At 37.9% G+C, this 72,089-nt stretch overlaps 1 protein-coding gene across 1 annotated transcript; it reads left to right on the top strand.

The window, feature by feature from the left end:
- Positions 1-24,348: 24,348 nt before the first annotated feature.
- Positions 24,349-57,160, top strand: GNAI1 (G protein subunit alpha i1). Its single transcript, XM_085083679.1, has 8 exons — positions 24,349-24,832; positions 43,210-43,252; positions 43,331-43,472; positions 47,836-47,993; positions 49,521-49,649; positions 52,672-52,801; positions 54,021-54,174; positions 55,033-57,160. The coding sequence occupies exons 1-8, from the start codon at positions 24,715-24,717 to the stop codon at positions 55,221-55,223; spliced, it is 1,065 nt and encodes a 354-aa protein (XP_084939805.1). The 5' UTR covers positions 24,349-24,714; the 3' UTR covers positions 55,224-57,160.
- Positions 57,161-72,089: the final 14,929 nt, after the last annotated feature.

Raw genomic sequence — 72,089 nt, 5'->3', positions numbered from 1 at the left:
ACCTCATTGTAATCATGCAGCTATGAAACAGCTGAGATGGAGAGAAGAGTCAGATTCCATTTAAAGGCAAAGCCTCGGTAACATTTCAAAGATGCTGTGGAACAAAATAGAAAAAGTTTTGGTGCTACCAGACAGATAACACAGCTTTCCTCTGCCAGCTGGGATGAGATGTGGTGCTGTGAGCTGCTGACCTCACCTCCACGGGCTCTGAGCATCCATCAGAGCACGGAAACAGACCTGTAATGTGCAAACAGTGCAAACACTGCCCTGTAGGAAAGGGAAAAAACCTCTGCAGTTAATAGCTAATCCGAAACACAAATGAAAATAGGCATTGTGGGACATCCTTGAATACACATCCTTGTGTAAGGCCACAGGACTCATCATTGCCTCTTACTCTTTTCTCTTGGCTTTTAGTTGCCGTGGTGATGGAATAACTTTTTCTCTGCAGCCTGTTGTCCAGCCAACACTAGATCTGTTCCCACCTCATCCTTTACAGCTTGGCCTGTCCACTTCACATTTGTCTGCTCTCTTCTTCTCAGTCTGTATTGGTCTCAAACCATTCCTTTGTCTGCTTCACAAACTAAATTTGCCCTTATAAACCTGCCTTGGCTGCAGAGCACCAGCTTCCCACAGAAATACAGGATTTAACAGACCCACAGACTGCAGAGGAACTGCAGAGGGAAAACTGTACTACAACTGTGGCAAATCAAACAGAGGCAAAGCACAGCTTGCTCTGCCTCTGAACCCTTTTTTTCATCCCCCAAGAAGTTAATATTTAAAGTAAACAGCATGATTTGAGTGTGGTCCAGTATGGGACATTCCCTGGCTGTCAGTGAGCCAGCAATGTGCAGCAGAGCAGCTGGGACCAACCCAGCCCAGTCCCAAAGGCAACTTCAGTCTCAGACAGTAAAAGCTCTTCAGCATCTTGTCTAAATTATTTCCATCCTGCTGTACCCTGTCAAATCAACACAGCGTGCTCAAATGAGAAAATAAAATGAAGAATAGTCTTTAAATAAAGTGTGGTCCCAAAGGGCATCCCACAAAAACACCCTCAGCTGTGCATTGCAACCTTCATGGGGACTGCTGGTCAGCCCTGTGCACACTCACCCCAGATCACATCCCACATGTAGTTCATGAAGTCATGAATTTAGGTTATTAATGGATGGACAAATGTAAATGCTAAAGATCAGGAATATGAAATCAACATCTACTGGCAGGAAAATGGGAAAAAATTCGAGCTTCTAAATACTTTCCTATACCTACTGATTCAAATTTGCTATTGGATGATCATGATTTTTCAAATTCTCACTAAGGTATCATAATTATACGTTGGCTGACATTTGTGCCTTTGGTTTATACTATAAGTCTCTCGCAATGAACTATTTAATTAATATTTGATTCTATAATTATAGTTTTCAGAGGAAAATTCACTTTCTATTTACAATAGGAAATAGATTTTCTGCTGTTTGGGAGGGGGAATTGTCTATTGGGCTGAGGCTGTATGTTCTCTTACTGACTAGCAGGTATGATACACTGTGCCTATTTTAATTTGAGGTAAAGCCTCATTCAGAGACAATTTTCATTAAATCATAGAATGGTTTGGGTTAAAATGGACCTTAAATACCATCTAGTTCCAAAACCCCTGCCCTGGGCCAGGTTGCCTAGAGCCCCATCCAGCCTGGCCTTGAACACTTCCAGGGATGAAGCCTCCACAACTTCTCTGGACAAATCTTTCTGAACAAAACATTAATGGATCCAAAAGTAACACTCAACAAATTTTTTCTGTTTTGAGTTTGGTGTTTTTGTTTTTTCTTTTTTTTTTTCTTTTTTTTTTAATATTTCCAGATTTAACTCCGAAGCTTAAATATAAATTTGTACAGAAGAGAAACAAGAAACATGTTTTGTCTTGTGAAAAAAGTCAGAGGACAGGACCCAGATGAGTAACATTCAGCTTCTGGCTTGATAAATGCGCATTGTTTCTGCAGAAATACAATCAATATTACAGGGTTCACAGTTCAATATACATCCAAAATCCTTTCCAAGATGATGAAGAGAGTTTCCATGATTGTGTCGTGTGGGTAAATTATTTTCATCAGATCTGTCACACTTGCCAGTATGTTTAGGCAAGTATGTTTCTGAGAAAACAACCCAAACATTGACAAACTCAACAAGCCCCAGGCAGGTCAGTTCCTTCCCAGGAACAAAAGGACTGGTGTTATTTGCAGAGTACTCACATTACAGAAAATCAAGGGAATGAGAGTGCAGTAAAAACTGCACTGGCAGATGTAGAGCTGAATCAGTCAATATTATTGTACATAATTCAGCTAAAAGTCCCATTTGTAATCTACTAGAAAACCTTCTTAATTAGGACATGCTAAAGGCAAGTCTGTTCTCTCTTGAGTGGGCATACTGAATAAAAACCTGATTTCTAAAAATGCTGGAATATAAAAATTTGAATGAAATAAAATACTGACGTTCCTAAAAATAATATTCACCACCTTACAATTTAGCCCAATATTTTTTTGATTCCTGTAATCTCAATCAGACCATATCTTTACAAGGCTGAAAATGCAGGTTTCATTCACCTGACTTGACATCATCTGACCTCTTGGTGCCAGAAGAACATATGTGCATTATACTGAAATTATGTTAATAACAAAAAGCATTGTCTGTGGTGCATTCTGGGCACTTCACTGTCTCATGAAGTGCATCATGCTTATCACTAGGTGATTTTAGAAGCAGTTGTCTGAGTTTTAGCCCTCTGTCAGAGCAGGTCTACAGGACCCAGGTCTGATTTAGCTGCCAGTGGTCACCAGAGCCTCCGAAGTGAAAAGGTTCCAACTGTTGCTGTCAAAACTGGAGCTGCCAGGATGAGAGCAACCACAGGCAGGTTTTGTGAAAAAAACAGAGCTGGTAAAGAGTGAGAAAGAATCCTGAAATCACAAATCCAGTACGTGGTGGAACTGAGGCCAGGAAAAACTAGTTAACTGCAGCTTAAAAACTTCCCCCTTAGGCTGTGCTGAATTCTGTATGTGCCACAGTGCATCCCACCTCGGCACAGCAATGGACAACTTGGTTGCCCTTCAAAGAAGCACATCAGTTAGTGCAGACTTCCCATGTGTCTGAAAGTGACTCATAGTCTGAATTATCACAACAAATCATTTTAATAGATATACTCGTGTTAATAACTAAATGCATACAGCTAATGTAACACTGTATGTGAAGACAAAATATTGCTCCTTGGTGTTTTATGAAACAGTTGAATGCTTTCAAAAATTGGAATGTCAGACTGTGTGATATTGCACCATTTCATAGTTATTTTGAAGTGAGCACTCCAAGATGAGTTAGTACTTATTCATTTAAAATAAGTCAAATTTATACTTAGACATATCACAGGCTCAGCACTTCTTGCAAAGCTGATGGGAAACACAAGCTCTGGCAGCTGTTGCTTTGTGCAGAACACCAAGGTCACGTGCAGAACCTGTTGCTGATCCTGTCAGTTTACTGTAAACTCAACACACCTTCCAGGCCACACCTTGTTCATGTGGTTTCTGTGCAGGTGATTGATCTGCAGCCTGTTACAATGTGATGTTTGGATTCCTTGTTCCTGTAACTCAATGGGAACATTACCAGGAGAATGAATGTTACTCCAATACTTGGGATGAAAACTATCAGAAAAACTTGGTCTATTCACATGCTTCTGTACTAATTAGAATTGCTTTCAGGAATTTTTTTTAATAGAGCTTGACAAACATGATTTGTTTGACCAAATTATTTCACATTTCCCAGAATCACAGAATTAACCAGGTTGGAAAAGACCTTTGGGATCATCAAGTGCAACCTATGACCTAATGCCACCTTATCAACTAAACCATGGCACTGAGTGCCACATCCAGACTTTTTTTAAACACCTCTAGGGATGGTGACTCCACCACCTCCCTGGGCAGCAGATAAAGTCAGTGACCTGTAAGTATGCATGAGAAAGGAAAGTTCAGCAGCCCTTAATATTCCATTCTCCCATTGGTAGCATTTCAAAGTAGGTGCCTCTCACACATTTGGTACAAACACACAGATATGATAGAAACTTTAAAATATCCACAAATACAATCGGGTATCTTGAACATACTTTATTTGCATAGCTTGCTTTTGGAGCTGGTACTCCCTGAACTCACAGACCTGTGTGTTCACATGCATTCATACAACCCCCAGTGCCCAATCCCTGCTCCCCCTGCAGCTGCAGGCTGTAGATTGGCACTGCTCTCTGCAGACCTGGAGAGCTCACACAGCCTCCTCTGGGAGCTCTGGGGATTGGGTCATGCCTGCTGCTCTCAGCCCTGGCAGCTAATGCCATTCTTAGAGATGAAAACACAGGACTGAGTCAGCCACCCCAGCTGTATTAACAGTTTTCGTGCTATTTCAGATGAGCAGTGAGGTTCAATCAGCAATCCACTCATTTCTCTGAGATCTCCTTGTCCTCCCTGCAGGACCACAAGCTTGAACAATGCACCCACAATGAAATAAACGTTGTGTTCCTCATTTAAAAGATGTATCTGTATGAGCACCTAGTTCACAGAAGAAACACATTTTCTAGACTGTAAAGCTGAAACATTTCTTTGGGCATGCTGTCAAGATCATCTATTTGAGCTAGTGTCAGCCACTATTCGAAGCTACACAATATGCCATTTGTTTACTGTGTGCTATAAATAAGAATGCACAAAAGAAGAAAGGATGTGATTGTGTTTTATCTTGGACAGTTAAATGGAGCAATTATTTCTGTTTTCAAATTTGTCTTTACACTTTTTAAATAATGGAATTATTTTCTTCAAAGCTTTCCATCAAAATACATAGTTTCAAAATCACAGTTGGCATAAATTAGTATTGCTGTACTTAGAGGAGTTCTGTTTATTTGTATAGCTGATAATTTTCTCACAGAGTTGTTGTGCCTAGACATCATATCCACAGCTCAACTCCATTAAAATATTGTAGAACATTACCAGTGCATATAAAAAAATACAAAATACATTAACATATTCATTAATTAACAATATTGATAATTACAATAATTAAAATTCTTAATAAATAATAATTAACATTATTTAACTTTGAGGATTTTTTTTTCAGTGGAATCATAAAAATTTTAACACACCAGGTAATGTCCCCACTTTTGGGGTATACAGCATAGCATTTTGTAACAAAGCTTCATTGCACCACAAACACATTTATAATACTTTAGTACTTGATCTGTGGATCTATTGTTTTAGTACTTCTATTGTTTTTCTTGTTAGCTCCTATGCTGCCCTATATTTCAGCTTCCTTCCCTGAAATACTCTTTCAGCCAGTTTCCCTGTCATTCAAGTTAGGTGGGATTCCTGTCTCCAAGCTTTTATCACCTGAGAAGTGTTGCAATCTAGGTTAGTCATATAGGTTTCCTTTGTCATCACAGTAAAGGGTCTGATAAATCTTAGGGGTGACTCATCTAATCCCCAAATGATTGAATACAATAGCAGACAAACTGTCTTTCAGAAGTATCTCTTCCACATTGCTCATATCCAGGTAACACCAACTAGATAAATTGCTTAGATTAGATACTTCATTTCTAGACAGCTAAAATGAGACAAAAAATGTATTTATCCATTAGTAATGGGAGTACAGTTTGGAGAGACCTTTAACCACTGTGGCAGCACAGTTGCCAGAATGCCCTGTGAGCCCACCTGAGGCAAAGACAAGGTTAACTAAGCTCTAAGGGGCTCTCTCTGGGCTCCTACAGGTAGCAAGAACAGGTCAAGTAAGAGGCCATGTGCTGCTGCAATGTCTGTAGTGCCACCCAAGTGTCCAGGTGAGAGAGATGGTAAGTGCAGGCTGAGGTAGGTCAGAGGCAGGTCAGAGGACAGTGGGAGTACTACTGCACATCAGTGTTCACTGAATTGAGCACATCTAGCTTTTATTGTCCTGCAAGGATTTGGGGATTCTTTTTCTTTCTCTATACAGAAAATTCTTCAATGCGTGTTCACATCCACTACATACCAAGACACTGTAAAATAAATTTTGAGTAATATAGCTCTTCTTGATACCTTTTGCATTAAAATGAGGATGTGTTAGCAATATGAGTCCAGACTCCCTGCTATTTTCTCCTTCAACCTCACACACCCACTTCTTTTCTTCCATCAATTATGACAGCAATTAAAGTGAAGGCCTCACAAGTTTCCCTAGTTAGTAGCATTTATTGGATCTACTCATCTCAGCCTATTACTGCCCTGGGCAGTCACTCTATTTTCTCTGCAGTAGGTTATTGCATCTGCAATAGGAGGAGCAAAAGTCAATGTATATCAGCTTCTCAACTGCTACAGCTCACTGCCAGCCACGTTTGATTAGAGGGATACTGGGTGAAGACAGGGAGAAAAATGAGCTGAACACAATCTTCTAACTGTAGTTCTGCCAGATGTATTTGCAAATTAAAAGATTTGTATTATTTTACAGGGGAGTAATGAGGAACTCAAATGAACTCAGAGAACTCTGGCTCTGTGCTAATAAAAAGCACAAAGCTAATTTCTTGCAAATTACACCAAAAATTACAAGGTTGTCACACTGATCACACAGTTTGGGTGAATAACTGGGACAGAAGAGGTGTGGAGAATCAGAAGCTCTAAGAAAAAGCCCTCAACAACCCATCAACCTCTCCATCCTTCTCCTGCCTACCAAAACGACCTTTCTCCTTTCCTGAGATGTGAGATGTGGCTAGTGAAATAACCAGAACCAGGTTGTGAATCCGAGGAAAGGCAACATAAAACTGCACAAGGTAATGATTAAAAAACATCTGATTGAAAGAGAGAGAAATCACTGAAGGAAAATTATTTATGATCTGGCTGTGCAATGAAAGATGAGAAGCCAGACCAGGTACCTAGAAAGCCAGCTGGAGGGTGACAACAGCAGTCAGTTTTCCTTTCTCCCCATTAAAACATTTCTGTTGATCAACAGTAAATAATATACTGTGGGCAGGAGCTCTATACAGGGCAAAAATAAAGAAACAAAAACCGGATTAGGCTTTTGTTATATTTAATTCTAATTGACAGAAGAACAACGACAGGCATTTCTCCAGTATTTCATAACTAATTGAGAAGCAGAACTAATGAGGTTTTCTGGAATCAATAGCGGCAGTCAACAGCACCAGCCCCTTTTGGGCATGTTTTTCACACTAACCATGGTAACAGTGTTAAGTGTTTCCATTAATGTGACTCTATGTCACCTGCCATACTATGCATTATTTAATAACCTTTCTCAGACATATAATTGCTTTTTAAGATTAGCAGGTGATTTGTAAGATTGTTTGATTGTATCCCTTGGAGTCAGCTGTCATACCAGCCCAGCTTTATGCTGGTTTTAAGAGCACAGGAAGAAATGAACTGGCTAAATAGAGAGAGCAAATGTTCACACAATGCCCTGACTGAAAACCTAGAGGGATTTCATAGTAATCTGATGTTCAGAGAATGTAATAATATAAATGACCAGTTCAAAGCCATAGACACAGCTGTAGAGTTTAGCAGAAAGTCCTATGATTCTCTGTTACCTTCTCGTTTTGAACACTAGATCAGTCCTGTTTTTCCCAGATTGATTCAATGGCTTTATCAGCTTTTAGTGACAGCATTTGACTTCTACATCCTTTTCAAATTTTCAATACAAAATCAGAAGCTTTTTGTCAGACTTGGTTGTCATCCCTCGCTCCTTCTTTTCAGCTGTGACTGTTTATTTATTGAATTTATTCCACCTACCCTCCAGCTATTAGCTATATATTGTCTCCATAGCAATCTCTCTCTTCTCCTCAGCACAAAAGCAAAAGAAGAGGCCTGGTAATTGTGATTTCAGATGCAAGGTGTTATTTTAATGCTTTCAGCGGTGCAAACAGCAGGGAATATAGCACTTCAGACACTTTTGGACATCATCACTGTGTGCACAATTTTTTCCATATTCATGTTTCATCAATGATTTGCAAATTCTCATTTCTCTTGACTGACTTTAACATTGGCTTTGTTCACATTTTATAATTAATATAAATGTAATAACACTGTGTTCTTCTCATCAGGCTGCTTTCCACATGTAACTTTACTTTTACACTATATGTTTAATTTTCCTTCCCATGGTGTGGGGGGAAATCACTTGGTGAAATTCCCAAGCTAACAGGTGAATAATGACTCTTTCTCCTGCAAATGTTTGCGATATCTTTTCTATTTTTTGTGTGTTTTTTACAACAAACCAGATAATATCAAGATTAATATCAAGAAAGTTCACTTTCCCTCCACAGCTGACAACATTTAATATACATCTATTTCCTTGGATCGTTCCCAACTAATCCTATATTTGAGAGAAAAAATACATTTTTATATGCGTATTTTAAGAACATCACCCAAGGGATTGGATGTTCTGTTTCTGCTTCATCCAAGGTTCTGCTTCCATATCCAAACAGTCTCTGTGCACTAACAAAAATGGCACCCTGTATTTAGAGCTTACTACAAAGAACTAAGCTGAGCAATGTACACATTTACCATTGATTGCAATGTTGCTAGACAGCAGCTGGAACAGAGAAATGTTATCTCTGTCACATGAAGTGTTTTGTATTTTGTATTACTACTTATAGAGTGAATTAAATGTGGATGGTTCTTTGGTGCACAGTGGGTTTAAGCTCTGCCTTGGTTAGGTTGCTGTCTAGAGCCTTGACTAAACTTTATGTAACAACACTGCACCAGAGGTGGGCAGTTTTATATATAATAACGGAGTGGAGCGGCCAAGTCTAAAAGGGTTGACAGAAAATTGATAGAAAAGGTAGTTAAATTTAACATGGAAAAAGCAAGCTGTGCCCCAAAAAAGCTCAGTGAAGTAAAACATTTTCAACTGTGAAGAACCACAGGGAAAATTTAAATGGAGGCTAATGACCCAAAGTGAGTTCAGGCAGCATTGTAATACCCGCATTTGAAAAATACAGCGAAAGGTACCATGTTATTAAACACTATACATACACAGATCCATTCACCCAAACGAAATGGATTAAATATTTGTAAGTCTGTGCTTTTGCTTTGACTTGAAGTAAATAAAGACCACTATTAAATACTCTGTGCAGCAAGAGCATTATCAGAAGTTCACTGCAATTCTCTTAATTATAAGTTCATTGGGATCAAGATAAAAGTCTAAATAATATCTTCATATCCTTCCTGTTGTAAAGCACTACAGGTTCCCTTAATCTTGTTCCGATGTCCTTTGTAAAAAGTCACTTTTAGGCTTTCTTGTAGCCCCTTTAGGTATTGAAAGACTGCAACAAGGTCTCCCCAGAGCCTTTTCTCCAGCCTGAACAACCCTAGCTCTGTCAGCCATAGGTAAGGTGCTCCATAGGTAAGGTACTCCAGCCCTCTGATCATCTTTGTGGTCTCCTCCAGGCTTACTCCAGCCAGTCCATGTCCTTTACATGTTGGAGAGCACAGAGCTGGATGCAGAACTCCAGGTGGGGTCTTACAAGAACAGAGCAGGGGGGCAGAATCCCCTCCCTCACCCTGCTTTGGATGCAGCCCAGGACACAGCTGGCTTTCTGGGCTGCCAACGCATTGCTGGGTCATGTCAGGCATGTCATGAGCTCATCAACATCCTCAGGTGCTTCTCCTCAGGACTGCTCTCAATCCATTTTCCACCCAGCCTCAATCTGTGCTTGTTACTGCCTTCATGATGCACAGCTTCAGTTAAGGACCAGGACCAGGGTTCTGGGAACAGATGTAACTCTTCTTACGTTGTTTCCCCTGCTGCCCAAAGACCCCACACGGAGGAAATGAATTTCAGAGAGCAGAAAGAGGTTTTGGAAAGCCACTTTTAGCAAGAAGATAAAATTATTATTCCTCTTTGCTGGTACTTAAGAGTATGGAAGGCTCCATGAAAGAATTGAAGATTAAACCTCTGCATATTTACTGTGTTGAGAGATAGAAGTATTTTGGGATAGAGAACTCTCTACCTAACTAGGCTTTTGAAAGAAAAGCTCTGAGAAAAACAGCCTCAAGACACTAATTAGTATCAAGTTCAGGACAATCATGTTGGTAAGAAGCACTGATTGACAACTCTAGTTTCAAAAGCATTTTGTATTAAACAAAACTTGTTCAATGTTCAGTGCTGTTTTGAATCAAATTTAATTTTCACTTTCCTTACATTCAGTCTTTGGTACACTTGTTCCAGATATTGACAGCACACATCTTGCCAAAAAGCAGTAGCAATCCAATCTAGCTAGCCTGGAAGCAGAAGACTGCATGACAAGGAGTGGAGGCCTTTTTTATTATTTAATATAAAAACCCCCACTTCTTGATAAAATTCACCACTTTAATTCAGTTTATACATATTAAAATCAGAAACCTAAAGGAAGATATGGAAATCTTTTCACTGCAGCTTATAATTCACTTCTTCAATACTCTAAAGTAATTTTGGGGCTATAATAAGGTTTAAGGAGGAGAAAAATAGGATGAATAATAAAATATTATCTTTAGTCACACAAAATCAAGATGCTAATACTTGCAGCATCTGTTTGTATAAACAAACCATTTAGTAGTCTCAGCTACAAATAGTTGCCTTGTTGATGTGTACTTACCTGATTGTCCATTACAGTATTTTGGAATACTTTCTGGGGAATATTAAGAGCCAGCTATTCTCAAGGAAGGAATCCCATAAAAGCATAATTAATTTGAGATAATATTACAATTTCTGCATATTAGTAATTAACATTCTTGGTCTCATCCCGGAAGAGAAAGAGAGAATACAAAAGAAGACCATAAATTATCCTTCAGCATCAACAGATTTGTCTTCAGGATTCAGTGAAAAGAAGAAAAAAGCTGAGATACCAAAGAAGCTTGTGCCATAATTCCCCTGCAGAAAAGATATATACATACATATAAGGCTTTTTACTGCAGTTTATTTTTATTTATATATTTATATTTATATTTATATTTGTATATAAATCTGTGTGTAAAGACTTTGGCTCACACAGTACAAATTACGTACACTGAAATGTCACAAGTCTATGTAGTTTAAGACCTTATTACCACTGGGAGAAGAGAAAACTCACTGCTGCCATGTGGTGTTTACTGATGCCAGTGGGTTTTTTCAGATATTCTGTTGGTATTTTTCTGTGAAATTAGTGTTTTGGCACAAGAAAGAGCAAATAAGCATTAACACAAAGTCCCAAGCATCATTTTTTTGCAGTGGAAAAAGCAGGAAGAAAAGCAGACATGGCAGGATGCTAGCAGTGAGCAAAATTATTTCGATTTGTGAATTCTGGAATTCAGTTCTGTAACTAAATTAGTCTATGGCTATTTTAGAGTCAGAATAAAATATTTCTAAATCAAGATACATGTATTTCATAGAGCTCAACAGCAGCTATGATCACTCATCTGTAGTTTCATAAACCATTTACAATATATTGCAGATGTTTTTGCAAACAGGTGTGTTGAAGGTTGAAGACCTCCCAGATTTTTTATTTGAGCCTTTTCCAGTCTTTCTACCAGTATTTAGATTTCAAGCAACAAACAAATAAAATTTCAAAGGTCAGACTCAATGATCTTGGGGGTCTTTTCAGTCTTAATGACTCTATGATTCTAAATATTTCTAAATTTGGATATTATTAATTAGAAAATTGATCAGCATGCTGAAAATGAAAGCTTTTTTGTCCCTTTTTTTTTTTTTTAGGTTTCAACTTCGTCAAATGTGATTCTCATTTTGCACAATGCTGAACATTTCTGAGTTGGCTGATCATGACCCATCTGCATTATGTAACTGTCAAAAGCCTGTCTTGGCCTTGGATAATGTTGAAAGCAACTATTGTACAGAGGGTCACTTGCCATTTTTATGTAATTGTCCAGAGAATGTCCTAGTTCACATTTAAATGACTCTACGATACAAAATTTCTCCCAGCATTCAATCAGGCTTTTGTCTTGCTCTGAATAGATCCTATTAAAAAGCAGAAATGTATGAATAGAGATACCCCACTGCCTGCTTCAACCCACTGGAAGCTCTGACATGCTTGTGAATAAACAATCTATACACGTACATAAAGAGGAAGTTAAAATCAAAAAGTCTGGTGTGAAAAGTAACATTTATGTTTGGATAGGCCAGGCTGTTGTGGCCAAGGCAGTACTGAAGAACACCTGTTCCTAAAAAAAAGGCCATAGTCCTGTGATACCTTTATAGTTCATCATCCCTGGAATCCAGCTTGTTTGCTGTCTTATTATGGCCTTAAATAGGGCACAGCAAGCCGTGAACATTCATTACTGTTTGTACTGTGGACACTGGCAGAGGGTGCCCAGGTCACACAGACACATTCAAACTGTGCTGAGGGGCCAGAGGGGCCAGAGGGGACAGGAGGGACAAGGAGGACATGGACCTAGTTCGGCAGTGCAGGCTAGGTATGGCAGTGCTGCCTGGCCCTACGAGCCCTTCTGGGATAACAGCAATGCCAAGTGTTTTCTGCATGGTTCTGTTAGCTCAGAACTAGCCCTGCTGCTGCCCTGCATGGTGTGGGGACTCCTGAGCAAAGCCACCCCACTGTCAGCACAGGTCACAGTGTCCTCTGTGTCTGTCATCACCACGGCCGAGTCACACGGTCACCTCACATGTTCACCCATGATGTCACAGCTGGAAAACACTATCTCTGCTCTCCCCAGTGTCACATTTATCAGTTACATAAATGATCCTGTTTAGATATCAGATGAGAGGTTGAGGAGCTGGACTACTCTGAACAATAACATAACTACCAAAGTGTTATTTTGGTGCCAACACCAACTTCTTTTTCCTGCCACTCACCAAGATCTGAAACTTGTTAGAATCAACTCAGCAGCCAGATGCAGTAAAAGGCTCAGTAAAGCTGGTGGATAGCCCTATACTGCATTATGATGTACTCATACTTCTCTTTTCCAGAGGCTTTTACATGTTTTTAATCAGTAACATAAATCAGGCTTTGAACTATATCTGCAAGGCCCAGCAGCCATTTGGCTAGCAATGAGCTAAAAGGGAGTTCAAAGGAACATCAAAGTTGCCAGGTATCTCCACCACATTTCAGAGTGAACTAAAAGGTTTCTTTTATTCAAATTACAGAATTCTGTATCACAGCTATCTGTGGCAAGTCACACAGCTTTATTTTAATTAAGGGACAATCATGCTGCTTTGAGAATCAGCTTCACTTGGAGGATGTTTCTTTTGCAAGATCACATTGAAGCAATTTCTAATCTCTAATTAGAGCATATAATAATTCCTAAATTATTTAACTCATTATTTATAGGCATAGTGACATGAAGACAGTATTAAAAGCGGATTATCTGGTTTAATATTCCGTCTCTCACTGACCCTTAAATTGTACTTGTCATTTGAGAAAGAACGTTTCAGTTCTCAGTGCCCTGCCTGGCATCAGGCAGCCACTTCACATCCATCCCTGCCTGTTCCCTGGTACCACTGGGATGTGTGACACCTTCTGAGAGCCTCCCCAAGCTACTGCCAGATGCAGGGCAGCCAGTTCCTTCTGCTGCTGCTCATGTTCCTCATCCTTTTTATCAGAGAATTCTCCCTGGGTAGTTTAATGATGATTTATACTGTAGGCTTTCAATTTCCTTTTTTGTTTTGGTGCATCCCCATTAGTTCTGTAAGTAGTATTTCAATATTGGTCTCATTAAAACCTCAAGGAGAGATAAAACTACCTCTTCATACACTTACTCCTGTTTAGGTATATAAACAATTTTTACACCCCTTCCCAAGGCCCTGCAGTATAATAATTTTAGGACACTGTGTATATCTGCTTTAGCCTCATCATTACTTAATGTTTTGTTGGCCTGTGTGTCATTTGCAAGTTTTATCAGATATGGTATGATAAATAATACGAATTTATCACATGCTAAATTGAACAGAACAGAAATGAATCTTGCTTTCTGCAGAACCCTTCTACAAATTCCATCCATCCATGAAGAAAAGGTATTTACATAAACGTCACAAATTATAAAAATGAATCTATATAAAGACAGAAAATTTCATATAAATTTTAAAAATCTGCCAACTCACTTCTCTGAAATCCCTCTAAGGTCTGAATCATGGATAAAATATTTTGCTGCATTTTCAGTCTGAATGTCATGGAATACTTAGTGAAAAACCTTACAGATTTTCATCACAAAAGCAAAAATATTTACTTTTGGATAATAAAATTCAGTAAAATGTTGGTTGGAATTGATTTTATTCCTACCTTTTACATCATAAAGAAGTTAATTGTGTATCTATCTTCTGTTAATTTTTGTCAGACTGACCAGCCTACTGTAATAGGGGATATCTTAGCAGCACTATTTCAATGTTATTAACATAATTTTTAAAAAAACCCAAACCAACTTTTCTATATGAATAATCTCATTGGTGCTTTTATAATAGATAATACAATAACATCAGATCTGGTTTGGTAGGAATATATGCTTGTAGACACCTATTGTTTATAAATTAATTGAAAATACTTCAGAAATATAAAAGCACAACATAGCCCAAACTCGTTCCAACTTTTCCTTCTTTCCAAGGCTCTCTGTCCTGCAGATGTTGACCCATTCTGAGTGCCAGCCCTGTACCTGCTTGTATGTGCATTTGTGACCAGCTCTGGATTACTGTCTCCATACTCCAACCCTCAGCTCCAGCTGGAGCTCCCTGCTTGTCTAGTTCCCTCAGTTTGCCTCTGACTCCTCTGACCCCAGCTGTATTACTGTGGTTTTTTAACAAGTCTGAGATCTTCTTTCTGGTCATAATTCTTGTTTGCAGCTTGGCCCTACTAATTCAGAGGATAGTTGGATGCCTGACGCCCTTGACTCCAATTCCATTTTCAGCTTTTTTAAGCAGTGAAGCACCTTGTGGACAACTTTGCACTGCTGATCTGGACTGTCTATACTTGGACAGAGTGTCTGTCAAAGCTCTCATAGTCAGAGCACTGGTCATTCTGCACACAGCATTAGCATTCTGCAGTAACAAACAGTACTCAGCCTTTCCTGTTTAAATTCCTGATAGCTCATTCTCATCTAAAAACATTTCCTGTTTTTGTTCCCTTAGACAGTTTTATCAATACATAGTTTTCTTAATCTGGGTTCTCCAAATTCTTGCAGCAGACACTCACAACTCAGTTTTATAGTTCTGCTCAGCTAGGGAAATATCTGGATCTTCCAAATACCTCTCGTGAGAGAAGTTTGAAAACAGCATCTATTTTCTTGGGAACGAAGCCTAGATATACTAGCCAGAACTCGATGGAGTAAACTGTGTAGAGTAGTTTGCCAGATTATTCAATCAGGTGATCTTGCTACAGACAAGGAAGAATTATTTTTGCACTCTGTAGAGAAGAAATTGTTACTCAGGGTTTTTATTTCTGGCTTCTTTTACCACTGCCTCCAACATTGTGCAATGCAAAGCTACAGCTATGGGTATTGATGACAGTCATCTTCTTTCCTTACAGTGGATATGGGATTAGGTGTTAATAATGTTGACTGTGTTTAGATGATATATTTCTATTGTTAATAATAACATTTTTAAGACAAAACATTTCTGAACATATTTTCATGTTATTTTACAAATAAATGTCATGACTGTTTCATCATTGCATTAAAAAAAAAAAACATTGCTTGTGTTGCTTGGTTTTATTTTGTTCACACAATTGATTCTACAAAATTTACTCAAGGAAAGAAAACCTACTGTCAGAATCCTCCTCTGGCACATGTAGGTTTTTGGGGGGGGGAAGAATTAAACAGATAAACAGAGTACTCCAAGGCAAAACTGCTTAGCTTTCAAAGCAAAGATTATATTCAAAATGTAATTTATAATACCAGACACCATTAGACATAATGTATTATTCAGCTGAACACCATAATAGTATCCAATCCACTATGAAAATTAAAAATTAATAACTTTTCAGCCATTGATTTTCTGTATTGTGCATAGATATGAGAAAAATGAACTAGTCTACTTGAGAAAATAAAGTAGCAGCCCATTAGTTCTACAAGCTTTAAGGACACTGGACATCTAAACAAACAATAGAGTGACAAACATTACCCATGCAACTTGTACTAATTTATGTAAAAGCAAAGCAAATGCCAAGACAGACAAAGGGCCACAGAAATATATAACATATAACCAAATATGTTCTGGGTTTACATGTTCCTGTTTGCAAGAAGAAGGAAGTAACATTCAAAACCACTATTTCCTGCAATAAGGCTCATATCTGCTTCGCTCTGAGAAATTATTACTTTCATATAAATAAACAAGATACAACCTGTCTTGTCACTGCATTAGAGAATACCCTGCGTATTTGTCCAGGTCTTTGTGATGACATGAAATGTTCTGCCTTTTTTAGGCCATTTAAGGAGAATTAAATGAGGAAATTACTCTCTTAACAGAAACACAAAATTTTGAATGGAAATAAATTTAGATGTTACTATTTCAAGATCTAAACTTTAATTGTATCTTTCCTACCAAATAACTTAGGATCAGATTTTAGACAAAAAGTATAACTTTTTTCATTTACCCAGTAAAAACAATGGTTTTGCAGCACAGTGTCAGCATAATTTGTTTAACTACAAAACAATTTTGAAAGATGCTGAGGAGCCTGGCTGTAGATCAGGAATGCACTTAAACACATGTGTAACTTGAAGCACTTGAGCAGCTCCAAAAGAGAAATTCTGGCTGTACTTACATACAGTAATGTTAAAGTAATAGTAATAGTCACATTTCTATTGACTCTAGTGTATCCAGGATTTGAACCACAAACTTCATTGCTTCTAAGAAAAGGCTTAAAACTAAGGCTTGTTGGTTTATTTAGATTAACTGGTGTAGCTAAGGGAAAAAAGACAGGCTTTGGGGTACACAAGCCCTTCAGAAGCTGCAGAATTCAGAGCTAATTACAAGCTAAGAGTAGAAGAAAGCATAGGTGAAAGTATAACTCTGGAATGAATCTGGGACCTGGTATGACTGAGAATGAAGAGGAACATTTTGAAGATTCAGCAAACATGTAAACATAAAACCACAGCAAAGGCCTTCCTTAGCCCTCATTCAAGTCACTGCTCCATAGCAATCACCGAAGCAGGCAGGCAGTTTTACCACTTTGTTTCTTCTCCTTGTTTTGCAATCAGGAGAATCTTTTAGAGTTATAGAACGAAAATCCCAAGGTCTAGTATTAGAGTCTCTGTCATCATGCCTAGGGAGAAGGACAAACCCACTTTGATAAATATTTCAAAGTTATTTTGCTTAGTATTTATAGATCAGCATTCATGGTTTTCAGCATTTTAAAATGCAAAGACTAGTGGCATGGCCCACACATAAATAGTTGCAAAAATAAAAAGAACCACTTATTAAAAAAACACTTTTCATTTCCATGTAAATATTTGAAACAAACCAAATAATATTTATTGGATAACATGGTCATAGCTACTCCTTTCAATTAATACACTTTACCTGCAATTTATTTTAAAATTGCAGTTATTGAAAAAGTCTCTGAGTTTCTGTAAGTAATCAGTCCTATTCTTTGGTTTGTTGATATGCTTTGCCAGCACAATCGTTGCTGGATTTATACTATATTTATAGCTGGAATTAAATCCTTGTATTAATATATTATAGAATTAATTTATTGCAATAAGTAATGTTCACGTATTTTCATATGCAATAAAAGAAAACAGACTATTCAAGATATCTACATAGAAGAGCTGCCTTTCAGAGCATGTGTGAAGACACTTAGATATGACAGGCAAAAAGCTGTTGTATTGTCTCATAGTTATGTTATGCTTGTGTGAGATAAAAATTGAACATTCCTGCAGCAATTTTCCTGAATATCTCATTTAGTGTAACATCTTATGCAGTTGTTTCATTTACTGCAGTTTTATGAATCTTGAATAAATATATTTATCATAAAGTCATTTAAAAAACCACCAACTTATGAAGACCTAGCATTGTAACAGGAAATATTATACTGACGGATATCTTTGCATATATACTTCCTACAATTCAAAATTGAAATAGTCAGTATAAAAAAGGGTTTACACAAATTGAATTATATCCAATTTACAATTTTTGCTGATGTGACAACTGCAGATGCTTATACCTATTCATGTATCTAATTTTTGTTAACATGCAATAACATTTACAAATACAACACTTAATGGTTCAATGCTGTTTCACACTAACTGGAAAATAATTTCAATTTACCAATATGTACGAAGGAACAAAACATAATGTAACTGCCTGGAACACATTCCAAGGAGCCATGTATTTCACAATATTACAGGTTTACCTGATTTTTATTGTGGTTTAATTTATGTATAATCCATTTCTTCTATGGATATCCTAAGGACATTATGTCCTGAAGTTCTACAGGATTTTGTGCTGGCCTCTTAGCACTATGGAGACAAAAGTCTATCAGTATGTATGTGTGTCTTTTGCTTTTAAATGAATACAATCTTTATCAATTATGTGCTCAATTTTTCAAAGAGTTTTTATTTTGTTTATTTATACTAGGAAGTCTTTACCAGGATTAGTTCATTTGGAGGTCAGGGTTAGAACAGACAGTAGATTATGTAGTATCTTCTGCCATAACTATTCAGAATTAAATCTAACATGGTAATACTTCAAAAACATGCTGGTTGCACAAAAAGAAATCTGCTTTGCTGAACATTTACTCCTGGTTCTATCATATTCTAGGAGAGGACCTATCTCCAGTGTTTTGTACATTGAAATCATCAACTTAGATTCTTGCACAACTCGTTGGAAACTTGGTGTCTTGGAAAAGTTAACGTAAAACAAATGAAGAGTTAAATTTCCCTCTGCCTCATTGCTCAGCCTTCTCCTAGCAAATTCATGCAGTCCACCTTCAAGGACCTCTGGATTACACAGTGTGCATACACAAAGCTGGTTTTCTTCCCACATCCCTGTAATTAGCACTGCCTTCATTAAAATTAACAGAATTCTCACTGTTTATTTCAAGGCAACAGTGAGTACTAGGATGTGTATAGCACTCACTGGCATACACAGCACACAGCTCCTCTCCCTGCCCACAGCACCTCCGTCACACAATATACACCTTGGAATCTCCCAAGGCGCTGACAATAATTATTTGCATCCATATTAACAAGCACTATAGGTGTTAGTATGCTACCAAGCTACAGCTTAATCAATTCAGTATTGCTCAGCTACAGCACCGTGAAATTTCAAAGCCAAACTTGTTTTGTGGTTGCAAGAAAAACTTCATTTTGAATTAAGCATAAAAAATGTCTTAGTCAGAAAGGCCCTTCACAGAGGTGCTGCATGAGCTCTGCCCTGTCATTAGTGACAGTGCTGAACAGGGAGATTATCCTAGCTAATTAATATCTAAAGTATCCACTATCCATTAATTAATCACAGTAACGTGAGAGAAGAATCAGCGTTGTGTATGCACACAGTGTAATCCAGAGGTTCTTGAAGGTGGACTGCAAGCACTTTGCCAGAAGACTCAGCAATGGGGCAGAGGGGCATTTGACATTTAATTCATATGGAGGGTTTGTATTTGCTCTGTTTAATCATTTTTTCATCTGTTTAAATTTCAAATGGTGTAATACAGCTGTTGGCTTAGATTCAGAAAGCCACTGTGTCTTGGGCTGCATCCAGAGCACCATGGGCAGCAGGTCAGGAGGAGATTCTGCCCCTCTGCTCTGCTCTGCTGTGCTGAGAGCCCACCTTGAGCACTGCATCCAGCTCTGGGGGCTCCAGCACAGGAAGGACATGGACCAGTTGGAGCAAGTTCAGAGGAGGGATACCAAGTTGATTACATGAATGGAGCACCTCTCTTATGAGGAAAGGCTGAGAATTTGGTTGGTTCAGCTTGGAAAAGAGAAGGCTTCAGGGTGACCAATTTGTGGCTTTTCAGTGCCTGACAGGACCCTACAATGAAGATGGAGAGGGACTTTCCTCAAGAGCACATAGTGACAGAAGAGGGTGAATGGATTCCAACTGACAGAGAGTAGGTTTAGATTACATACTAGGAATAAATTCTTTTCTGTGAGGGTGGTGAGTCACTGGAACAAGTTGCCCTGGGAAGTTGTGGAATGCCCCATCCTTGGAAGTGTTCAAGGTCTGGCTGGATGGGGCTTTGAGCAACCTGGTCTAGTTGTCCCTGCCCCTGGCAGAAAGGTTGGAATGAATAGTATGGAAGAAGATACCTTGCACTGTACCTTGGGAACATTTTATTTTCTTAGCACAAAAGAAGATTAAATAAATTAGGTAAAAATATTTTAGTTCAGGCATTGAGATATAATTATGGATATAGTTACTTGCTTTATCCAGAAAGTATTTTACCTAGCTCTGTTCATTTTTCAAAGGCAGAAAGTCAAATTTTGCTCACTTTCCTCTACTTCTTTTGTAACAACTGTATTCAATTTCTCATATATGATTTTGGATATTGTGTCTGGTTAAAGATGAGAGCAAGTAAGATGACTAAATCAGATAATTTAAATTAAAATCTGAAAAGCAGCAAAATAGAAGGCTGAAGGCTGATCATTATCCCCATAAAACACTGTGTATTCCATACGAAACACAAGAAATTTATCTATTAAGCCCATGCAGCAGCAGCAGCAGCTAAAGATAATCTTACAGAAAAATGAGCCCAAGAGCTGGTGATGGGGACTCAAAAGGAGGTCATATCAAACAACAGCTATTTGTTGTTAAACCAAGCAAAACAACAAAATCTCTTGAAATAATCTCCTCTCAGGAATGAGGCCATGAAACTCCTAAGCAATCTCCCAACTTGTCAGATGACAGAAAAAGCTGTACAGTTCTAACTGCAGGGATGAAATACACAGTCTCACATAACCATATTGCTGTGAAGCAACTCCAATTAACGAGTTAGAGCTTTCACATTCCCTACATTTTGGACTAAAAGTGAGCAATGGCACACTGTCTAATACAGACCATATTTAACTATTTAACTATAGTTTCTTTCAGTATCACATACTATATTTAACTATTTAACTACAGTTTCTTTCACTATCTAGTAGACTATTTTATCTTGTAAGAAAATACTTTCAGACACCAGGTATAGATCTGTGGTAGCTCCAGATAGAGATTCAGGCCTACACTGCTCTACAGCCTCGTGTAAGACATTATTTGTTGTAAAGCACTGCAGTGACAATCTTTGTTCCAAATATTGGGAGTTTCCTGGCCACAAGAGAGTTAGCACAAACATCCTTCAGCCTTCTTGGACACTATATAAAGAGTTTCTGCTATTCCATGATCCTATGCATGTGAACTAGAATACAACAATTTATCCCCTGGACCGTAACTGCAAAAGTAGAACTAAACAACTTACATTGCTAAACACTGTTGAAAAGATCTCTTTTATCATTTCACGGAAGACTGCCTAATCTCCTTAGGCATTCTTCCTCATTCATAATATTGGTGAATCCTATGTAACCTGTAGCATGTAATTCTTTCACTCCTGGAAAATTAAAAATCAATATGAATTGGCTTCAAATTTCAAATGAATGCATGTCAGATACTCAGGAGTAGCCCTGTTTTTTGAAGTGTTGCCCATGTACAAAAAGGTACAATTTATCCACAGGGTTGTAATAGGAAAAACATAGTAGAAGAGTCCTAATTATGAAATAAAGTGGGTTTAGGTTAGAACTAAAAAGAGTATTCAATCTTATTATTTTTAATACTAAGCTATATGTGTAAAACAGCAGATACTGTGCAGTTCTGTTTTCCAGATACAGGGTGATAAAAAGAAACGGAACTTGGGCCTATTTCACCCTTTTTGCCTGTGAGTGCAGTGACAGTGTTAAAGGGGAAAAATTACAGAGAGAGAACCCTGATCAAAAGTATAGAAATGTGTGCTCTATGCACATGATTAAATGAAATAAAATCCAAGCAAAGTCGAGGTGTCCTACTTGCAGTATCTCCGTCTTTGTAACATCTGCCACTCTCATTATCCCATTATTTCCACCTACCGTAATCTCTGTTTACTACTTTCTTATCCCTTAATCTGTACTTTCACTTGCAAATATCCTAACCACGTGTTGTTTATCTCAGAAATCATTCTTTATCCTTGATTTCCAAATCAGAAAAGTATCCCTAAGCTTATTAATTTTCATCTCCCCTAACTCTGTTCTTTCCCAAGCAGCAGTTGACATGCTACCTCTACCACAGGAGAGGCCAGGAACCGTAAAACAAGACTAGGTTTCCATATATGAGATGAACTGTTTTGTAAAAGCTTTTATCCCACATGGTACCAGTGTGGAAGTCTGCCCAAGAGAGCACAGAACGGACAATGCATCTTAACAATTCAGGAGGGCAGAGAAACAAGAGACACCTTTTAGGTGCCCTGGCATTCTCTGTAGCAGTAACACAATGAAGATGGCTAAATAAAATGTCTCAGAGGTCTTATAAAGTCTTGAGAATTACTGTTGTTTGGGGTTTCTTTTGGGAAGGATTCTATATCATCATTTGCTAGGGCTGAGAGCATGCCTATCAACCAGAAAATGTGAAAAACATTTAAGTTATAATTTGAGTGCTATCTACTTAATTTTTAAACCATTACTTACGGTTTTTTCAGTGCCAGCATCCAAAGACCCCTGCAAAGAAGAAAAACCAACACATCCAACAAAAATGGAACACCTGATACACTTTTTCATTGAGTGTTACAGGAAAAATGCCTTTTAATTTGCTAAGTATAGTAATAGCTGAGTCTGACTTAAAGTCTTTGCACTCGAATGCTAAAACACCTTCTGTACTGTAAAATGCTGCTCTTTTTGAGCTCATTCTGGGGGCAGAAGTTCTTGAGATTCTAGAAATAACAAAAAATGCTAAGGACTCACTATGATGACGAACCTTAATTTAACAGATTTGCCTTGTAGGCTTTTGCACCTTATGTTTTGACTGAAGTTTTTCCTGAGATTCACTAAGTTTTATCACCGGTGCAGTTTTATCTACAAATTTCAGTGAAATCACTGCTTCCCTCTATCAGTGCTCACCAGCCGGGGTGGTGAGTCCCAGTCACACTGCAGCTCAGCTGGCCCTGCGCTGGATTATCCCAAGGTCCCTTCAACCCCATTTGTTCCATGATCCTATTATCGGGTAACAGGATCCTTCTTTTGCAATCCAAACAGTGCAACATGTGCAGGGTGGGGAAAGACTTTAAACATTGCGCAGTTTTCTTAGGGTTTTTATATTAAAGAGCAAAACAAGTCATAAAACAACCTCTGACAGGTCATGGATGTGCAGACAGCCCCATGCCTGGGCACTGATTTAGGGCACAGAATCCCAGGATGGGTCAGGCTGGAAGGGACCACAATGGTCATCTGGTCCAACCTCCCTGCTCAGGCAGGGTCATCCTAGAGCACGTGGCTCAGGATTGCATCCAAATGGTTCTGGAATATCTCCAGCGAGGGAGACTCCACAGCCTCTCTGGGCAATCTGTTCCAGAGCATGGTCACTGCACAGTGAAGAAGCTCTTTCCCATGTTTATGCGGAACTTTGCGTGCACCAATTTCTTCTGCCTGTTGCCTCTCATCCTGTTGCTTGGTACCACCGGGAACAGCCCAGCTCCATCCTCCTGGCACTCCCTCCCCCATTTAGATACTTAAATACACGGACGAAGTAAGGTCCATAGGAAAAGAGAGCGGGATGAGCAGCTTTGAGACGTGAGGTGGGATGGTTCGTTTGGCTTTGTATTCGTGGGCTAAAAGTACTGCTGACTGATCGGTCCAGGTAAGAGCCAGCCCTGCCGCTGCCCCTCCCGAGGGCCGGCGGGGCTGAACCCCGGGACGCTTCCTGAATGCGGGCAGCGGGAAGTAGCGGGAAGTAGCGGGATGCGGGGCCAGGGCGGGAGGGGACGAGGATCTGAGCTCCGTACCCTGCGGATATCGGCACAGCCCCGCCCGGCGCTCCCCCGCCCCGCCGAGCAGCGAAGCCTCCCGCGCGCGGAGCCGTTCAAATTCGACTCCTCAACGGCCGCCCCGCCCCGCCCCGCCCCGGCCGGCAGGTGCCCGGGGGCGTCACGACCCGCGCCGTTTCCCGCCCCGTTCGCGTTCCGCTCCAGCTGTGCCCCTTTTCCCGCTCCGTTCACGTCCCGCTCCCTCTGTGCCCCCGTTTCCCACCCCGTTCACGTTCCGATCCTGCCGTGCCCGCACTCTCAGCCCCATTCCCGTCCCGCTCCCGCTGCGCGCCCCCATCCCGCCCCCCGCCCCAAATCGCCCCGCCCGCCGCCCTGCGCACGCGCAGCCGCGCCCGCTGCTCTCCGCGCCGTGCACGCGCTCCCCGCGCCCCTCCTTTCTCCCTCCCGGCGTGGGCGGTGCGCGCGCGGTCGCGCGCCTCCGGCGGGGCGGGGGCGGTGCCGCGCGCAGCAGCCTGAGGGCCGGCGGCGGGAGCGGCGGGAGCGGCGGCCCCGGTGCGAGGCCTCGGTCCGTCCGCCCGCAGCCGCGCTGTCCCCGCTCCGCGCTCCCCCGGCCCAGCCTCCCCGCGCCTTCCCGTTCGCCGCCTCCCCTTCTGGCCGTGAGCGGAACCCGGCGCGCCGTACTCGCGACGCCGCTGCGCCCCAGGTGAGGGAGCGGGGGAAGGAGAGGGCGAGCGGGGAGCACTCGCTCCCTCTCCCTCCTCAGCGCCTCCCCGCCGCTCCCGGCGCCGAACCCCGCCGCTCCCTGCTTTTCTTCTCCCGGTGGAGCCCAACAGTCCGTTCCCAAGATGGGCTGCACTCTGAGCGCCGAGGACAAGGCGGCGGTGGAGAGGAGCAAAATGATCGACAGAAACCTGCGGGAGGACGGCGAGAAGGCGGCCAGGGAAGTGAAGCTGCTCCTCTTAGGTAAGGGATGCCGTGAGGGGAAGCTCCTCTTGAGGCAGCTCCCCCCCGAAGCTCTCTCGCCTCCCGAGGAGGGGCAGGTGCCCGCCGGGCTGGGCGGGGGGCGATGCTGCCCTCAAGACCCCGAGATACGTGCTGCGGCCTCTCAAAAGTTCTGGGGGTCGCGGGAGGCACAGCAGCTCCTTGCAGCAGGTGGGCGCCTCGGCTGCTTGAGGGATTAGAGGCAGCGCCCTGGGGAAGCGGCACGGCATGGTCTGTCCGGGCCCTGACTGCCATAGGACGGGGATAGGCGCCTGAAAGTTCTGACCTGGATCCTCTGTTCCTCTGTTGAAAGGAAGGAAATGTTACATTGGGCGATATTTTAATGTTTCTTGTAGACCCGAACATGTCCTAAACTGTTACTACGTGAGTAAAGTATAGAAAGTGTCAAAAGAACAAAAGACAAAGCACCGTTTAGCCTTTTGAATTGTTTTTTTTTGTTTTGTTATGGGTTTTTTTTTTTTTATTTTTTTGTTGTGGGTCTTGCTTATATTTCTGAGATTTGACAAGGGGAAGTATCACCTTGATGGAGGTACTGGATGTGTAATATAGTGACTCATAACGTGCGGTCGTGTCTTCGTGAGTTTTGCTCACAAGTACTTGAAGCTCGCCTTTTTTTGTGTTTTAAGATGTCCTTGTGCGTGAAGATAAGTAAGATAAGATTATTTTTAAAATTGCAAGAAAAAAGGAAACGAGGATTTTAATCAGAATACGTTTGTTCAGGACTGAAATTACTGTAGGTTGGGGACAGCTGAATGCTGCAAGATTTGCATTGAATTAATGTTTTAGGGAGTTTCGCAGTGTGTTTTGTGTAGCTAAACCAGACAGGATCTTTCTAATAGTGCGTTAAAATAGCTGTTGAGTTGCAGCTTCCCTCTCAGAGCTGACGTTCCAGGCAAACTTTTTAAATGACTGCGCAGTTTCTCACTCCCCTCGACATTGATTTTGCTCTCTTCACTACAAACGTAGTAGACCTCTTAAATAACTTTCTGTTGCTGAATTCTAAGATGGCTCCAGAAAGGGACAAAAGACTGAGCAACTTTCATTGTAGATGAAGAAATGAAACCTAGTGTGGAAAAACAAAGGTCCTAAAATGTGTTTATAGATTCAAAATTTTACTTGTGAGATAATCCAGAAACAAAAGCTTTAATTTGTTTTCTAGGAAGTGTTAGGTTTTGGGTTGGTACTGTGCCTACGCCTTTGGAATCCTCAGATTGTTGTATGGAAAGGTTTTCCTGTATGTGATAATAGTAATACTGCAGAAGATGTTGCTTCCTTTTTAAAAAGTGGCAAAGTAGTGCTTTATGTGTCTTCTGGCAAGGCATTTGAAAAAAATGTTCAGTGTTTTGCTGTTCTGTATGGACCTTGTAGTGCCTACAATTTGGTACTTGTTTTTGTATTTTTCATCATATTCCTTGGATGTAGATGAAGTCTGTTTAGAGATGATTTATTCTAATATGTATTTCGTCACTATTTTAATGCTCTTGCATAAAAAGCCCTATGTTACAAGCTTCAGTTTTATAAATTCTATGTTTCTAATGCTGAAAAGCCTTTCTGCTGGAATCTCATGAAATCTAAGAATATGGAACAAATGGTGAAATAGGTGTGGGCTCTCCTAGTGTGCTGAGCAGCAGCTTGCTTTCTCCTCTCCCCTCTCCCCTACTAAAAAGAGGTGTGAAGGCTGGCAGCCTGGCCTCTCCTCGGACCAGTGATTGTTTAACAAAGATTACCTAAATGTTTAGTGAACTCTGGATGAGGTTTTGTGCATACACCTTGGATGCAGGGATGTATTTCACTTGTTTTGGAATGAAAGGTTTTCTCTTCCTATTCCTTGCAAGTCTATCAGATGTCTTGAATGTGATGTGAATGCTTAATCTGATGGCAAAACTACTTAAAGTTACTTCCACTAGAGTCACTGTCTTCTCACCACTCACTTTCCCGATTCCTTGTTCAGCCCACATGTCATAGTTTATCATCTACTCTGTTGTACTCCTGCATCTATTTATGGATTTGTCCTGCTAAAAAGATACTGAAGTAAAAGGAAAATTACAAATTGTGGTCTGCTGCCAGGAAAATGCAATGTGTGATTGGCATCTGAAACACCTTGTTTATGTAGAAAAAGGTCATGTAGCTGTATACCTGTTATTATTATTGACCCAATAAATCAGGTTTATTCCAACATCTATAAAAATTGTATTTTTGTATGGTAACTAGAGAATCCTACTGAAGCTTGAGCTAGAATGCTCAATTGAGGGAAGATGTGTTAATAAAATCCATCTATTTCTAGACTGGAAATTTAATTTATTCCATTATATGCTTTTCTGAATTTTTTTTCTAAAACAGGAAAATGCAGCGATTTAATTGTGAGAGATGTGATATTGTTGTACTTGGACCATCACTGTGAACAAGATCACTGATCCATGTTAGATTTATATTTTATTGTCCTGTTTCTAGGAATAAGCAGATATATTTAATCTGTGCAAAATACTATTGAACTGGATTATCTAAGTTCTTTTATCATATCTATAAATTGGTTCATCACTTATTACATTTTAAATGCAGGTAATTTGGAATAAAAATACTGGATTCTAAATATTATCCATATATAGCTATTCTAACTTTGTAATTCTGTGCACTTCGGTGTGCTACCCCAACAGCAGGAGAACCATTCCTGGAAAATTTCTGAGAACCATCATTCTTAGAAGTAAGCTGAATTTGAGCTTATAGTTGGTAAGCCAGATGGAAAATGCTTGTTTTTACGTGGGATTTGACGATTTTATCTTTTAAAATCATTACATAAACAAGCTTATTTACTTTAATACTATTTTCTATCAATGTTTGACAAAGAAATACTTCAGTTTCATGAGAACTCAACGAAAAAATATAAGTGCAATATAGTATATTGGCCAACACTACAAGTTCAACATATAAAATATATACTTTTCATTAAGCACTTTAATGTTTATGACAAGGTAATGGTTCCTAAACTTCTGTGTCCCAACTGAAGTAATGTTTTCTTTTCTTGTATTTTCTGTTGCTGCTTTTTTTATAGACAAACTCATGCACTTAGTGTAAGATTTTTGAAAAGCAGTTTGTATTTTGGCTGGCTTCCAGGCAGAGAAAGAAGTAAACCCAAGTTGGTTTTTATTTTCATTGTTTCTTAACTTTTAATATTCAACAAATAAAAATTCTAGTGATGCTTGCGGAGTGAATGTAATTCTGCTCATGGTGGGAGGTGGTGATTCTGAGTGACCGATTTGTGTGCTGCATTAATAGACATGTGATCCCAGTCAGGTGTGCATCTGCAAGTGCATTTCTGTTGAATTGGCTGGAGCACTAAGGCTGAATTTATGTCAACGGCAGGAGAGCAGGCAGTACTTCATTTAGTAGAGTGCCTTCTGGTATGAGGTTAACTCATCAGGTTTTATGAATACATGTAAATTGGCACCATGTGTTTACAGCATTAGCACTTTGTCTTATGAATTATCTCATTCTTCACCTAATACAGCAAATTTGGTGTTAAGGTTCTTTGTATCTTGAATGAAAAAGGCAATAGATATATCTTAAACATTCTTTAGGAGTGGGTCCTGGGATCCAGGAGGTCACAGGCCATGTATTTGACAGCTGTAATTGTCTGTTCTCCTTTCTGGATAATCACGGCTGTAGATTTAAGTTCAATGGATACCTTCACCTCATGACCAGCAGAGCCACTTTTCATATTTCTGAATAGATCCTTGTGATTCATACTGGAACATGTGCATGTCATGTTCTTAAAGATAAGTGACATTTAACTTAAGGCAATACTGCATTTTATCTTTTCCATTGCAGTTTCCTGTTCCTTAAGATGGTAACTAGAACATTTCTATTTAGTTGTTTTTCTAACTCTTAACATCTCAGGCATCTTTTTCTGTCTGCTTTTCTTTTGTTACAGACCTGTGTCTTTCTGTCTGCTCCTGCTGCATACTCATCTTTTCAGCAGCATGATTCTCACATTGCTTGGCAGTACCTGGCTTCCTCCAGTCCTCATTGCACATTGTACTGAAAAAATACATTTGTTCTGTTTGTGCCATTACTTCTCTTGCCTTTCCTCCAGAGTATCATCTTTCTCCACACTTGGAGACAAGAAAGACTTTAGAAGTCTGAACTTAAGGAAGCTCTCAAAAAAGCCTTTTTCTCACAAACAAGTATTGCACATTTCAGAAATGTTGACCTCGCCTTCATAAATTATGCCAGTCTAGTCTAAAACATTTCTAACAAAATATTTCCTGTCATGCCTTCAGAGACAGCTATCTGCAGATATTTACAAAGTTCACCTCTTATTTAGAAGCTGATTTGTGAAACCTAAAAGAAGTGTTTAATGTTTGATTTTGATTTTTCTGGTTGTTGGTCTTGTCTGTGTTAGCGTGAACACCCCCACCCCCCATTTCTGCCTGTCTGCTTAGATTTAGCAGGAGTTCTAAACTAGGAGCTCTCTTGCATTTTAATATGATACAATTGGACTGCCAATCAGGATGTTATTTATGTAGAATTACTAGATTCTCATAGTGTAATAATCCCCCTTGCTTTTGTGAAAGGAGACTCAGGGGTGTGCAGAAAACACAGCCATTCAGTTATGGTTCTGTTTGTGTAATTGCAGTTTGGGTTCTTTTAGGTTTGTCTCCTTCTACTTGAATGTTGGTATAAAAATTTACAATGTCATAATAACAGTCTTTAGTGTGTGTATTGATTTCAGTACAAATTGTCTTTAGTGATTTCAGGTCTTCTGTTGCATTATTGTGTTGCTTCTTTTTGGAAATTACTTTGTAATCTCTCTATCATTGTATCATGGTTTTAGTTCTTTACCATTCTTAAGACAAAATTTACTTGAGTACATATTGTTTTAGGGAGGGCTAAAGAGAAACTGCGTTATGTGCTATTTTATGATACCAGTAGTGGTGACTTTGCTTTTTTAAAATCTTGATTAAAAAGTCTAGTTATGGATACATAAAAATTAATTATCTGTTGTACCAGGTATTAAGAGTTTGGGGTGTTTTTATGTTTTAAGAATTAGAAAACAGTTTAAACTTAAGAAATGGCTTTTCTTCAACTTTTCTTTCAAAAACAAAGCTGGTTTTTTTGTTGTTTTTTTTTTCATCTGCCAAATTGGAGGCTGTAGTAAGGTACTTTTTGGTAAGTTGTCCGCTGCCAGCATCAGTGGTACCTCAAGACTGCTCCTAAATTCTGTAATATGCTATGATGTAATTAGTGTCCTCCTACTTTTTTCTGACAGCACAGTTTATTGTATCATTGTCATATATGACAGTTTATTGTGTCCTATAGATTATATTACCAAAATGATTATGTATTTCAGCTAACCTCCTTTTGTGAAGTTATTTTTAACTCTCATCAGAACTAGAGTTTACAGTATATCTCCCTGCATAGTTGTGTTGGCACAACTTGAATTTGGGACTCGGTGCTACAGTTAGGCTGTAGTGATTTATATACTCATATTGCCAAAGTAGGTTGTTCTTTTGCTGCCACATTTTACCCTCTAGTTGTTTTGGTACTCTGAGAAGGACTAATTGAGTAGCCAGCATATCCTAAAGTCCGGCTAAATAATTTGAAACCAAGCCATGAGTCTGGCTTAAAGGGCATAAAATTCTGAAGTCAGTTTTGCTGTCTAGCCTGATGGATGTCTGCAGTGTTTCCTGTAACATGCTATCTGGCAAATGTTGTGGTACAAACGTGGATGTACAAAACAGGTATTTAAGATGTTCTGTTAAGTGTGAGTTTTGTGGCTTTTTTGCCATGGAAACACTGAAATAAAGATCTGAACTGACTTGATAATTAGCTATTAAAAGTTTTGGGGTTTTTTCCCAGGACAAGTGTAGGAGAACCTGTATTAATGAAAACTTCCTATTCTGGGGGTGAATCTTAGTCATTGTCCAGCTTTTACTGTTTATTACAGGTTTACTGTTCTGTTTATTCCCCTTGTTTGCTCAGTGCCATACTGTTACCTCAGACTTCATGTAAATTACAGAATTAGTCTGTAAATGGAACTTCTTTGGCTTTACATGAGAGATTTTGTATCCACAAAGTATTGAAGTTGGTACAGTATGTAGAGCAGTTGAAAAATTCAGAACTTTGAACTTCTGAGAGTGAAAAGTTTAGAGTGCACTGTTGGGAAAAATCCAACTTTTGAAGTGGCTTAACTTAGTGACATTTCTGAGTGGAAGAATAATTAAGATTTTGAACTTAGACTGTTAGGACAAAAATAAACTGGTTTTGCTGAGTCTCTTCAGTGTACCAGGAATTTCTTCTGCTGTGAGAACTGAACTCCTCTTTTCTTAATAGAAAACGTTTTGTTCTCCTTGACTATCAAGTAGAAGCAGACTAGACAAAATAAGATTTCTTAGTAAGGATGGGAAGTAAAGGAGTGATTTTGTGGACTAATTACCAATGGTTGTGTCTGCTCTTAGTTCTTTCACAGTATAGGTGTAAGAAGTATTAGAGTTGGAGACCTGGAAGATGTTTCCCATTATCATGGCTTTGCACTGAGAGTTTGTAAAACTGTGGAGCCAACTTCAAGGTCTCTGGAGTTATCTATAGCTTAAAGCTTGTAGGCCTAGGTATCACCTCGAGTCACAGATACCCATGTGCACCAATCCTTGATTTGGAAGTATGTTACCTGTTGAGGTTAGATTTTGACTTTGTTTCATTTAGGTTTAATTGCTGGCTACCCCTTCCCTTGAAATGTATTTCTGTGTTATTTTTTGAGTTACTCTTGGTATAATTCTTTCAGGATCTCAGCTGATGGGGCTAATTGCCATAAAACAGTTAAGAACCAATTCTTTAAATAAGGGACTTGTAAACATGTGATAAGCAAGTAGATTCTTGTTAAACATGTGATAAGCAAGTAAATTGGTTTTCTGGCTTTGGTAATTGAAGGGTCATTGAAGCTTTAAATAAGACCACTTCTGGTATGTTTTGGTAGCAACTTGATAATCAAGTTGCTGTGTTGACTTACAGATGTATACATTACATATATATTACATTACATATATGTATACATTACATTATATGTAATGTATACATATATGTATACATTATTTATATTACATATATGTATACACCCATGTAAGCATACATTGCAGATGTATGCTTATATGGGTGCTCTGTATTTATATTTACCGATACATGTAAACTTCAATATTGTATGTACCTATAAAATTGATACTGAAATTAGAAATTACTTTCTGTGAAGCAACTTGGAATCAACACCATTCAAATATACTGTACTTCAACTTCTGATACACGGTACCTCATTACATTTCTAAGAAGAATGTATGAAAAAGTAGCGTTGCCTTTGTAGTGAGTAATATACTTAGTGAAGATACCTGATTAAATCTTTAGTGGAATATAACAGTATCTAGGCAACCAGGATGGACAGGAAGTCTTTACAATCATTGCCCTAAGCAGATTGCTTTTATAGAAGTAATCAATGTACTGTAATGAAAATTCTTGTTGAAACTGTGAAGCAGGTTTATAATTAATATTGTCTAGAATTTAATATGACCTATTTCTTAAAATGAAAATACTGTTGTAATCAAATGGCTACCTGTAATCCCATCTTTCTTTTTGCAAAGTTGATGAAATAATTTTTGTATACAACTTGTGGGGTTTTTTACATGGATGAAGCTATTGTAGTTGTTTGCATCATAATACACGTTTTTATCAATCACAGTTGTACGGACATTCTGTATCTCTGGGACTTTCTTAATAGTTTCCAGTAAAACTCAAGAGGTTCTTGCGTACTTTCTAAATCTGTATTGGAATTCTGGAAGTACACAGTGGATGGTGTCTTACAAGAAGCAGAGCTATTCTAGAAGCTCTGTCTTGGTAAAAAGGAGAGTGCTCTTGCAGCATCTGGCTGAATGGCTTTGCCTTCTCCCTGTCATTTTTAAATGCTTAATTCAGTTTTTTGCTGTTTAAGTAGTCAGACTGGCTGGCTTGATTGGACTTACTTTGCTGCTAGAGTGGTCAATTCAACTGGTATTTCGTAATGATCTGATGAGGACCTGACTAAAAGCGTGATGAGAAGCAGAGATATGTACTGTATGCAGGTGGAGGGGAAAATGGGTGCAGAATAGGATGCTTTCAATTTCTGTATTTCTGTGTCACAGTTCACTGTGGAATTGGATTAGGAATAATGTGAAATCGTGTTCACCTGCAAGGTGCACTTGGTAGACATGTTAAACTCTATACAAAACCCACTTTTTTAATACTTCATTGCTGCAATAGGAGATAGAGCCAGTCTGCCTTGAGGAATGTGCTGATTGCAAGTCAGAGGTAGGAGTTTCTTTTCATTCCAAATCCAGGGAGTCTCAGATGTGTGCTTCCTCATGCTCTTCTGTTTTGAAGATTGTAGGCTTGACTAGGTAGAATCCCCCTCTACCTAGCACTTGGTGAAGAATGCAGGATAGTAGTGGGCAAGAAGTACCTCTGCCAGCCCAGTTGTCCAAACAGTAGAGAATGGAGGCAACAGTAAAGTTGTAGCAATATTAAAATAGAATACAGTGTGAATGTAGTACTGGAATACAATTTTAAAACTTTCTATTACTGGAGATATGGGTCTTGCAATTAAAAAAATATCGCGTCAACCAGACAATTGTTTTGAGTATTTATAGATTTTATTTAATGAAATGTTGTTTTGAATTCTTATTGGTTTCAGGTCTACCAGTAATGTTTTATAAAGTGGTAGACTGAGCGTAAGTTGCTAATCTTTTCATTGAAGTGTTGTCTGTATTCTTGATGCATTAAATATTTCTTGAAGCATTTTGAAAGTGGATTTCTCAGCTGTAAGCAGATCCTTAATAAATCTGGTAAACTCTTGGCAAAACTGTTATATACTTTCTAAAGCATATAATGCTTAAGCATAAAGCTCTTAAATCACTGACAGGGATTCCTTCTAATATGCTTTAGGGCCACAGTGTTAGCAAGCAAAGGCTGTCATCTAATTCCTAGATGAGGGACTATTTACATTATTTTCTCTATCTGCTGTTCTAGAACATAGAAGCATTTGGGGTTACGTTAGATCAGCCTTTGATTACATATTTGAGGCCTAACAGGCTGCTATGTATGTAGGTGTCTGTCTTTTTCCTTGCTTCTGGGATTATTGGGTGCAACTGTCTCTTGGAAGAGGTTGAAATTTTTATGTACTTTAAAGCTGTCTCAGTTTAATATGAGACTGGTTAAATACAAATTCTATTTAAGCAACAAGCCAAAAAAGCCAGATTTTTTTCAAAGTACTTTTCGCCCTGCTTGAGGGTAGTTTTTTATGCAAAATGCATGTGCATGTAAGAAAAAATATAATTGACTATGCTCATGAATTTTCTTTCTTGCTTCAAATACAAATAGGAGTTTTGAAAATGTTTGTATTTGAAAAAGATAATTTATTGATATCTAGGATATTTTTACATTTTAATCTCTCTCAGCTTAAGTCCATATAGGTTCTGGTGGAGTTGAAGACATTGCAGTGAATTTAGCTCAATTATTAGTGTGCTTATTCTCCTTGTTTTTGTAGGTCTTAGTCCTTGAGCTACAGGATGAAAACACTGTTAACTTAGGTGTGGATGAATACTGAAAATTTACATGAACTGAAGCTTATTGCTTTGTTTCTACAGTAGTGGGACAACCTTTAGTGTAATTGCATTTGCCTTGGTATAAACTTCAACAGTACTCATTTATCACATTTGCAAATAAGGCCTTGGTGTTTCGTGACAAGCAGAGCTTTGAATAAATTCAGTTGAGATTTACATGAGATATCTTTTTCCTATTTTGGTAGAAATGCACACACAGTTTTCTGGTTGTCCCATCTCTTTGTACGGTTACATAGTAATATGACGTAGCTGGGACAGTAGGTTCTGTCAAAATTGTACATAAAACAACAGTAGTGTTGTTCTGAATTGGAAGCAGAGCCTGCAGTGAAGATATGCTCTTAATTCCAAGTTCTTTTGTTGTATCTCTCTGCCAGAACAATCTGCATAAAATATGCCTTTGTTGCAGTGGGGAATTTTTTATAATGCATTTTTGATTGTGATTAATGATAGCGTGCTTAGTAAATTTGCTCTGGTATCTCTGAACCTGCCACCTTTGCACATTGTATTTATAGCGTGGTGCACAGTAAAAGGCAAACCACACTAACGAGAGCAATGTCAGGGGACTCTGGATTTCTAGAGGTTTATTAGATATATATATTTGGAAGTCTGTATGGGGCATGCTGTGCTCCGTTGGCAGAAATTGATGGTGACTCTCTTGGTAAACATTGTAAGAGTAAAGGAGATGGTTCTTTCTGTAGGAGCAGTTAGCCTTTATCTCCTGGATTGGGCTCATACACAATAACCACTCAAACTCATGTTGAAAAAGGTCTTCAATCAAGTTCTTTTATACTGTAATTTTTAATTATGCAGTGATTGTTTCTGAGCATACTGCTTTGTATGGAAGAAGAAAGCCCCTTTTATTTTTTTTAAGTAGCAAATTTAAATCTTATTTCAATTTTGTAGCGGAGATCAGTTTTTTGCTATATTGAAGTTCCATTTGAAATACTAACAAGTTTTTGGACTTCAAATTTTGAGGAGATTCCCAAGTATTTTAGACAATAGAAGGAATGCTGGCCTTTGATACATTTAAGTAGCCAACTGCTGATCTTATCAAGCTGTTGTCAGTATTGACATCCTAGATCAACCTGGAGCCACAAATGTGTAGCTGCTGGTGGTGTGGTATGTAGTTGCTGGGCAGCAAGCATGATTACTAAGTGGTTTTCATCTCCAAATTTGCATTAGCTCCTGTGTTTAATTTCTTGCATAAGTAAGACATTTATTTCCAAACCTTTGTGTCTCAGCATGTCACAGTCCTGCTGGGTTTGGCACTTCACATGAAGGAAGCTGTGCCTATATCTTAATTGAAGGAAAAACTGCAATGGTGCTGTCCCTGTCTAAGGCAATATTACTGGTGTTTAACAGATCTCCTGTACATTCTGAACAAACATCTTTTTGAAGTAGATTCAATTCCAAGGTGCTGTATTTCCTTTTGAATGTTTCACAAAGTTTTTGCAATAAGACACTGGGGATTGTACTGGTGCTCTCCTTTAGAGACAATAAGTCCTGATACAGTTGTGATATAAATGATACACATAATGATAAAAGGGTTCATACTATGTAGCAGTAGCAGCAGCTAGTAATTTGAAACAGCTGAGGAATATAGGAATGTTTTTGAAGAGCTAGATAGAATTCAAAAGTTGCATGCATTTAATTTTGTGTGGTACATAAAATTGCACATAATTTCTGCTAAGGTGTCTGCTCATCACATGATGAGTTCTAAGCAAAAAGAACTTTTCATAAAACTTCTGTCATAAAAAGATATGAGGCACTAATTGAAAATTACAGGTAGCTCAAAACTCGATTTATACTGCTAAAGATAAAGATATGAATAGAAGATACTTTAAGGTTTGCAGTATGGAGTCTGTGCCCTCCTTGTTTCACCATAAGCATTATTTTTAGAATTCATTGGGTTCCCGAGGTTATACTGAATATAAACCCATACCTTCTCCTTGTTGTTTTGGTACTAAACCAGTTAATACTGTCTTTATCACCAGCTTATGTGTTTGCTCTAGTAATAGCCTAGGTATTTAAGGAACTCAGAGCAGTCTATTAGACATCTAGACCTGAATAAACATACAGGATTCTACCACGAGTTAATACTTGATTGCTTCTTGAGGTAACATTTTATCTTAGCAGTTTTCTTAAATGATGTTTTATGTATAATACATTGACTATTTTATTGTAGACTGTTGATTTCAAACATGTACTAAGAGCAATACGGAAGACCTAGGAAAGGAATAATTAGTTGTAATTAATTCTTGATTTGTTAGGGAATTTACAAAAGTGACAGTGGCATATGGGTGTACATGATGCTGCTTCTGTAGGACTAAGAATGCAGCTACTGAAACCTTGAGAATTATCTCAGATCTTTTATCTGAGTCAGTGCCATAATTTTAGAATCTGTCACTTCTCTGGTTTGAACCGATGATGTAATCTGGGATTCACACTCTATTACTACATGGCTAAATTACTGAAATATTTTCTGACAGATACTAATCATACAGATTCTTAGTTTGTTGAAAGTTGTCTGGCACATTCAAATTCCAGTAGCTGTGGAAATTCCAAGACTAATGCCACCTTAGAAGTAATGAGTACTATCTACTTTTGGTTGACCATAGGAAAACAGTTGAGAAGGGGAAAAGGGACATAAACTGCTGGGGCCAGAATTAGAAGAATACCAGGTGGTGGTAGATAACTCTTACTGCTGGGTGGCTTCAAAAGTGTGGGGTTAAAAATTTTTAAAAAATGGAGGCAGGTAGAGCAGCATGGGTGTCAGAGAATGTTTCACTTGGTGTTCAGCCCGTCTGGTGTGTGTTGTGGCAGTTTCCACTGTGGATTTCTTGTACTAGCATTGATGTATTTTGAACATAGTAACACTGATTAGCAGCTTGCATTCCAATTTAAATCTCATGTCTGGTAATGTGTCATGAGGTGATAAATTTAAAAGATTACAAGCTACAATGCCATGTGTTTTTATAAGAGATTGCTGACCCCATAGCAGAAGGAGTAGAAATCACTGGGTGTTTAGCTTGTGTTGTCACCAGTGGCAGCTGGGAAACAGTCACCATTCAGCTTGTGCCTTCTACTGTGAAATACTAGTGTCTGACAGAATTGGATAGGAAAGTTGTGGGGAGAGGACTTTATAGTACCTGAATCCAAAAATTTACAAGTCAATGTGTTTTTTAAATTTCACATGTATCTTAAGTTAATCTGGTCTAAGTGTCCTGTTCTACAGGCTGAAAAGCTGGCAAACATCTGTTGAAAGTTTTAAATTAATTACTCTTGCCCATACTTGAACTCTCTTCTAGCAGCATACAAGGCTGTTCCACTTCTTTGTGGGTTCTGTTCCTTTGTCTGACTTATTTGGTGTTATTTCCAGCCAGCCCAATTTTTTCTCTTTAGTTTTTATCTAACTCCTAAGTTATTTTAATTTACTCTGCATTTTCTTTTCTGTGTTAGTGTTACAAGGAGTATATTTATTCTATTAGAAATAGTTGTACTTGACAGTTGGTTTTCTGCTAAGAGGGGTACTGTGAACTGGAAGTTTGCATTGCTTTTTACTTTGGTATTTTATTAGTTTCTTCAGTAACCAATTAGCAAATGTGTCACAAGTTAGAAATGTTGCTGTTAAGATTTCAGCCCTTCCAAGCAGCGGTTTTGGTACTTGGGTGCATAAAACATTTGTTCCAGAAATTTGTAGTTCTGGAATGCTTGCTATGTAGGCAGTGTGTGGGATAATAAATCATGAGACACTCTGAGTAGTTTAAAGTAACATTTTTGCTTACCTGTTAATTTTAATGAAATTACTAAATGCTTCAATTCTTTTTAAACACAGACTTGCTCCATTTGGAAAGAATATTCAATTTGTCTAAGATGGTGCTTGCTACAATTTCATAGTAATGAGTTGTAGGGTGATAAAATCATTTAGGTTGTAAAAGAACTTTATGATCAAGTCTACCCTTATCTTTTTAATTTTTTTTCCCCTGTAATGGACCAAGTCACAGTTCGGAGAATCAAATATTGCTTTGTCTGTTTCTAAAATTTATATGAGCTCTGCGTGTCTTACTTAGTTCCTTCAGAGGGAAGATTCAGTGAGACTGATCTGTTAAATGGTTTTTGGTTTTTTTGAACATGAAGATGCTTTGATTTTTTTCTATTTCCAAAGTTGAAAGATAAATCATAATACAAGCTTAGTCACTCTTATTTAGCTGAGTGTCAGATTCACCGTGCTGTGGATTGTACGGTAGGGTTAGTCACAGGCCTGGGTTTATGTGCTGGCTCTGAATTCATGGAGTGCTGTCAGGATTCACGCTGGATCCAGGTAAATGACTGCTCTGGATAGCACAATACCACCTGTGAAATATTGACAAGTGAAGGTAGAGCCTGAGTATTACACTTTGATGCAGAAGACCCTTTAGATTATAGTAGAATCAATGGGGAAAATATGAAATTTTGCTATTTAAGTTGGATGTCCTTTGCTGCCATACTTTAGCAGTCTGCATAATGAAGCGTAATGATCTACCTCCTTTCTGGCAAGCAAGTGTAGGAAGCATATTAGATTTAGTTGAAGTTATATTCTTACTCAACCATGTGAACAAAATTTTAGATTTCTTTACTTTAAATTAGATTTTTGTAGGATATGTTGCCCTCTTTTTGAGGAGCACATGAAGTACATAAAGTGTGCAAGAGAGAGGAAAGTACTAATTAGTTGTTAAAACTTGCATTAATGTAATGACCTAAGAGTTAACTTAGACTTTCATTTAAAAGTAAGCAAACAAAAAATGCGTGCTATTCTTTTAAATTTAGGAATTGTATGATAATAGTCTAAGCAGAACTGTTATGTTTTATTAATAATACTTTTGCTATAAATAAATAGTAACAGAGCCAGTGAGACTGTTCAAATTGACAGTAGTGACCTGAAATCAAGTATTATACTTAAATAGCAAGCAATAAATAGCATCCTTTACTAGATGATTGAGGAATATACAATCAAGTCTGTCTAAATTTAGGTAGTGTTTGGTTGTGACAGTATAGCTAGCTCTGACATTTTATATGCAGCTGTCACATGTAATATTTAATACTGCTTGCTCCTGTGTAAACTTTCTAACCCAGAGTTACTTCTCATTTTGCTGTGTGGGAAACTTATTTACACTGAGATAATGGAGGAAAATTTACCAAGTGTATCTGTCAGAACACTTGGCAGAGTTCTGCATTCAGGAGTGCAAAAATAATGAATTTCCTTTTGGTATGGGACAGTGAGTAAGGTGAAATTTTCCCATCTACTTTGCAAAGATTATTAGGAATGCTGCTGTGCAGTTAAAAGAAAAACCCAAACCAAACACAACCATTTCTGTTTTCCATTAAATGACATATGGGAAGGCACCTTCCAGGAACTCACTATTGATGTTAGGTATTCTGTAATAAGGAACTTAATTATTCTTTATGTGTATTATGGGTGTTTGTGGTTATGTTACTGAGAATACTTTTATGATAATTGTAGGTATTTCGTACATGTGATTTCTAACACCATAGAGAAACATGCATATCTGACTTACAAAATGGAGTAGAAAGTGTAAGACAAAAATTAAATGTTTATACTGTAACTAGCCCTGACACTGACATTATTCTTGGTTAGTCAAATGTGATAAACTTTTAACAAAACATTTTATGAGGTTATGTAAATTATATGCTGTAGTATATTTCTTAATATCTCCAAAATGGCTTGTGAATGCAGGGGATATACCATCTTCACATTATTTGAATAAAAACATTAATCCAAAGCAAATTATAGTAGCTTTATTAATAAAGCTAATCTTTAAACTTTTGTCAACTATTTGTGCTTAAATGCATAATTAGCTATTTTGAGATTGTTAGTTTTGTTTATAAATGCTTCAGGTGTCTAAATAACCAATTACTTTTGTACTGGTGTTTCTGTTTTCTTTTATATTAATGTACTTCCTTGGCAGTTTAGAGTCTTAAGAACTGTTGCTACTCTATAAAGAAACTTGCAGATTTACAAAAAAGTCTTTTGCTTGGTCATGATCTAAAGATGGCATTAAGTAACCTAGATTGATGCTGACAGGGCTTGGCTAACTTAACTCTGAGCTCAGTGGTTCCTCTTGGTGCCAGCAGTCGTTCTCTGGTGTTGGAGGAAGAAAAGTGTAGCCACCTCAGTAGCTGTGCTGGCGAGGAGGTGGGACAGCTTTTGACAGCCGGTCTTAAATCAGGCTGAGCCTCTCTTGAAACTATGTATTCGGTTTAATAAGAGGAATATCCAAAAGCATACAGTATACAAGTATAGAAATATTCTGTTATACAGAAATTAAATAATTAGTTGGAAGAAACCTTTAGATGTCATCTGGTTTAGCCCTTGGCTCAAAGTCAGGCTAACATCAAAATAGATAAGGTCACTCAGAGCCTTGTCCAGTTGAAACTTGAAGATCTCCAAAACTGAGTTTCTGTTTCCTCTATGTGCAGTAAAACCTCTTCCATGGAATAGGTTCCCTGCACCCACCTCTTTTATATCTCTGTGAAATTGCCTGTGCTAGAGGTTCTTGATTGCCTCACATCTTTTTGTTGTATAGGTATGACAAATTTACTTCTGCTTTAAGCTGTCTTAAGCTTGAGAGGACAGAAACTGTACAGACATACAACCTTCTTCACTACCCCAATCTTTCTAGGATTAAAAAGCCCAGTTCCTTGTAGCTTTTCCTTGAATGTCATATGCCCTCTAAACAACTAAGTGACCCTCAGCTGGTTTTTGTCTAGTTTATCAATATCTCATTTACTGGGTGCTGAGGAGGAGAACTGTATACAGTATGAAGATACAGCTTAATCAACGCTGACTGCTGGGGAAGAACAGTGTCCTTTGACTCATCTGCACTTTTGCCAGTGCAGCAGTGGAAGCTGCTGGCTAGGATCAACCCAAACACCCACACAGCTGTGTGATCAGTGTCTTCTCCCTTCGGATAAGGAAAAAACAGAAGGAAGGCAAGAAGACTTATGGATCAAGATAATGATGTTTTAATAGGGAAAGCCACAGCTTGCACACAGTAGCAAAGCAAAAAGAATTCCCTTCTTCCTTCTCCCTGGGAGGCAGGTGTTTGGCCATTTCCTGGAAAGCATGGCCTTGGCATGCGTAATGCTTGTGTGGAAAGAATCATAGAATTTTTGCATGATTGTTCCTTCACCCATCAGTCCCAAATCTGATGTATTGGATGTGTTACACTGTGCCACTTGCAGGACTTCACAATTGTCTCTGTTCAGTGTTGTGAGATTTCTGTCAGCTCAGTCTTCTAGCATGTTGCAGACCTTCTGAATAGCACCTCTGTTTTCTAACACTGTGACCACTTCCTGGCCTCTGAGACTGATGTTAGCTGCAAACTTGATGTTTGAGCATTTTACATTCACTGTCAGGTCATTGGTGAAAATGCTAAACTACATTAGCCCAGTGGCATCTCCTGGAGTCTGCCTACATGCCTTCCAATTTTCAAACCATTGACACAAGCCTTTAAAGGTGGCTGTCTAGGCAGATTTTCTGACAGCAGAAGTTTTTACTTATCCAGCTTGGGACAAGGGATGCTGTGGGAGGTGGCATCAGAAGCCTTATTAGAGTCAAACTAAATTCTCTCTATTAGTGTCCTTCACCCTCAAACCCTCCTGTTTCCTCAAGAAAACTTAAGTGTAGTTTGTACTTTTGCTGTTTGCCCATGTTGGCAATTCTCAATAACCTTTATTTTGTCCAAGATGAGGTTGACTGTCATGCTTCAGGTTCTCTTTCTTGCCCCTTTTTTGGAGATTAGTAAGTGTAGCCTTTTAGCAATGCCTTTCTGTGGTCAGGGTTTTCTTTGGTTATACTGGAATCGTACTGTGAGTGATCTCTTTGCATTAGAAATACCTGTAGACTGTATGAAGATTATACTCTCTTCTGCAAAGTTATATTGAGAAAGAGGAGCCGTAAGAGGGAGAATTCAGCACTAGCCACAGGCAAACTGGGAGTGTGCCATCTAAAGGGATTAGACCACAGCTCTAAGAGTTTGATGTATCTTTTAAAGAAGCAGACTAAAGATAGATTGTTGAGACAGCAAAAACTGCATTTGTTCTCTGTCTGTTGACAGAGATACTGTTTTTCTAAGCTTTGTATTTTAACATAGCTTTTTGTTGTTTTTAAGCACCAAAAATGGTATCAGGTTGACTAGCAAACCTCATGCCATCTGTTCTAACAAAAAGTAGGCTGACTGTTGGTTTATTCATGCAAGGCTCAAAAGAGGGTTACAAGCACTAAAGCCTTGAAGAGTTTTAAGGTGTTCATTTGCAACATGGAAGACCATTAATACAGTGTAAAGAATGGATTTTGGTTAGGTTTTGATTAAAAAGGCAGTTAGAGGAATTGAGCTTCCCCCCTTTGAAGCTGAGCGACTTATCATCTGTTTGCATTAGGAACACCAGCAGACTGTGTAAAGATTATGCTCACTACTGCAAAAAGAAAATACTTTCTAGAGCTGAACGATTTGTTCTTAAAGTGGCTTGATTTTGAAATTTCCAGCTGAAGATGCGTTTTTTTTATATTGAGAATCAGTTTGTAACATGTTCTTTTACCTGTTGAAGGTTTTTGTATTGGTTAGATATGTGAAGTGTCTAAAAGAAAATTTATTTTCAAAGATTAGTAGAAGTCTAATGAATTTTCACACATTTATTTTTCAGGAGCTGGTGAATCGGGGAAAAGCACAATTGTCAAGCAAATGAAGTAAGTGTGGTAAAATACTTTGATAGTGAAATATTTTAAAATTTGAATAGAGAATTAAATTTTTATTTTCTTCCATAGGATTATTCATGAAGCTGGTTATTCAGAAGAAGAATGTAAACAGTACAAAGCTGTTGTCTACAGTAACACCATTCAGTCCATTATTGCTATCATTAGAGCAATGGGGAGGTTGAAGATAGACTTTGGTGATCCAATCAGGGCTGTGAGTATTGAAGTACACACACACATACAGCTGAAATATCCATACTATCTCCTTCAGAAATATTTGTCAGATATAAAGTTTGAAAACTAAATGCCTTTAGTCTTTACATAGTAAGGTGACCTGTGGAACACTGGGTTGATTCACAAAAACTATTGGGTTTAGGTTCTATTTTCTGAATTCTGTGTAAATTTGGAGAGCTAAACATGTGAGTCTTGTCATGTCCACGGTCATGTCTCTATTTGTATGGACTTGTGGGCTGTTAGTTAGGTCATTTAGGTTAGACATCTTCAGATTCCTTAAAAAACACAGCTTAAATAGGGAGGCATCTAGCTACTTCTAGACTGTACTGTCTGCACTTCTCTATTAGGTCATAGGAACAGCACTGCCTGAAACATTGCCAGCCTCTGAGCTGGATCCTGTTTCATACTGTTTTCCAGTGCTGAGGACTTCATTTTACTTGTAGCAGAGACATGGGCATGGATCTGCTGCTGGGATCCCATTTTTTCATGATACCAATCTTGAGATTTTTCCCAAGAAATGAGGCCTTTTCCTAAGCTTTTCTTCACCTTTTCCATCTTGTTTCATTTAATGTCTCACATGCAAGCCTCTGAGTTTATTTTGCATTCCACCTATTGGTATCTCCAGTCCTAGCCCTATGCTTTTACCTGTTGTGACCCTGATTACATCCACATTTGGTCAGGCTTGGAATATCTGTAAAATGCTCAACTTAAGCAATTTTGCTTGTCCTCACATTACAGGACAGTATACAGTCTGTGCTGCAGTGCTGAAATTGATCCCCAAAGTTGTTATTCTGAGTAGCAGTTAAACTTGGTTCTGGATGTATGCTTTTATCTCCTTCCCACAGAAATCAATGTCACAGTGCGGAATGCTCACCAGTAATGGTTTTGAAGCAGGAGTTTGCTGCATTGTGGCAGTCTCACAGTAAAGGTAGAGAAGGGGTTTTGCTGTTCATGTATTGAAAAAAATATGTGAGGTAGTCAGAGAGATATTTTGTCATATGTTCTTTCCATCACTTTAAGGTGAAATTAGAGTTTGGAAGGAGAGGAAGGCCTTTAAAAATAACAGTATATAGATTCTTCATTCTTGACAGTCTTGTGTTCAAGATTTCATTGGTTGCTTGAAAAGCAACTTATAAATGTTAGAGAGTATTCATTCAGTAACCCTGTGAAATGCAGTCTGTATGGTTGTCATAAGGAACACATTCATAAGATGTATGGTGAGTCATAAAGTTGTATCTGAAGTTTAAATCTAATTGACGGCCAATTATAGCCATTATTTTATGTAGATATGTTAATTATACCTGATGTCTCTTCAGTTGTAAGCATAACTAGTAGAAGCTTCAATTTCATTGGTTATTCCTCTCTACATTTGCTCTCGTGTTTCCTGTGGTCTGCCCTTAAGAACAAAGTTTTGCAGAACTCCGACAGTGTTTCACTGCTTGTTAGTTCAGTGTTTGTGCAGTCCTCTCTGGAGTCTGGCAGTTAATGTTGGAGAGGCAGATGGTAGACTTAGTTACTAAATGCGTAGTAAGAGAAAATGGATGAGGAGTAAATTTAGGTGTTAGCAGATAAAATGACTAACAAGAAGATTTTGAGGGCTATGTTAAATATGATGTCAATTTTTAGTCATCTGAGTTTCTCAAATTGAGAGAGCTATATAAATGATGAGGCAAACTTCTGGCAGGAATAATCTTAAAATAGCTGTCCATCCCTTTGCACTTAGTCAGGTTTTGGTAACCAAATTCTCTTTTTTTCAGAGCAACATTGCTATGGAACACTAGCAGTAGATTTTAGTACTAGCATGTTTATACCTCAATTATTTTCAAATTTATTTTGTTTTAATTTTACTGTCTTTTGGGGGGAGGGGAAGCTCAAAATTGTGTCTCCTGCTGCAGACTGTTACATTCAGATTATTCTCCTTAAATTTCTGAAGTGACTTCCTGAGAGTTTTACTCTAAATGGGGTAGGTTTCTTTGAAAATCACGTACTCTTATTTCTGTCATAAGACTAATGGTAAAGCAGCGACTTGACCATTCTCTTTTTTCAACTTGTTGAATCAAGGGAGCACAGATAACACCAGCAGCTGACCAGTAATGGTCAGTTGTAAGTCTGGTCTGTCTTCTTTTGTGCTGCAGGACAGTTTAGGTAGAAACTGTGTTTTGAGAGGCATTTAGTGAATGTGCTTCAAAGGTCTGTGGACCACTTTCTGAATGGGAGATTTGTTCTAGTCAGAGAGATGGTTAAATCAGTTTTTTTACATAACCTCATGCATGAAATCTGATTAAAAAGAGTGACACCTGTAGAGGAAGCTGCCCCATTTCAGTGTACCTAAAAGAAGGTATCTAACGTTGATTAATAATGAAAATAGGACTTGATCATTGCCTCGCTTGTGGTGTCTGTGGTAGTTGCCATCTTTAGCAAAAGGAAGACCGGGTAACAGAGGCCATTTTCTATTTTAATGTTTGGCCTTTTAAAAAGCTAAAAGCACTTCTCTTATTCTTCGCTTTCCCTGCCCCCCTGTTTGAGAGCATGTGGAGATACATGAAAGTCAGACCATCTTAGGTATAAAATGCCATCATCTTTTGTGACAAAACTGACTGTCGGTTTCTAAGCTGTTTCTATCATGTATCTTAATGTATTGTCTCTTCCTAAGTGTTTGATGCTTTTGTGAGTTGTAGGTCCTTGCATTTGCATCCACAATCAATATTCAAGACCAGAATTGTTCAGGTTTCTTTTATGCAGGCATAGTGCTCAAATTAAAGTCCCTGAGATATGGTTATCCAACCCTTTGATCTTTACCACTCTGGGTTTTATGTGTAATTATTAGCGCAATCCATTCAATTTTTATTATTTGTCCACAATTTGTCCTGTGTATGTATAGTAATCAGTATTTTTGTTGGACAAATATTCTTTTAGTTTTCTACCTTTCACTTTCAACTCTACATCAGATACCTGTTCTTCATATCTGTACCTACAAATGCATATATATATTTAAATCTCTTCAAGTTTGCCTTGAGTTCACTGGACTGTGAGCCTTTTGTTTTCAGCCTCTGAAGCTCAGTGTTCAATCCATTTGTAAACAATTTCCCTGTTAGCTTACACAATCTTTGATTATTTAAGTCTGCAGTGGACAGTATCTTCAGAACAATCACTACTTTCTGTGCTTATCCTGAAAATGTTCTTTTTTTCCCCTGCTTAGTGTTTGAACAGCAAAGTGACAGATTCTTCTACAGATTTGCATGTGTCTTCACATACTGTTTTGTGGGAATAGCCTTACATGTTGCTTTTTTAAATCCTCCTCTTTCTCGAAATACTTTCACTTCCCAACTAAGTCTCGCTTTTCTCATTCCTCCTTTCCAGGTTCATTGTTCTTTCTTTTAATTACTGGACAAACAGTACATGCTGTGGGTAGTAGTTACAAGCTGATTTTTCTGGTTGACATACCTTGGCATTGGATCATACTCTGCTAATAACCAAGGTCAAGCAGCTACCCACAGGAGAGTACTAATGTGGATCTTCCCTGTACCAATCTGTGTCTTTTTTCCAGTGCCTTGCATATCTAACATTAAGTTTCCTTGCTCAGTAGAAATTGGATGTCACTGATCCACTGGTCGAATTCTGTTAAAGGGGAATGGTGGCTTTACATCCTGTACTCCCATTAGCCTCACTTTTAAAGCCAGTTATTATATATAGTTTTAAAATCCAGCATTTGCTCTTAAAAATCTTGATGTTTGCTTGATATTGCATTACCAAGAAAACCTGGTCTCTGCAGAATAATTAAGGCAATGAATATTTGTAGCTGATTTATCTGGAAATGTTCTAGGAAGCGTTTTTCTAATTCCTGATGCATGATCTGGGAAGAAGTGATTATTGTTCATTTTCAAAGTTGTATAGTTAATTAAAATGAAATAATTAATGTGTTTCATTCAGTTATTCAATATACATTTGCATTTCTGAAGGGTCTAGTCTGTATTGTAACCATTTTATCCAATATGTGGTATTTTATGAGCAAATATGGTTAACTTTAGGTTTGAGCACAAAATATTTTACTACTCCTGTGTATAAAAACTTAGCTCAAGTTATAAACAGATGAGGAGAAACTTTGTCAGCTAATGAGAAATTTGGTTTGCTAGTCTTTTTCTGTTGTTGAAAAATGTGGGAATTTATATCCAATACAGAACACTAAAATTATTTGTTTTCTTTCACCTTTTTTTTTTTTTTGTTTGGTTATGTTCACATTTACCAGGTTTAGCAAATTATTTGCCAAATGTAGTTCTTAGGTGATATTACTTCTGTTGTGTTACTCAATATTTCTCTCTGCACTTTGTGTTTACATCCTAAAGGATGATGCTCGTCAGCTGTTTGTGTTGGCTGGAGCAGCAGAAGAAGGATTTATGACTTCAGAGCTTGCTGGAGTTATCAAGAGACTGTGGAAAGACAGTGGAGTCCAAGCTTGTTTCAACAGATCTCGAGAATACCAGCTCAATGACTCTGCTGCCTAGTAAGTACAGTGTGACAGACAAGATTCTCTTTGCCTTCTAAGCAGTAGCTAAAGCAGTATAAAGTGTCATCTTTTGACAAATTCTGTTCCCACGCAGATGGAAACCATAGAAGTATCTGGACAAAGATAGTGTCTGCTTGGGTCAAAATGCTGCAACAAAGCTTTGAGGTTGGAAAGGAAGAGGTGTGGTGTAATTATGAACTTGTCACATTCTGACCACATATTTCACTCTCTTAAAGAAGAAAAAAATTGCTTTAAGGTGCTTTAATAGCATTTCTATTACAAAAGCACAACTAAAGTACGCTTTCATTATCTGAGCATGTCCAAAAATACAGTGACATTATCTGTATCTGTATTACCAAGGATACTACTTTCATGTTCATAATGAAGTTTTTCCTATTTCAACATTGCTGTGTTTTCATTCTTAATTAATGGTCTCTATTGGAAATGTGTTCAGCCAAAAAAACAATTAGAATGTATCTTTTATGCTGGGGCACATCAGTAAGAAAATAAAATATTAAGGAACTAGGAAGGCAAAAATAAGATGGTGTGGCAGCAAGTAATAGTAAGTCAGTGAAGGAAGAGTCCACTGGGGAAGATATAAGGTGGTGAAGAATGGCAATAGCAGTGATACTGCCTTGTAGTGCAATTTTTTTAAGCTTTATGATCCTGAAGTATTTTGTAGTGCATAAAGTTGTTTCTCACTTGTATAAACTTTCTTCTATATGGAGCACTTCATTTTATGATTCACATACTCTCCTGTGGTAATGTCCTGTGTTCTGTTTTGTTGTTTTAGACAACAAAAGTTGTCTAAAAGTCTGCCTCAAGTTTCGTAAGAAAACTGTTCTTCTAGCCATATAAATGTATCTGTAAAATTGTTAACTTCTTGTTACACAGGAAATAAAACATAATGCCTTCCCTATTTACTATGGGAAAAATACAAGTAAGAGCTGTATGATTTTTATAAATACTGGACTTGGCCAACATTGCAAGAATTTTGGCAATGAAAAACATGCTAGTTGTAAAAAATATGTGCAATTAGAAATTCTCAATAGAAAGTTAATTGTTATGTATTAGGCATTTTCTTAGACACATTAAGTCTGGCCAAAACACTAAGTTATTCTTTCCATATCAATTATCAAATAGAGATATTTTGGATTTGCTTTATGGCTCAAAGTAACCTTTGGCTCAGTAGGTTACAAAGATTAAGATGTTCTCTAATTAGTGCAAATAACATTGAGGTATATGGAACCATGTTTGTATTTCAGGATTTCTAAAGAGGAATTCTTTGTAGTAGAATAAATTGCATCCTTTCATCTAGGATGTAGTGTCGTTGTGTCTCTAAAGCTAATTTCGAAAAAACATGGAAATTTGAGTGGAATACTGTGTCTTTTGTGTCTAAGAAAAAACTATTTTGTAAAATTCAAGCACAATGTAATGAATAGACCTAGTGCTTCTATAATTCTCTGTAATTATTTTGTTGCTGTTTTATGAATAACTGAAAGCGGTGTTTATTTTTACCTTTAGTTACTTGAATGACTTGGACAGGATAGCACAAACCAGCTACATTCCAACTCAACAGGATGTTCTCAGGACTAGAGTGAAAACTACAGGAATAGTGGAAACTCACTTTACTTTCAAAGATCTTCATTTTAAGTATGTAAATCATGCTGCATGCTCATATGTCCATTAAGGTTCCTGTAAAATTATAGAATATGTCATTCAATGGTGTAATTTAACAAATTTGTCTAATCACAAGTTTGGTTATCTCCCCCCTACCCCCATTTCTTATAGGAAAAAAAAGAAAAAATTCTCATGCTTGACTCAATTTTCTGGAGGCACGTGAGAGTTGTTGGAGCTCCACTAAATGTTTTAGTTTTATTGAAAATGTTTTTTAGGATACTTTTAATATAAATTAAATCTCAAAAGAAAATACTGCATTTTTTGCCTTGTTAAATAGCTGTTTTATTGGATTCTTGGTTTAAATTCTGCTGAAGAACTGGAGGCTTATAAAAGTCTGCTGGTGTTGTATGGAGGAATAAATCAATTTTCCTGAAGAGCTGAATTAAGAGAATTTTAGAGATGAAAGAATGTAACTTACATTTTCTGTGGTGCGGGATTTATAAAAAAATGTTAATATTCTGAGCATGTAATTTTATATCCAAAGACATAGAATTGCAGAATGGGTTGTGTTGGAAGGGACCTTAAATATCATCTCGTTCTAACCCCCCTGCGGTGTACAGGGACACCTTCCCCTAGACCAGTTTGCTCAAAGCCCCATCCAACCTGGCCTTGAACACTTCCAGGGATGGGGCATCCATAACTTCCCTGGATAACTTGTTCCAGTGCCTCACCACCCTCACAGTAAAGGATTTCTTCCTGATATCTAATCTAAACCTATTCTCTTTCACTTTGATGTCGTTCCCCCTTGCCCTCTCACACCGTGCTCTTGTAAAAAGTGTGCCCTGATCCACATGCAGCATTCAAGATGAAAACACTAGATAGTGTTAACCTTCAGAGTACACTACCTCCTACTGATGAGGAAGAATGAGAAGAAAACTCAGTAAAACACATTAAATATACATTTAGATTATGCAGAAATTGTTGTCAGCATGTATGTATTATATATTTGCTTAGTACCTTCATGGAAAATATTTTTTCTCATGGAAATACACAGCAAGTACTGATGTTAACATGGTTGCTTCAGGACCATCAGTACTGTGGAAATCTGTTTTGTTTCCTTGTTTTAGGTTTTAAGAATACCAAGTTTGTTTTAATCCACAAAAGAATAGCTGATAAATGGTAATGAATCTCTTGCCAACCTAAGGATAGTAGTCCTTAGCCAAGCTTCAAGAGAGGACTTCAGTATTCTCAGCAGCTCTCCATCTTCTCACTTTTAATGTTTCTTGTTCCCTGTTGTTGGTGGCTCCAGTCTGTACTGTTTATTGGGGCTTATAAGGATCATATGATTATGCTTCTATAAAATGTGTCTTTGAGCCAGGCCTGTGGAATTATTTAGCTGTAATGTTGTATATTCAAACACCTGTACCTGTGCCTTAGGCAATAGGCTTAATGAGTTATTGGGATGGCTTGAAGTACACTCTTACATAACACTTGAAAGAACTTCTAAGATGAACCGAAGGCATGAAAGGCTCCATTATACAAAGACAAGGGTACATAAGTATGACTAGCTGCACAGGATCAATTTCTTTCATTATCTCATCTTTCCTGTTCTGCTGTGTGTGTTTAGATTCTTTCCAGCTGAGCCTCAATTCAACCTTCTCTGTATAGTGCTTAGCATACCTTTGATTATTGATTCAATCCAAAATGCAAATAGCAAGTAATCTTCATCCTGTTTCTATAGACTAGTCCAAAAGTTGAGTCTGATTATTTACTACTTTCGTGTTCAAAGAACACTTTTTTAATACAAGTGTTAAATCCTTTGAAAATTCAGGTCTCAGTATAAAGTTATGAAGCATGGCATTAGAATTGACAGAAGGAATTATTAAAATTTAAGGGATTAATTATTAAGGTATACAAGTAAAAATATTTTCTGTGGGTACAGCCATTGCTAATAATTTGAGAACTAAGGAGGAGTAATAAGTGGCTGGCTTGCATTTGTATAGGGTGATATCCAAAGACTTCCCTTCAAGGATACTTCTGAAGGTAAGGAACACCTCTAAGGCATCCCTTTTTCAGCAGGAATAATCTTTGAAGTGTTTTTAACATGGCATTACCTCAAAGTAGAAGGCTAAAAGGGCAGTGAGCATTGTCACTTATATGGTTTTTGCCCAAGTAGAAGACCTTGTCAGAGGTTACAGAGTTTCTGACAGTTTTTGATGAGAAAGCAAAGCATCTTTCTTTTCCTTCTAATTTGTTTTGTTCTCTACTTACTTTTACTGTGTTTTTTTCAAATTAAAATCCAGCAACTTGGAACACTTGACGATATCTAAAAATAACAACTGTAATTGAATGCCTTCAAGTGCAATTTACCGTGTTTGTGTAGTTGACTAACATTAAATCAGTGGGGTTTTTTACCTGCTCTACCCTTGAAATCTTACAATTTATGGAAAACAGGAAAGGGGGATAATAAAAAATACAAATCAACTTCAGTAAGTGTAATATATGAGACTGAATTGTATTTCCAAAAATTTCATTTATTAGAGGGAAAAATGAGGGTTGTTTTTACTATGAAATGCTTACTTTGTCTTTTAAGATAATTTCTTTAAAAGAAATCCTATTTAAACATGGCCAGTTGAAGAACAGATTTAAGTTGTAATTTGATTTAGAGGAGAGAGGAGCTAAAACTCACCGGGACTGAGAGTCCACATTGTTGATCAGTATCTTTTATTATTTTAGACATTTTAGTAAATCTGACTATATTTTTATTTTATACAGATTATAATTAACTTTGTTAATGAGATACAATATTGTAAATAATTTTGTTTAGCTTTTATCTCATATTTTCTCATGTTCTCTATATAGGAAGGCTTTTAAGGCTTTATTAAAATTGAAGTTTATACTGAGAAAAAGTAGTAATTAATGTTACCTTTTTTGCCGCCTTTGTAAGATACTGTGCTCAGACTTACACAGCTGATACTCTCAGATTTTATTGGTTGACATTCAGAAAGCTGGAAATTCCAAAGTTCATTCCCTGCTTTGTACTTCTGTTTTGCAGAATGTTTGATGTTGGAGGCCAAAGATCAGAGCGGAAGAAGTGGATTCATTGTTTTGAGGGTGTTACAGCAATTATTTTTTGTGTGGCACTAAGTGATTATGACTTGGTGTTGGCTGAAGATGAGGAAATGGCAAGTACCATAATGTTTGAAAGGGGAATAGTTGTTGGACAGAAGCTAAGTTTGGAAGGAAAGCTATAAATAGGTCTTCTGAAGCATTTCTGCTTTTTTAGATGTGTGGGGTTTGTGCAAAAGGTCTCAGTGAAATGACTGAAATGGTGATAGAATCCATGCTTTTGGGTTCCAAAGTTTTTCCTCATATTTTGAGAAGGAATACTAAGACACAAGGATTCTTTTAGCTATACTTTTCATGTTTTAAAGGAAGCATAAATTAATGAGGATACGTTGTCAGTAATATGCATTTCAGTGTCTTTATGGATGCTAGAAGTACCTAGTAAGAAATTTTTGACTTACCTGTATCTGCTTTACCGCATTTTGTTTTCCTTTCCTTCCTTAGTCTTCAGTTTTTGTTTTTTCTAACTGTGTTTCTCCAATCTCTTGTCTTAGTTGCAGAAATGTTTCTCTTCTTTTTCCTTTCCAACACCCTCGGCTCCTTTCTCCTCTTTCAAGAGTTTACTCCTTCCGTGTCACTGTGCACAGGGTGCATTTTACTATCTTGAGTGGTCTGAAGTGATGCTTACCTCTTGTATGTGAATCATTAACAGACTTTTGTGCTCTTCCTTGTGTTCTGCAACTTTCTATAAAATATAATTTGGGGAGGAAAGAGAAATAAGAAAACCTTTCAAGTCAAATATAGTCAAAGAAGGTCATAGCTAGCATCCTGCTACTTAAATGACTGGAACTTGGCCAAAGTACTTACAGACAGAAAGGATAATTTTTCTACAAAGTTAAAAATTATGGTAAGAGTTAAAATACCTGCTTACTTGATTCTCTAGCTTTGTAGAACTTTTTTTCCTTATTCTGGGATATCAACTAGATGCAGAATTTATTTTCAATTTCCAGAAGATCTAATCAGTATTAAGAAAAATTTAGGTAACTCAGCAGATCTTGTAGAATATCTGTACTGCAAAATGTCAAAACATACTACAATTTCTGAAATACTAAAAACTTAAACCTGGAAATGAGATAAAGTAGTTGCTTAAACCCTGCTCTTAGAAGTGATCTTTGTGGTAGTCTTGGCTTCTCTGTATTTCCCTGTGGTAAAATGGGATTTTGTTTGCTAAAGACTTAGTTTGGTAACTGGTTCATTTGTAAGTAATCAAAAATATGTGTCCTGATTTTACTGCTGAAGTCTGATAAAATACAAAGTGATTTTTTTTTTCAATTACAGAATCGGATGCATGAGAGCATGAAATTGTTTGACAGTATCTGCAACAATAAATGGTTCACAGACACTTCTATTATTCTATTCCTGAACAAGAAAGATCTTTTTGAAGAAAAAATCAAAAGAAGTCCTCTCACTATTTGCTACCCTGAATATGCAGGTATTGGAAGGGTGTACAGATGTCAAGGAGTTTTTTTGTTAAAATACCTGGTTTTTGATGCACAAATCATGAGGAGTTGTATAACTCTAGGCATCTAAAATATTTGTAGTACATAAAGTTTAAGATGGGGGTTGTTTTGATGGATCACAAATAAAATAGTGCTCAAGTCTTTTTAACCAGGTGAAATAATGGTGTTCAGGCTCATATGTTTAGCCCATTCTTATTTCTGATGTTCTCCTACTTTTGTACTTAAATGTAAGTAGGAATTCCTGAGATCCATGAGAGTTTTTTGAACAGGGAGTGTACATGCATTTTGACTTGTGACTTATTCAGGAAATACATTGCAAAAGAGGATGAATTCATTTAAGAAGTCTTAGTATTTTTATATACATTTTTTTTTGTAATGTCAGACTACTGCATTGTACAGAAAATAGGATTTTGGAGGTAAAAAGCTTAGGAGAAATGTGCATGCCAAGTGCCTTTAATTGAGTATGGGTAAACCCCAAATATTTTAAAAACATAAAAATTGAAAGCATGTAACTTGAGTGAAGGAAACAAAATACCTGAATCTAGTAAAAATGATGGTTCATTATTGACATGTTCCTCTGGCACTGGAGTAAATGTAAAGACTATTCCTGCAGCTGGAACTGAATTGAGTGAGAAGTTTTTATTCTTACAAATGCATACAAAAGGTGTCCTTCCAAGGTTTTTTTAATGGTATCTTAAAGCAATGCCTGTGGAATTGCTCCTCCTAAGTTTGAGATTAACTGTTTCCAAAGAACCACTTCCTTCAAGATGGTGGGCATCTTGTTGTTCCTCTGTTGGAAACCTGCTTACTGAGCAATTTTCTTCTTCTAGGGTCAAACACTTACGAAGAAGCAGCTGCTTACATTCAGTGTCAATTTGAAGATCTGAACAAGAGAAAAGACACAAAGGAAATCTACACTCACTTCACGTGTGCCACAGACACAAAAAATGTGCAGTTTGTTTTTGATGCTGTAACTGATGTCATTATTAAAAATAACCTTAAAGACTGTGGCCTCTTCTGAGAACAGACAAAAGGTTGTTAAATGGTAAATCACATGTCTGAAAACAGGACTTAAACATTTGGAATATGCCGATGCTGTGTAAAACCTGCATAGATATACTTAATTCTCTTTTATTTTATTTTTAGGTTTGAAGATCGACTTCGCACAATTCTAATCTGATTCTTTTCAAGGTGAAAGAAGTACAAAATGCATTGTGCTGAATGATAGATCAGTACTGTACTTGCCTGTTTTAACAGCTTTATTTATGTTTGTCTTGTAAATTTAAGTAATTAGTTAACACTGAGATGTCAGTTGATTGTATGTAAACTTACAATTGTAGTAATGTATTTGTATAAACGTTGAACGGAATATTTTAGTAACTTGATGTCCTCTAAAACATTCCTCTAAAATTTCCATGTTTTATGAAGATACTCTTAGAGGAGACAGACCCTTTTTGCCTTTGGATTATTTAAACATCTTGTAAAATTAAATTTTCTTTTCATCTTAAGGGTGCATGCTGCCTTATTCTTTACTTTTGTTGGTAATACTGTATATGGCGCTAGCTTTTTTGATATTTAAATAGCCTCATACACCTTCTCAGACTTAAACACAACCAATAAAACTTGTTTTTTGCCTTAAGTTTTTAAAAAAATCTTTTTATAAATTTAAGATAAATGCAAAGGTTATTTAAAATTTAAATGAAATCCACAGTTTATGAAATTCGGGCTTGTAGTCTTTGCAGTGGAAATGTGGCAACACTGGGAAATTGATGTTTAAGGGTCAGCTATCACTGGAGCTGATGGAAATGCAAAAAGGAAGTTGTTAAAACTATTCGTATCGATAAAAAAAATTTGATGCTGTGGTCTTTACTCAGTGGAGCGCATGGAAAAATTACCTTTGGAGTTTTTTAAATAGATGGTTAGCAAAGGCTGGACTTCAGAATAATGTTTTTTCTGCTTACTTAAAACATAAATTCATGTTCTCCTTAATTTTTTTTTCTATGTTCTGGTAATAAAGCTAGTTGGATAGCTTAATAACATAGAAATATTGCATTCTCCCACAAGACAAGGCATGGGGCTTCACAGATTAAAGAAATTTCCTGTTGCATATAGCAAGAATCTTCAGAATTTTGGATAGGACATTTTAGGGACTTAGAAGTTTTGATTCTTTTATTTCCTCTATAATCTCACAGTTTCTTATAAGTTAAAGAGAATTTTCTTCTGGTTATGCTTTCATTATGTGATTTGCTATCTTAGGTACATATCATCCATTGCCTTAGGGATAGTGCCAAAACCAATTTTTTTAATACAGATTTTAAAAGGAATAAGATTCTAACTGTAAATAAGTTGATGGTTGTCTTAAATGTATGTTGTCACCTAGAAAACACAAACGTACCAAACCTGGAGATACAGTTTTCTATAATTGTTAAAATATTTCAGGCAGCTACAGTACACCATAAGTTCTTTGAGAAGTAAATAAGTCTTGGAGCCTGTGGCTATTTTTCTATATTATCTTAGCATTTATGTTCTTAGAAATGTTCAAAATATTGAAGTCATTATTCTGTTGTTTAATTTTTGATTGTGTATGTGTTTAAGTTAGGCCTCTGCTTGAGTAAAACTTACCTGCATTTCTCATTCTTTAATGCTTTTTCTGTTAGGTACAGAATTGCTGAATGCATTTAAAATGAAAGATTAGAAAGGAGATAACTTATTGCAGGAGGTTGTTAAATATATTGATACATTATGATCTCTTTCAGCAGTTATGCTAAGCAATCTGTATATCCTGGGCTGCTTTTAAATGTGCTTTACAGTTCTGGATATGATTTTAAGTCTCACTGAACTACTTTGTGGAATTGTATTTTCACCTACGTTCAAGTCGGTTTTTGTACTTAATGTAAAACAAAAATTGGGATTAATCAAATTAAATAAACCTAAATTTTGTGCCTTGCTTGAAAGAAATGTTTTTCATTAAATGTGCTGGTGGAACTCTTTTTGCATCCATTCTCTGGAGGTAACTAGGTAGAAAAAATGAGAAGATAAGAAGTAAAGAGTAAATTCAAAAACTCCATGCTAGAAGCATTTAATTATATTAATTAATTAATATTTTTCCGAACTCCACTTTTCCAAACACCTTCAGTTGGAAAATTTTTGGAATTTCGTAACTAGTGGTTTATGAAGTATTTATATCTTAACACAGGACAAAACTGTGAACTAATTTTGCTTGCTGGTTCACAGATAATCTTGTTTTTTCTGACCTGGTGGGGGGCCTGCAGGGATGTTTCCTTGTAGATGTGCTGCATTGCTTGATGAATCTGTGCAGAGATAAAGTTGTCAGCCTAGCCCACTTCTCTAGGAAAAGCTACAAGAGGACTTGTATGCAGTTGCGGTGGGAGCCACACAGTTTTCACTGCAGCTTCAATAAGGCTCCACTCCATCTCTGTTCCATCATGACCCTGCTTCTCTGTCAGAGCACTGCAGACAACAGAGGAAATGCTGCAGGTGCACCACTGTCTGAGGGGGAAAGACTTGGCCCTCAGCAGCCTGAGCTCCTTTCTCTTCCAGTTTCCCATTCCTCTCATTTCTTTGTGCAGTGTTCAGGCAAACTGCTTTCTCTAGCATTGCACAAGGAAGCTTGCTCTGTTACCTTAAATACTCCTTCAGGCTATTGTAAATGTAGTATATGCAAAAAATCAGAGCTTGATGCAGACTTCTCCAGCCCCCGTGGTCTTGTGCACGTGTCTGTGTTTGAAGTCTCAGTAAAATGCAGCCGTCATTAAACATGTACTTATTTTTTAAGAGGCTTAACACTGTGGAAGGGTGGTTCAGAAAATTTGCTCTTTGGCTTCATTATGCTACTTGTGGAATCTGGAGGTAATTTGATGTTACACATAGTAACCACTCATTAACTAAAGCAAGGTCCCGGATCGCAGCATGGGAACAATGTAGCATTTGCTGGATTGCTGTTTCTGGTTCCATGTAGGCAATTAGCAGCTTCATGATTTAAAATCTACTTAAAACCTTAGGGAGCAAAAGAGATCCATCTGCAGCATGCTGAACAGCATGGTGGCTGGTATGCATTCAGAATTGGGGAAAATTAAAGGATAATTGTCTGTTTCTAATCAAGCAAAAAGGAAACCCTAGCAAGATGCTGGCTGTCCTACTGTGTGAATGTCTCTTGAAGTTGTTATAATTCATATTAATAACTAGGATCCTGTGGGTCAAAGAGTAATGCCGGGGTTGTAAGCTTCAAAGCCTTGACTATATTTTAGTTTTAAAAATAAAAAATGTGTAGAAGGTGCAACAAGAGTCTGAAAGCACCTCAGCCTTGAATAATGCGTAGCGAGTGCACTTGTGGGCTATGAATGAGGAAGACGAGACTGGTAAAAGAGGAGCTTAATCAGTCATGGACTGTAAGCAGTGCTTGTGGTTTTTGCAAAACTAGGGTTTTTGGATGTACAGGAGTATCGATGTTTCAGATGCACAGGTGCAAGAGAACCATTTTGCGTTTTTGTCTCTGGAGTTCTGGCGAAGAAGCTGGCTTGATGTAGGGGGAACTAGGAGCAGAATTTTACTCAGTTATATTTCCAAGTCCTGAAAATATGCTGTACTTAAAAATGGCTGAGTTAAAATGCATTTATCAAGCTTTTCATCCTTAATGTATTTAGAAGCAGTGCTTTTCAAAGTTGGTCATGATTCTAGACAAGGTGTTTCTGGCTGGTTTGCTCTGCTTGTGTTTTATTTTTTATGGTAGTAAAGAGACTTTGATTCTTACTTGACACAACAGAGATCAGTATTGAGCAGTTTATTGTAGGAGTAATTTACTTGATCTAAGGCATAGTTAGGATTATTCTTAAAAGTGAAGTCAATACATTGAGATCTATGTGAGGTAGTGTAATGCTATACTGGTTTTGGTCATACTCCCTTCTGTGTAGTCAGACTGTAAAAAGTTGTAAAACGTGTAAAAAAACACAGTGTAAAAATGCCTCTGTAGTAGAACTGTATTTCTCTAGTGCTATGTGTCAATTCTGAAAGGAATTTCAGAGCATCTGTTACAAAAGAAAGATATGTGTATGCAAGGATGTGCTGATCAGAATGTGCCATCTGAAATTTGACTCTTTTTAATGGCAATGGAACAAAAGGCATTTAAGACAGAATACATTGTCACTGGAAGTCACTGCAGCTTCACAGAACTAGCTGTTCCCAGCTACCTTAGTCTTCAGTCTCCCTTCTTCTCTGTCCTCCCACTGACAGAGAAGTTTGGGGAGAGGTGTTGTCACTGTGCTTTCCCTCACGGGTTGTGCTATTTGTGTCGACATCTGAGGAATGGATATCTTGAATCCTGCAGAAAATGCTGATCTGTACTTTCTTTTGCAGATAAAGAACATGCAGATGCCTGATGTAAGATTATTATTATTATTAATATGGTAATGTAAGAATATGCAGATTGATTAGAAATAAGTGTATTTAAAACTGCATGTGCTTGTATTGAAAAGTATCAAGAAAAGCCTAAGAAACCAGGAACCTAAGCAGGTGTAGCTTTTCAGTTCTGTAGCTTACATTTCCACAGTGATCCACAGTCTGATCAGAAGTCCTTACAACGTGACACCAAGCGCATCTCAAGTACCTCTTGCAAAAAGTGTCCTCATGTCTGCAAAATCAGAATGCACTGTGAGACAGTACAAGTGACTGAGTGGGAAACACATTGCAAATAGAAACCTTCTAGAAGGTTTTGTCCATTTGTCAAAAAAAGGATCAGTTTTCTAGACTAAATCAAATGAAAAAAACATGAGTTTTGTGCATAGATTCATAATAATTTGTCTCAGGAACTATAACATCTTCCTGTGAAAAAATAGGGTGAAGCACGGTCACAAATTTTCACTCTTCCTCTGTTCCAGTGTCGTGATTATCTTGAAATGTGATTAAAAAAAACCCAGCCCACAAAATCTATTCTAAAAACCCTATGAAACTGTCATCCTGAGAATGTTAAATAGTTTTGATTAAAAAATGCTAATACTTGTCCTGTAAGTCAGGAGGTTTTTTTTATAGATTAGAACAAAGATGAAGCTATCCCTGTTTGGATTTCATAAATCACAAGCTTGTAATACATTGTCTAACTTTTATCAGGAGCTTTGTTATTAAACCACAAAATTTTCTTGTGAGAATGCTATTAATTTTGACTTGATGTGAATTGCCAAAACTTACATTTCTATTCTTATTATAAGAATTAAAGGTGAATTCATTAAAAAAAATCTGAAGTTATCAACTGCATAATATAGAATGTAAAACTGAACACCAACAACCAGAAAAAAATCAAAATTACATTGTGATTTAAGTTAACAAGGATACTTCATTACATCCATTTTCTAATTATGACCTTTCTACTATTTTTGGCCTCCAACAAAAATGTAATTTTAATACTTCATAATTTTGGATGGATTATTGAAAAAATAGTGGAATTTGTTAAGGACTGCACATGGAGATGAGTACATTTGATCAAATTCTGAAGTTGCTGCATATAGATTCTGCCACTATCTTTTGCAGTGAAGTTATGTTGGTTTGGCTTAAATGCCATTAGTTTGCCTTGTTTTTCTACTTATTAATTCTTTGTAAAGTTCTCAGTCTTTGGCCTTCTGACTCTATTTAAGGGGTGGAAGAAAGTAATAAATTTTACCATCTAATGAGACAAAAAAAAACATTTCCAAGATGCTTGTAGTCAGTCAGACATATGAGATTAATGTTCTGGGACAGCATTAAAGAAAATATTCAGCAATGAACTTCACAGCTTTTTCCAACATTTGGAGAAACCAGCTTTGAGACAGTGTTGTAGCATAAAGTTGATTTTTTGGTTTTTATTGGTAGGTTCTTGCCTGCTTTCATTGTCTGGAGCTCTAATAGTAAGGAAGTAACAGTGAGGTATTTGCAGTTGCTCAGCTTCCTTTCCCTTTCCCAGGTGAGGCTGTTGATGTCTGTGTGTTGAAGGCTCAAGCAGTCTGATCTGCCATATATTGAGGGAAAGGGTTGTGAGCTACTCAGCAAAAAGAAATGGGCTGGAGGCACCCTGATCCTCCTGGAGAGGAGAGAGGGAACACTCCAGCAGAGTGAGTAGAGGTGGAGGAGGAGGGACACAGCTGCTCTTCTGATGTCTGTTGAGTTTATATTTGAATGCTATCAGGGTTTAATACAATTCTACAAGTAGAGATGATGTATTTTGGGTGCTGCTAGGAGACAATTGTTGGTATGTTGTACACTTAATCTTGGAGCATGTTGTCATTTCCAGATTCTCAGTCCTTCAAGATCTTTTTCTTCTAGCATGCCAGAAAGAAATGCTAATAGAGCTGCAGAGTGATAGTTTGCTAGTCTTGAATGAGTTTTTTCACCACCAGAAATTTTTAGTGTTGCAGCATTTCAAACATGATCTGAAAGATAAATTGTGAAGTTAAGTGAGTTTTATAGTGGTTTAAATATTAAAGTGCAGAGACAGGAACAAACTATTTAATTTCACTTCATTTTTTCCCCAGTAAATCTGCAATAGAGAACTCCAAGTGCTCTGAGTCTTCCCAAGACCAGTGTTTGAAATACATTTCCTTAGGCTGTAAGAGAAGCAGAATGAAGAATTTGTGACTCCTGTGGAATTACAGCAAAGAACTGATAGCATTTCCTGATAGCACTGGTGTTTTTAATCCAGTGCACTGACAGTTGACGTCCTTGGCAAAGAGGAAAGAAACAGTGGAATGGTATCAATGATGTAGGACCCTGAACTGCCAGAGTACGAGTGTTCAGGTCATTTGAGGCCAAGCTGTGATGACTGCTGCAGATAGGTTGTTTACACAAACTGACTTTCAGAGAAAGCTTTGAAAGGAACTACCTGTTCCATCACTTTCAAAAGGACTGCAGAAAGTAATGAGCAGTTCTGCTAGAAATGCATAATTTGTTTCACTTTAATGTTCAGCATTTCAAGTGAGTTAAAAGAGTTTTTCAAGTGATTGTCTGTCAGCGTGGCATGGGGTAATATATTTTCTTAGCCTTTGGCAAATGTTGTTCATATTATTTAAAACAACAAAACTTGTACTTCTGAGAAGTAAGGAAGGCATGATCGCTAAGGAAATAATTTGCAAAATTAAAATTGCAAATTAGGTAACTAAGTCTTGAATTCTTCCAATAACACACACCTCATCATGTCATGCCAGCATTTCAGAAACTCAATTTCTGATTTTTTTATTTGATTTCACTTTTTATGATACTGACTTCTCTCCTACAAAAACTACACAGTTGCCAATCCTAATCATTCCTTTGTAGCAAGGGTCTGTATCTTCCACTAAGTAAAATAAGTTCCAATTGAAGATCTTAGAATGAGACCCTAACTCAGTTCCTCTCTCTGAACCAAAGCTGAACTCTCTCAGTATCTGAAGGAGGACCTGAGCCCATGGTACTCTGTTGTGTGAGAATATTGCTCTCCTACTTCTTCACCTGTGGATGAAAACAAAATCATCCCTTCAGACTTTTTTTCTTTTTTCACAGACACCATCTTATTTATAATAGTTTACAATGTCTAATTCAATTTGAAATTAATCATTTTTTGAACTACCCACTCACTTAAGACTGATTTGTTTCTCCTTTGAGCTGGATGGATTTGGCCCAAGGAGACTTTCTGTACAATGCATGTTTTTAGTCCACTCCTTCTTGCAGTTCTTTCTTGCATCAGTTTCCATTTCTCCTTGTGTGTCTTGAATTGTGAAGTTATTTATAAATGAAAGGGGTTTAAAAGTGGAAAGCTTTTATTTTTCCTTTTGGTAGGATGGATGGGGATGGAATATGAAATGAGTGTTTTACTAAAAAATACCAGTTTGAATCATCTCAACAAACTTCAAAATTTTCCATTCCTAAAGATTAGACATTATTTGAGAGGCTTGTAGATTACTAAACACTTTAATACACTGTTTTACAAAAAATCAGATTGAAAGGAAAATCATAAAATACTGAAACCGTTTTTTACATTTGTCCTGTTTCTGGTCAGACAAGAATAGTTAATTGCTGACTTTATTAACTCATGATGCCATTAGACCAGGGAAGGCAGACAAAAATCAGAATACTGTGTTCATTCTGGAAGAATTCAGGTAGCACACAGAGGAAAGGCTGAATGATGAAACAGGGCTGCAGGAGTTTAACTGGATAATGGAACACCTATGAATTCCTGATTGAAGGCATGCCTCTTCCTTGCAAGGTGTTTGTCCCTTGCCTGAAGTAATTTTAACTAAAGGCTGCTGTGAAAGCATTTCTTTGCCTTATTGCCAACCACTATTCTGCTTTAGAGCCATTAATCTTTGCTGAGTTCAAAAAGAGATTCTCAGGAAGTCAGTTTTCCAATGGCCCAGGAGGTATAAGCTGGATATCTAAGGCAGATCTTTCTTATGAGCTTTATTCTGGAAGGCAAAATAGTGGAGTTAACGTGTCTATACAGGCTTTTGTGCTTTAAACACAGCAAAGTGATGTTTCTAGCATTTCATTGTGTCAAAATAAGGTACTTTGTTAGCCATTGTATCAGCACACCTCTTCACTTGTATTCTAAGTTAGATGCCCAGTGGTGCTGAATTCTTTGAAAGAGAAGTAACTTAAATATGGTGAGAAGGTACAGCCATTTATCCTCCTATATGGATTAATATTTAATATTTGAGTTGGCTTTTTATTGCTGTCAACCTGGAGGACGTGCCACAGAGAATGATAATCATGAAACAGCATCATCAAAATGTATTTTGCATCAAAAATTTGCTTCTGATGCCAGAGGCTGTAGCTAATGGAGGAGTTTGAGTGAAGTGACAGAACTCAGTGGTTCTGTGAGATGTTTGAATAGCTTTGTTCAATGGGTCTTTGCTTTATATCGGAGCTGCCTGCTGCTCCCTGGAGGCTCTTCAGCTCAAGAGCCAGGTGGGTAGTATGTGGCCTTGGTGGTTTGTAATGCTTTAAAAAAAATTCATGCTGTCTTTTTTGGAAAGTTTTCCATGATCACTATCTCTCTTCTAGAGCTACGATCTTATGCAATATGTAGAAAATACTTTAAATAACCATGCTGAGCTTTCTCATTGTCTTGCTATGGGTTTAAGTATTTCATGGGTCTAATTTAGAGGTCTTTTTTTCCTTTTATGGTTTCTTTTTTTAAAATTTATTTTTGTTGTTGCACTCTTTTCTGTGTTCTATAGTATTGCAGCTGTGCTAAAGATACTGATTACAAAAACCCACAAGTACTTACAGTCTTGCTGATACATCAATTACTATGGACCATAATAATTGTTTCCTCTGCAGTTTAGATATGTCATGCACATTTTCTTTTTCTGTTTTAGTACTGCACTTGAAGCTTTGAGTGTTTTTTTAAAATTACTCTTTAGTGCTTTTCAAAATTACCTTTTAGTTCAGGCTGCCTGAAATCTCTCTGTAGCTTAACTTGGGCCATTAGCTCACGAAATACCCTTTGGTACAAGCTGAGTAGTTCCATGAAGCTGTGATCAGTGTACCTTTCTATTTACAGGGCCTTTTCCCCCCCTCCAGTTATTTATCTACAGCTACCACAAATGCACTTGCTAAGTGATGAATAGATTTAGGGGGATTTTATTAGGAGAGGGAGGTAGCAGGAAATGCAGTGAGTGGATCTTGGGGGAAAGGAAGCAGCTGGAGATGCCAGTGGCTGTGGGATTTGTTATTGCTGAAAAATAAGATTTTTAACATCTGTCTTGTGAATGCTATATTTAGTTTTCTGGAGAGGAAGCAGATGGAAAGAGGCTATCAGATCTGCACACCATGAAAAGATAAAGAATAAGTCCTTTTAAAGCAATATAGAATCCTTCCGTGTTTCCTCTTCTGTAACAGTTTCCATATGATGATTACATGGTCATATACACAGCCTCTGGCTGTCCTCAATGCAACTCCTGAGCTACATGTCCTATGGATGATCGAAGAAGGTTTTGGCATCTGTTCCTGAGCACTTCTTGTGTTGTTTTCTTAAATGCTTTGTGCCTTATTATAAACTGTAATCATGTGTCTTTATTGGGGTTGGTACTTTAAAAAGTGTTGTTTTCAGTCACTCTTACCCTGCCGATGGAACAAGAGCTGCTGGCTGGCTGCTGTTTTAATGGTGGGAGACACAGCAGGTCAGTCTGACCCAGGGCAGTGGAGTGCCAAGTGTGAAACCATGCTAAATCAGGAATGAAGCACTGATGGTCCAAGACGAGTTAGAGGACTGCCAAAACCAGACTTTCTAGATCTTTCCCATTTAAAATGAACAAACTCATCCTGAATTGGAAGTTGCCTCATTTCCTACACAAATACCTGCTCTCACCACAAATGCAAAATCCTTTTTGCTTTGTTTCCATAAATGATCATTTGAGGTGAGTTATCTGGAATAGCAGTTAATGGGAATAAGACCAGGGTAAATACTCATTTCCCCACAGTTATTCGGGACATGAAAGAAGTCATTCCACAAAGTGAATCACAGCTGAAGGAGTCTGCAGCATGTGCAGTGAACATCATGATTTACCAGTCAGACAGGTTTCCACTGCAGTAAATAAGCTTGAGGTGCTAGCCTGGTCTGGAAAGGGATACAAATCCTCTTTAAGGAAAAACTCACAAACAGCAGAACACATTATATTTTATCCCTCAAAGCCAGCAACAGAAGTAGGGAATTTCTCTCAAGACACAAGCAAAAGGTTCTGGTACTAGAATACAACACTAAAATGTACCTGTCAGTGCTGCCCATTGGTTTGCTGCCAACATGGATGGGAGTTTTGTGTCCAGTGTTGTCTGTCCCACACAACTGAATTCTGCTTCCACTAAGGTTGGAGGATGACTAGCTAATGTAGCACAGACTTACCTGTGATGACCACAAAGCCCCATGCTGGCCAGTAAGTCAGGTGAGCAACCACCTTTTGACATGGCAGGACTTACAATGAGTGTCGGCTGATGCATAATGGTTGAGTAGCAGAACTTTTTAGCATAATATTTAGTATCCAGGGAGCATTTAAAGTGGTCTCTGTTTAGTCTGACACAATTAAATCCAAATGCTGTCATAAACAATTACATCATGTAATAGTAGCAACAAGATGGTTCTTTTATATATTTTAAAATCTCCCTTTTATTCTGAGTTCAATTGCTTTTTATTTATTATGTATGAATATATAAACAATACCATGTGCAGTATAGGTGAGAAGGGCTCCTCTACCTGTAAAACAGGCCCTTTTCATGTTGTAATATGCTATCTTGTGCTTAAGATATTTTCTGTAAGAAAAAACTAGATCTTTTCCACTGATGGAAATGGCATGACATATTACTCTTACTGAAAACAGAGGCCAAAACTGACTTCTGTAGAATCTCTGAAAGACCATTTCCTGGCATACCTTGTTCGTTGAAATAGATTTCAAACTTCAAGTTGCAGATGAAGTCTGTGTCAGAGCAAGTGAATATGAGATAATCATATTCAGCCTTACTCTTTAGGATATCTCCTAAAATTGCACTATTATTCCTCAGCCATTTCTGAGGTCTGGTTCTCTGAGCTTCGGTGATGTAGTACAGACCATTTTTTCAGTATTTAATTATCCTCATGTCCTGGAAAGGTACTGAGCCTTTCTTTAAAGTCATAGGTTAGAAAAACAGTTTAAACTTTCCAAAGAGACAGATTAAAACACTACTTTAGAAAGTGGATCTGTAACCTTTTTCTTGGAAAATGTGTGCTTATGTCCTTTTAGAAAACATGTTTATCTGAACCTTATCTTAAATTAGTTGGTTTTATCGTATTTTCTCTCTGATAAAAAATAACTGACTTCAGAGTGATATTAACTTCTCCATAGAAAATAGATTTCATAGCTTCTCTTCAGGTGCAGTGTTCTCAAATCCAGGCGTAAGGTAGTAAATGTTATATACTAATGCTTTACAATATGATCTGTCAGCAATCCTGTTAAAGTAAAATTGAACATCTTTTCAAGGATTCATAAAAGCTGGTACTAAAACCAGCTGGTAGCTGAAACTGAAATTGCCAAACTTGTTCCAGCATGACATGCTTTTTATATCAGTTAGAGAAAACCAGAACACTTGTAACATACCTTGGGTGTAGAAAGAATCTGTGGAAAGTTGTGTCTCAGCTAACTTTAATAGGGATTATCAGGGAGGGCATTTAAGTCCTTCTTCCAAGTATTGCAGACTGGCTTGTCAGCACACTGTTCTTGCTTGTGCTCTACAGTGGCTTGCCTGGGCTGTACCATGGCTCAGCTGAAACACCAAATTTGGCTTTTTCTGGAGTGTGTCTAGTGTTACCTGTGCTCGTGGATCATTTGTCTCACACTCACCTGTTAGCAAGCAGTGCAGATGAGAAGCAGATTTGTTTGAGTGAAATGCCTGTTGCTAAGTGTGCAATGCCCAAGGTCTGTGTTTCACAGGATGGTACTCTGAACCAGCTGCTCTTTTGGACCAAGTCCCCCTCGGCAGCTCTAGGTGAACTCCTGGTGCAGAACCAGATTTGCAGAACAAATTCCCCCTGGGAAACAATGCTTGTCCTTTGGAAGCACATTCCTGATGAAAACAACCTAGTGCAGATACACACACCTTATGTTATTAGCATGAGGGAGGCTGTGCACAGATACTCAGCCTCTGTGTATCAACTGGTGTGAAAAAAGCAGCAACCTGTCTACAGCCACCATGCCCAGTGCTCTTATTTTCCTGCGTCTCCTGGGAACTCGTGCCTCTGGAATAGAGCCTTGCCACTGCCCTCTGGATCCTGGAAATCCTTCATTTGCACTGGTCAGTGGGGAATCAATTCAAAGTAAGATGACCATCTGCTGGTAGTCTAAGCTTGTGATGCCATATTTCACTTTTAGTATGGTTTGGTCTGTAACAGTTGTCTACCCAAGGTTAATCAGTACTGGTGTGTTATTAGTGATTTCTCAACTGTAAAGGAGGGCAATCATAATTTTATTATGAAAGCTGCATACAGGTTTTATTATGGAACCTGTATGCAGCTTTCATAATAAAATTATGATTGCATTAAATAGTAATTATCATTCTGTCATTTTACAGGCCCTGTGAGCTGTTGTGGAAGGTCACTTGTTTCTCTAAGTCTCTGCAACAACAGCAGAGACAGCTGCTTACATCACAAATTGGCTATTACACCTCAGCCTTTTTCCACTGAGGATACATTTCTTCTCCTCAAAGAAAACCTCGTTCTCCATGGTCTTCCTTACCATTCAGCTCTACCAAGAAGCTCATGCACTTCCTTTGAGAGGCTCCTAATTCTTCCCTATTGACATGCAGGTGTTTTCTGTTATCTCACTAAGGAGAAGGATGCTGTGGGACAGCCTTTCTACCAGCAGTGTGAGGTGCTTGAAACCACTGTGCAGAGAGCAGGGAGTTGTGATTAGTGTCTTAGATCAATGAGTTTTCAGCAGGCTCAGCCTTGTCCAAGGCTGCCATTCTTCAAACTTCCCTGTTCCCCTTCTTGCACAACCAGACATTCCACTCATCTGTATTCCTTCTGTTTCCCTGCCCAGAGCACTGATCTTTTCTCCATGTTGAAAGCTTGCTGCATGCACAAAATGTCCCATAATGTATAAGGGCACTTTATAAGGACACTTGTATAAGACAAGGCATAAGCAGTATGTTGCTTTTATTGACCATAAAGGTCATCCTGGTTCTACAGGGCTATGAAAGTTTTTGTGAAAGCTCTTAGGCTGCTGGAAGGCTGCTCTTTAGCTGTGACCAAACATCTGCAGGTTCTGGGTGTTTCTCCTTACTGCTGGCAGGCTTTTATCTATGAAGATAAAGCGTTCCTCCATCATAACTCTCCTGTTTAGCAACCTGGATTTCTGTATCAACCATCTATTTTGGCTGCCTTCTTGGCAAAAAGCTTCATATTTGTGAGAGGTGTAGGAGCTTTCTACTCCCATCAAAACATTGAAACATTTTTTTTTTTAAGATTTATTTTTGATAAGGATCCAGCCAGCCTGTGTGGAGAGGAGACTGGGAAGATGTTGTCAGCTGTCTTAATGACAGCCTAACTGGCCTCTGCCTGGACACCTACTACACCTGTAGAGCCAGAAAAGTGTCCTGCCATGGGTCTGCTGGGGTAGGAAACTCAGATTATAAAACACAACCAAGAAACTGCTGTTTTCTTGGTATCCATGATCTTCCTTCAAATGCAATCCATCAGACAGGCTGTTTTTCTGTTGCTCCTTCTTCTCTTATTTGCAACATTTTGACAATCTGTCTGCTAGGTGAGGCTAAATTCTCAGATTTTTTTGTTGTGAGGAATTGTTTTAGTCTGAAGACATGCACTGTTGCCTGTATCTATGCTTAGCTTACTGGGATCTCAAAGTTTTTAGTTAGAATATTCAGTTTGATGGTAATACAAAAAAAGACCTTCTCGGAGAAGCGTCTTTACTGAGATGATATATTATCTCCTGCTAAATGTCCTTCAGTGTGGAGAGAGAGAGGATGGCAGTGTCCTGTGCTCAGCCTGAATGATCTCTCTGTTTTCATAATAACAAAGAGATGAGAACCTGGAATGAGTTTTATTGTGGGAAACAGCAGTTGAGTTGGGAGTATTGGTCTGGGTCAGTTTTGGGAAGGATTTGATACTACTGGTCCATCCCTGTTTTTTCCTTGTTGCCTGCTCAGAGGGATTGGATTGATGCCTTTACACTGATGTAAGCATTTAGCAAATCCCTCAATAATCATAGTAGCCACATCATCCTTTGGGGAAACTTGCCCTTCTGCTGGGAGTTCCTCTCAGCCACATCTGGGACTATGTGATCTGCTTCTCTTCCTGGTGGCAGGAAAATACCTGGTGTGGGCACTGCAGGAAAATCTACCAATATTCCTTCTTCCTAGGAGGTCAGTATTGGATCCATACCATGGCCAGGCTGTCCTGTGAAGGACAAGCAGTCAGAAGCTTGGAGTGGTCTTGTGGGAAGAAGGTGGAGTGTGGAGGCCAGAGAAGATGCAAGATGGATAGTAATCAGTATTCTGTACTGGCTTGTGGTTTGTGGTGTCCATCAGTCCCAGCTGCTGGCTTTCATCCCATCCTGTGTGTCCCCAGCGAGCAGCTGCTGTTGACACATCCTGCTGCTCACACAAACACAACCCGAGCCCCGCAGGGCTGCTCCTGCTCTTTGCTTTCCATAAAGGGCTGGGGTGGGCTCTGTGCCTAAGGCAGGAAGGTGATGATGATGTTGTGTTTAAGGGCTTTCAGTGGGCTCAGAGGTACTGAGTTCATGCACTTACAGCATATGGAATACATGAGTACCCAAATCAGAGGAAAGCTACCACAGATGTGTTAATCCTGGGATGCCAAATGGCAAATCTGAGGATCTGCAGCTTCTGTCCTTACCTCAGTTCAAGAATACTGGTTCTGAAATGATGGGTGAAGAAAATTCTGGTGAAATAGTATGGAATTCCTTTCAGGAATCTTATGGCAAATACCATAGCAGAACAGATGCTGTTGGTGTGGAAAGAAAAGGAAAAGGGCAGATTTGCTGCTGGAGGTTTCTGAAGTCAAATCTTCTGAAGCTGGTCTGCATCTTACCAAAGGATCCGATTGCATAGTCTGAATTTTGTAATGTTTTCATAACTGTAGATGTGAATCATTCTGTTTGGAAATATAAGCTGTGACCTCGATTTGTTTTCTTACTTTTTTTTTTTTAATTAAAAAGTTAATTTAAAAAGAACGTAAGATGATTACATTTTTCTTTCCAGTCTTTGGTGCTTTATTGCACTATATAAATCCATCATTGTATTCTATTTAACTTTGTTCTTCAGTAACGAAAAAAACAGAGCAATAAGATTTAGCAATTGTCATTTTTGTTTCTATATCTGCACACTGGTCAAAACATTCAAGGATGTTGCTAAAAATAAGCATCCTCTTCCTGCAAGGCAGTGAATTTGGACTGTAAAGTGCATCTTTCAGGGAGGTACACGAAGTAACAGGAAATCAGCATGGTCTTATTTCAGTTTACTGGTGCTTGGTGATGATGTCACCCTTCTAGAACAAGGGTTAGGCCCTGAGAGCAGAAGTAGTAATTCTGTTCCACAATCCTAGGTTTCAGGGACATGACCTCTGGTTAGCTATGAGGCTGAGCCAATGTGCAGTGAAAATGGGAAGGCAGGGTCATTTGGGCTTTCTGCAGGGACATCTGTTATAATTAAAAAAAAAAAAGTATATCCATCAATATATGCTTTTTCCTTAAGTGATAAAGCTGATGGTAAATTCCAGGTATTTAATGTTGTATTCCTTATGCCAACACAGGTAATAAACTTTTTCAGGGCCTTATTCCCTTCATTTCTTCAGTTAATGAAATTACCTGATAATGTGAGTGACAAATTAACACTTAATTTTGGGCTTTCAGAATTCTTATTTGTTGTTAAAAAGTGGCAAAACCAACCAACCATCAACAAAAAGAAGAATAATTACTTTATTGTCCCAATATAGGAAGTGCAGGGTCTCTTTAATTATGTACTCTCTTATTTTCTAGAAAACAATGATAATTTTAACCGGTGAAAAATTTTCTTCTGAAGTGCCTTGCCTCAAGTTAAATGTACTTGTTTCAAAGGAAACTTGGAACCCATGGGCCTATTTAAGGAGCCTTCTTTAACAGCAATGTTATTTTTGTGTTAGCAGAAAGATGATAAATTATAACCTATATTCCAAATTTCAGTAAGTTTTCTTACTTTTGCTGGTTTGTTGGTTTTGGTTTTTTTTTCCCTTCCCCACGCAGGCAGGTCAGGTCTGCTTAAATGTGTAATGGCTGCACACTAAACTCCTGCTAACAGAAGTCTAATATCAGAAATTATTAAATTTCAGCTCTGAGGAATTTAATCTCTTCTCTTATTTCCTTTTTTTTCCAAGGGATGGATATTT

The sequence above is a fragment of the Lichenostomus cassidix genome, chromosome 1Aa, assembly GCF_008360975.1.
Source record: "Lichenostomus cassidix isolate B80296 chromosome 1Aa, HeHo_3.0, whole genome shotgun sequence".
Classification (NCBI taxonomy): domain Eukaryota; kingdom Metazoa; phylum Chordata; class Aves; order Passeriformes; family Meliphagidae; genus Lichenostomus; species Lichenostomus cassidix.
Note: the sequence above shows the minus strand (reverse complement) of the source record. Positions and strands in the feature narration are given on the sequence as shown.

Excerpts from the sequence above, each read along its gene's own strand:
- GNAI1 (XM_085083679.1), top strand. The coding sequence starts at position 24,715 with ATGGGCTGCACTCTGAGCGCCGAGGACAAGGCGGCGGTGGAGAGGAGC. Across the intron at positions 43,253-43,330 it reads ACAATTGTCAAGCAAATGAA|GATTATTCATGAAGCTGGTT; the intron begins GTAAGTGTGGTA and ends TTTCTTCCATAG. Across the intron at positions 54,175-55,032 it reads TTGCTACCCTGAATATGCAG|GGTCAAACACTTACGAAGAA; the intron begins GTATTGGAAGGG and ends TTCTTCTTCTAG.